General features: G+C 47.8%; 1 protein-coding gene across 1 annotated transcript; it reads left to right on the top strand.

Annotated features, from left to right (window-relative positions):
- Nucleotides 1–11,268: 11,268 nt before the first annotated feature.
- Nucleotides 11,269–60,646, top strand: APCDD1L (APC down-regulated 1 like). The gene is made up of 7 exons (XM_070800665.1): nucleotides 11,269–11,524; nucleotides 40,059–40,252; nucleotides 41,319–41,668; nucleotides 51,177–51,359; nucleotides 51,588–51,737; nucleotides 54,071–54,623; nucleotides 58,194–60,646. The coding sequence occupies exons 1-7, from the start codon at nucleotides 11,269–11,271 to the stop codon at nucleotides 58,956–58,958; spliced, it is 2,451 nt and encodes an 816-aa protein (XP_070656766.1). The 3' UTR covers nucleotides 58,959–60,646.
- The last annotated feature ends 302 nt before the right edge of the window (nucleotides 60,647–60,948 follow it).

Genomic DNA, 60,948 nt, shown 5'->3' on the forward strand with positions numbered 1-60,948 from the left:
TATTCCACCTGCTGTCTATTTCTGTAAATAAAGCGGTATTGAATTTATACAATTCAAACATGTATTGTCTATATGGCTGCTTTCACGTGACAACAGTAGAGTCAAAACACTGACAAAACCACATGGCTTGAAATCCTAAAATATTTACTGACTCTAAAGAAAAAAATTTGCCAACTCCAAAAGATAACTGATTTTCAAAAAAAGGAGTAGCAAAAGCAAAAGTATTGGCAAGCTTCTGTGTGCTCATATCAAAAGTGAAACACTTGACCCCCAATGACACAAAGCATTTGAATGAATTATTAGTATATTGTTGTAAGTTTCCTAGACTAGACATAAAGCAGTATCATTTTAACTGAAGTCAAAAATTTTAATTAAAGATTTACACTGTAAAACATAGGGCAATCGCTAAAAAAAATTAAGATATAAATACTAAGCCACTAGGGAAGATAAAATAGAATCATAAATAGAAGAATGGAAATAATAAAGATAAGAGCAGAAACTACTGAAATTGAGAACAGATGAATAATAGAGAAAATGGATGAAACCCAAAGCTGCTTCTTTGAAAAAATAAAGCAGATAAACCTCTAACTAGATTAACCAATAGGAAAAGAGAATAACATAAGTTATCAATATCAGGAATAAAAGATTGGACCCTCACACTGCAAAGATTAAAAGATAATAAAGGAATATTACAAGCAACTCTATGCCTACAGACAGAGTAATCCCTGAGAGGCACCAACTGCCAAAGCTCATTCAGGAAAAAATGAATAATCTGAATAAACCTTTACCTATTAAATAAATAAAATGTACAGTTAAGACCTTTTTAAAAAAGAAAACCCCAGACCTGGATGGCTTCAAAGGTGAATTCTACTAAATATTTAAGGAGGAGATAACACCAACTTTACATATATTGTCCTGGAACATGAAAGAGGAACGGGTACTTCCCAGCTCATTTTATAAGACCAGCATTACCTTGAGGCCAAACACAAAGACATCACAGTAAAAGAAAATTATAGATTAGTAACCTCTGTGAATATAGATAAAAATCTTTAACAAAATATAAGTACATCAAATCCAATAGTGTATATAAAGGATAATTCATCACAGTCAGGTGGGCTTTATCCCAGGAAGGTATGGCTGGCTCGACATTCAAAAAGCAGTCACTGAAACTCACTGTACTAGCAGGTTAAAGAAGAAAAATCAAATGATCATGACAAAAGATGCAGAAAAAGTATTTTATAAAGACACATCCATGATTTAAGAAAAAGTAAAATCTCTCAGAAAACAAGGACTAGAAAAGCATGTAAACTATTAAAGGACATCTACAGCTAACACCACACATATAAAGACCAAATGCCTTACTGTTGAGATCCAGAACAACAAGGAGATTGGCTCTCGTCGTTTCTCTTCAGTATGGTGCTGCTGCAAACAGTCCAGAGGAAAAAGAGCACATTCATTGGAAAGAAATGAAACTGTGTTCATAGATTACATAATCATCTACACAAAAAAGTTCCAAAGAATCTACGAAAAACTTACTAGAACTAAACTGTTGGGAAAGATCAGGAAAAGCGGGCGACAGGATGAGATGGTTGGATGGCATCACCGACTCAATGGACATGAGTTTGAGCAAACTCCGGGAAACACGGAAGGCCAGGGAAGCCTGGTGTGCTGTAGTTCATGGGGCTGTGAAGTGTCAGACACAACTTAGGGGCTGAACAATAACTGGAACTAAGATGCAAATGTAGTGAGGTCCTAGGGTGCAAGGTCTGTATACAAAAACTGATTGTATTTCTAGACACTTCCAATTGAAAATGAAAATATTTGAAAGTACCATTTAATACAATAGTACCAAAACCATGAATAATTAAGTATGACTCTTACAAAATACATGCAAAACCCATATGCTGAAAACAAAACAATAGTGACGAAGGAAACCAAAGACCTCAATAGATGGAGAAAGATGCCATGTTGACGGACTGGGAGACCATATTAAGGAGTCAGATCTTCTAAAACCAATGCATAGAGTCAGCACAATTCCAAACAGTCCTATGTATTCTAGAATGGAGGTGTTGATTTCTATGTGAAAACCCAAGTCTTGGCTCCCCTCCCACTGCATCCTCAACAAGGGTCTGTTGAATGAATGACTGAAGGACGAGTAGACTCTGGTCTTCCTGGGGGATGTTTCTGCTTATTACAAGTTTCTGTAATAGAAAAGTATTTTATGTTGGAATGAGAAAAATAGAAAGAGAGGAAGAGGAAAGAAGCCTGCACCAGCGGAGACCAGCAGTTTCAGGGTGTCAGCTTCTCAAGATCACTTCTTACCTCCCCCCAGCGCACTTTGGATGTTTTATGGACAAATAGGCAAAGTCCCAAAGGAGACAGGGACTTGCTGAGGTCACTCTTATGGTTTGACTGGGCTGGAGCCAGAACTCCTAACACCCTGCCTCTTTCTGTTCATCATTATTGTCATCGGAAGTCAACACCATTCAACAGTCACCTTAGGCCAAGCACCAGGACTGCAGCTTTATATGCGTCTTCTCATTTACTCAGAACAGCCATTGGAGACCCATCAATGCGGGCCAACAGAACGTGCATCTTAAACACCAGGATCGAGCCATCCTGGGGCACCTGCGTCCCACCGTGTCCACCCTGGGGCAGAGCTCAGCCGTTAACATTTCCGCTAGAGCACAGATGGCTGAAACCCACCACACACTCTGCATGCGTGCTAAGTTGCTTCAGTTGTGTCTGACTCTTTGTGACCCTATGGGCCGTAGTCCACCTCTGGGCTCCTCTGTCCAAGGGATTCTCCAGGCAGGAATACTGGAGCAGGTTGCCACGCCCTCCTCCAGGGAATCTTCCTGATCCAGCGATCGAACCCCCATCTCTTAGGTCTCCTGCCTTGGCAGACAGGTTCTTTACTACTAGCACCGCCTGGGAAGCCCACACACACTTTACTTTCAAATAAACCACACAGCCCAGCGTGGAGACACTTCCAGAACCTATGAATGTAAGTGGCGCAGGAGCGGGCCACCCAGTGTGGTGTCAGGGACCAGCTTCCAATGAAAGGCCCGCTGGCTCTAGGAGTCTGTGTGGAGGTGGGGTGTCTGTCAGTTGCAGACCGCATATACCCTCCCCACCCTGTGCTCCCCCTTCTTCCCATTCCCTGGCTCCTCCTCCATTTTGGGAGCCTCCATCAGAAAGGACAGGACCACTGACGGTGTCTCTTCAAGATCCCAGGCTTTTGGTGGGGTCTTTGGTTTGACTCTGCTTAAACTGTTCCCTAAAACTAATGGCATGCTTCTTAATTTCCTGGAGCTTCGGGGTAATGGGCCAGGGGGAGGGTGAAAAAGGTCTCTGATTCATTTTCTCTCCACCTTCCACAAATGAAAGAGAAACCGGAATGAATGGCGTGGTTGATAAATGAGAGCAGCTTAAATCAAAGACCTGCTTCCCCCGCAGCGAGATAGCACTGCACAGTTCCCGAGGGACCTGGAAGCCGCTCCTCTCAACAGGTTTCAATCTGAGACCCCGCCAGCCTTGAGGCATAGCAATCTCAGCTGCATCAAACCCACCTAGAGAGCTGGCCAAGAGATGCTTGGAGAGGGGAGGGGCAGGAACAGTATCTTGTTAACCCTTTTCCTTAGGGGTATTTTGCACCATCACCCCAGGTTCCATTTACCTTGGCGTCGCAGAATTGGGACATTCTGCAGTACACTCTATAAATTCTTTTTTTAAGCCAGCTTGAGCCAAATATAACAGGGTAAGCCGTCCAGACCTGTTTAAAAAGGATAAACCCCAGCTAAGAGCATAAATTACACCCCACTGCTTTTATCATATAAACACGGCCAGAGAGCCAAGTGCATTAAAGAGGCGAGACACAGGCCCTGGTTGCTATCTCATTAAGCCCATTAAATATTAGGAAAGAAAATACCTTCACATCTTGGGTCTGGTTTAAACTATCAGGGAACAGATTAGAGTTAATTAATGCCGTGAACTCTGAAGCCGCCAGCCAGGAGGCTCCCGGCGGAATCCACACCTGTCACAGACTCGATTTCAGAAAATCTAAGTGGACACCCAGGAGCCCTCCCCTCCTCCCTACCTCCCCTGGATGTGGGAGCCCTAGGTACCTAATCTGTAACTCCTGAATCTGGATCAAGAGATAAACCGCACCCCTGAGACAGAAAGTCGGTGCATTCCAAGCAGAAACTGTGCAAAGGTCTCTCACTGGGCACTCCGGAAATTGCCAGGGGTTCCAGGCCGCAAGGCGAGACCGCTAAGTTGCTTCTGGCAAGTTGGAAAGAGCTTATCAATTATTCATGCAACTGGATAAACAGGGATTTTATCTTGTAGCATGAATCAAGAGATAAAAATTCCATTTCAAGAGGGAGGGTGGAGACTGAACTCTGAATGTTAATTGTAAAACGAAAAAAAATGAAAAAGAAGAAGGAAAGGAAAAAATATGTAAGGTCTTCTGCTTGGGCTGTGCCTTGAGCGCTTGTAAACTTCCCCCCACCCCCAAATTTCTGTCTGTTCACCGACTATAGCTTACTTGCTCCCCAGACAACGCACTGCCTCTTCTATTGATGTACCGAAGCAGCCGCAAAATCCCCACTTGTGAGGGGCCCTCTGGATGGATTTTTAAACCCCTAAACACCACCACCTTCGAGGTATTTCTATTTAAAATCAATTTGCTGCTTCCAGACTGAAATTGGAAGCAGAGGAAAGTTTACAAACAGATGCCTGTCAAAAGGCTCAAACGAAACAAGAGCTAGTCACACTATTGGGACACGCGGGCCAGGAAAGAATATGACTTTCATTGCTGGCCTCTTGTCCCCTCTGCTGTGTGGCCCTGCACCTGACAGTTCCTTAAAGGCTAGAAAATTAAGCCAAAAGATGAAATTTGGGGATTACTGGTTTATTTAGACGTTTACATTATTAAATTTGACCACAGGTTGGAAAATACACACATAAATGGAAAAGAAAGTGGTAATGTCCCAGAGTCAGCTGGACTTGTCCTCCTGTGGCCTCACATTGAGTGACTTTCATTTCTATCCATTCTACTTTGTATTTTCCAAGAAAATTTATTAGGAACATGTTATAATGGGAGAGAAATAACCAACTTTGTGCTTTTTAAATGCTACGTTAGGTGTATATATCAGATCAGATCAGATCAGATCAGATCAGTCGCTCAGTTGTGTCCAACTCTTTGCGACCCCATGAATCACAGCACGCCAGGCCTCCCTGTCCATCACCAACTCCTGGAGTTCACTCAGACTCACATCCATCGAGTCAGTGATGCCATCCAGCCATCTCATCCTCTGTCGTCCCCTTCTCCTCTTGCCCCCAATCCCTCCCAGCATTAGAGTCTTTTCCAATGAGTCAACTCTTCGCATGAGGTGGCCAAAGTACTGGAGTTTCAGCTTTAGCATCATTCCTTCCAAAGAAATCCCAGGGCTGAAATCCCAGGTGTATATATAGATGTTTCTAACTGGGGCAATGTGGGAGACCTGGGTTCAATCCCTGGGTTGGGAAGATCCCCTAGAGAAGGGAATGCAACCCACACCTTTGTATTCTTGCCTGGAGAATCCCATGGACAGAGGAGCCTGGCAGGCTACAGCCCATGGTGTCACAAAGAATCGGACATGACTGAGCACTACCACCACCGTAACATTTATTGTTAAAAAAAAAAAATCAACCATCTACAGTCATGCATGCCCCCCAACATTTTTTTGTAATTTTCATCCTCTGACAAAAGCCCCTCAAAACAGGAATCGTCACAGTAGGTTTGCCTTCTAGCCACTCGGCTGGTGGGTGGGCAGGGGGCTGGGGAAAGGTGAGACTCTGCTCTGGGCAGCCCTCTTGCAAACACCACAGACAGGAGAAGTTGGCACCCACACAGTGCCCCACGGTCTAGGAGGAGAGATGAAGAGCAAAGAACCACCTGGGCGGTGCCTCCTGCCCTTGCTGCGTCTCAATTGCCCCTGTTCAGGAAGGCGAGTCCACGTTCTCCGCTCTCTTTTGTTCATCTTACTTTTCAGACTCAGAGCAGAAAGCTGCCATCACGTAACCGAGTTCATGGTGAGCTAATAACTCAGCTCTGTGTGAGGCCTCTCATGTGTTGTATTTTATCATTTTTTCCTTCTCCCACCCCATGCCCACTTCCCTCCTCTCACGCCTGAAGGCAGCCTCTCAAATCTGTCGGACGTGTTGCCTTAGATGCACACACATGAAAACCTGTGGATGCGGCTTTATGCTTGGAGCTTCCGTGAAGAAGCCCTTCTGCTTCCTACCTCTTTCTCAAGACACTACATTTTCTAGATCTCTCTCTTCGGTTGTGTGTGTCTCATTGGTTTCTCTGACAGCATCAGGAACCCCCGTGCAGTTTAGCTAGACAGACCCCTGGACACTAGCATGAAGCTATTCATATGGGAACACATGGCCCCACCTCTGTGAATGAGGGACTGGGATGTATCTCCACAGTATGGGGACCGGCAGCCCAAGGGTGAGTTGGTACATTAGTGAATTATTACGAATCAATTAATAAATGAGAGGATAAAATCAACAAACCAGCTTAGGGACCACCCCAGAACAACAATCATGACAACTGTAATGTTATTCATTCTATCCATCCATCCACCCATCCATCCAATCACCCGCACAAACATGTATCTATCCATCCATCCACCCACTCATTCATCTACGTATCCATCCAGAATGTGTTCACTCAACACCTCTGTGTCAATGTGCTGAGTTGATCCTTCCAATGTCCCCTACCCCTACTACAGCCTGATGGGGCAAGAAGACTGAGGTGTGAGGGCTGGTGGGGAGGTTTCTGGGCATCCCAGGACATTCTCACAATCTGCCTCCCCAGGAGCTGGTGAACTGGAAGTCATTCAGGACTCAGGCAGTTTAGGGTCAGGTTGAGGAGCAGGACTCTCAAGTCCCAGAGCAACTTCTCATTCAGGCTCCATCTCACACCAGCTGTATGACCTTTGACTTCCCTCCAGGGAGTCTCAGGGCCTGAGAAGACTGGATCCTATACCCAATGTCAACTTCTGTAGACACTGTCATCTTAATCCTTCAGGGTCGCATGGGCATTATCCCCATTTTATAGAGGAGGAAACTGAGGTGGGGAGTTGCAGGCTAGGACCAGATGAGTCCAGAGAGGCACCCAGGCCTCAAAATGTAGGCGGTGCTCAGCTTCAGGCACCCACCCTGTACCTCCATAGCCTGAGAGTGAGCAGCCCCTCAGTATTCGAGCCCCAATCCCTCACCCTGGCTGTGGCCCTGGTGAGCTGCTAAGTGGTAGCATTAAGTTTTGCAACTGAGGGACTTCCCTGGTGATCCAGTGGATAAGACTCTGTGCTCCTAGTACAGAGAGCCTGGGTTCGATCCCTGGTCAGAGAACTAGATCCTGCATGCCACAACTAAGACCTGGAGCAGCCAAATAAATAAATAAAAGTCTCTTTTAAAGATTTGCAACAGAGTCTTCCAACAGGGCCCAGTGCTCATCCTGTGATAGAGTGTTTGATCATTTGCTCATTCATTCAACAAAACGTAGTAAGTCCCCATCACACACAAGGTGAGATGTACCAGTGCCACGGGGGACTGGATGGACAACTGCGGGGGGATCAAGGGCTTTCCCGGGGGACAGGAACACAGGCTCCCTGCCTCAGTTTCTCCATCTGAAACAGAGGGCTGGTTGTGAGGGTCTGGGGGGCTCCAGGACAGGCAGTGTGATGCTCTGCAGGCAGAGATGGTCACCACGTGGGGGGAAGGGTGTTCAACCTGCCCCTCAATTCATCCAGAGCAGCCCCCGCCTGCCTTTCCCACCAGGGAAGCTGGCCTGGATGTTTATTGGGTTATTAGATAACCAGGCCCGGGCACCGTTTCTTTGATCAGACACCCCTGATAACGAGCAGGGGAAACAGACCATTTTACAGCAAGATTTCGTGGGGTGATCTTATCTTCCCGTGGTGCTGTTAATATGCAGGAGGATGAGGAGGTAGGTGTTTGGTGGGGAGGAAAGAAAGAGGCTCATTCTGCAAAGCTCTCCTATTGCGCCAGCCTCGGGCTTTGATTTGGGGGGAGGGTGGGGTGGATGTCTGGCTCAGGGCCCCTCCCTCACACCAGCTGTGGATGGCTCCAGAAAGCCTGCCCTGTGTCCCCCCACTCTTCCCGCAGCTCTGACCACTTGGGAAGACCCCTGCAGTGATCAACCCAGAGAAGTCAGCTCTGGAGGCCGATGGTAAAGCCCACAGACATGACTCATGGCTAGCAGAGTCGAGGCTCAAGAAAGAACCTGCTTCTTCCCCAGACAACCTTATAATTACTAATCATTTCAAATATTCTCGGGTCTGTAGGTACGAAAGGGATCAGGAATAGAACAATTAACACCCTTGCTGCAGCAAAATGCAAGGTCTGGACAATACAAATTTGGGGGGTTAAAAATAAATATCTACGTTTGAAGTCAAGTAAGTTTAGCTTCGGTTCCTTCTCTCTCTTTTGTTAGATCTTATGACCAGACGGTTGTTCAAACACTAATTGTTCATTTTCTTTCTTTTTTTTGGAGTAAAATCTGCATTGAACAGGGAACTTATCTGACCCTGTGCTTCTGTTTTCTCACCTGTAAAGCCAGGAGAGCAGCGCCAGTGGGCCTTGAAGACCCCTCCTAGCTTCTCCCATCCTTCCAAGCATCACCCACTGTTCATGTCGGGCTGGGCGAGTACGATACCACCTATAATTCTCAATCTCAACAGAGGAGTTTGGCTAAGACCTAGGCAGCACTTTGCAATAGGGCTTCCCTGCCATTCCTAAGCTTCTTCGAAGAAAGGGTGTTATCGTATTAATAGAATGGGTTTTCTCATTTAGGAACTTGAAACTCAGAATGGAGCCAAGAGCCCGGTCAGTCAGGGAATCCCATGGAGACACAGAGCATCCCAGACACAAGCAGGGACTAAGGAGTCTGCCACTTTCCAGCTGTGTGGCCTTGAGGCAGTGGCCCAACCTCTCTGAACTCAGTTACCCTGCTCTGTAAAATGGGGTCAACAATACTTCTTATTTCTCATCAGGCTGTCCAGATATAAAGTCTATGCATCTAAAGCACCTGGCCCACACCAAGGTCTCAATGTGGGTATTAGTTGCTCAGTCGTGTCCAACTCTTTGCAATCCCATGGACTGTAGCCCTCCAGGCTCCTCTATCCATGGGATTTCCCAGGCAAGAATACTGGCGTGCGTTGCCATTTCCTTCTCCAGGTTGCAATAATTATCAGCAATTCCTCTTATAAATAAGCCAATATAAATAAATAAGCCAATATAACAATTAGTACATGAGCACCAGGCTTTGCAGGGAAGCTCTGTTTTCTAATAGCAGTACAGTAGGTTCTGAAAGTACCAAATCATAACCCCACGTCGCATCAGCGTAACATCCACCTCCCAAGCCAAACCATTCTTACTCAAAGCCCCATCAGTGAACTGGGACTGCAAAAATGCCCTCAAGCTGGAAGCACAGAAAGTACAGCCTCAAACAGTCAGGGCCAAAAGAGCATGCAGTTTTTTTAAAACTATCCATAATTGTAAATTTTTAAAATTTAAAGGCACAAAGTTGCCACAAACAATCACCGTTATGCAATTATAAATAAGCACACCCCACCCCCCACCCACGTTACCCCTTTCACCGAAACTTAATATGTGGCGCGCGGCCGCTGTCTGCCGGGGAGCTGATGGCATCTCGGCTTCAGCAAGGCCACCTCGAGCCTCATGCTGTTCTCAGCAATCCATAGAGACCAGAAAAAAATGTCATTTTCAGGAAGGGAATTGATCGTTTCTCTCACATTTCCATTTGTGTAAGATCACGCTGTGGCCTCCTTCCACACTTGTCGAGTCTGTTCCTCCAGAGAAAAGAAAAGCTAAGGACATCCCGGGGACGGGGGGTCCCTGGCTGAGGGGTCCCTGGTGGAAGTTGAAGGGTTCCGGAGGCCCAGGGTAAAAAATCAAAAGACGGGGTGCTGTCTACTGACCCCCAGGGCCAAGCAGCCCACAAGTGTGGACAGGTGGGTCTCTTCAGAGGGCAGGTCAGCTGCCTGGACACGCACCCTGGGCACAGACATGTCCCCACGTGCCCAAGTCCTCCCCAAGGGACATCCTCCATCTCTCTCTCTCCCTCTTCCTCCCTCTTTTTCATTCTCTTCTTCTTCCTCCCTTTCCCATCTGCCTTTCCATCTGCCTCTCTTCTCTGCCTTACTTCCTTGTCCCTGTCTTTCTCTCTCCCTCTCTGCCCTTTTCTCTTTCCTTATCTTTCTTCCCCCTCTCTCCTTCTAGCTTCTCTCTTTCACCTCTCGTTTGGTTCTATCTACTCTCTCTTCTTCTTTCACTGTTAAGGACAACACAATGAAAATGGACACCTTGATCTACACATCTCAGCCCCCCACCAACCCCGCCTTCACGACTTTACTTCCATTCTTCTGGTGATCCCCGCAGGTGGGAAGCCCTTCAACTTCCACTTCTCCAATCCAAGTGATTCTGTCGCTTCTTCATTCATAAATCCAATAACTTGGGAGGTTCCTTCCCCAGATGCTACTCCTGTCCTTCAAGTCTTCCCTACCACTGAGGAGCTGCCTGGGGGAGCCCAGGCCCTCAGGTCAGGCCCTGAGGTGGCCTGACCCATCCATCTCCCTCCTCCTTCTCCCAGCTGCCTTGCCTCTGAGCAGCCACCCTCAGCTGACTCACTCAGATGGGGATTAGGGGTGGGGGCAGGAGGAGGAGTTGGGGGTGGGGGGAACCGCCCTGGTCGGCTCCACACTGTTTGCCCAGATGCTCTTTGGAGCAGAGAAGAGCTAATTACAGGGAGCGGCTGTGGGCTGCTGGGCGCCCCAGGTTGGCCACATTCACTGCGCTCCTGCACTCCAAGTTGACGCGACTTTTCCAAAAGTGTCTGGAAGGCCTGAAGAGAAGCCTTGGGGGTCTGAGGGCCCAGTGGGCACAGATGAGCTGCCCCCGACCCCCTTGCCCTTGGAGGGGACAACCTGCATAGGGTTTTGCTTTTGCGGAGGAGCGCACCGCAACGTCTGGCTTGGCCAGGACAAGAGTTTTCGGGAGGCCTCCTGGCTCACTGCAGAGACTTGGTGGGGAGAGGAAAGAACCAGGGCACGGAGGGGGGTCGACTGGGTTCTGAATGGCAGGAGGAGCTGCGCCAGAGGGCTGGGCGCACTGCGAGGCTGTGCGAGCAAGGCCGGGGGCTGTCTCCACCTCTTCTGGAAAGTTGGACCTATGAGTGCGCTGCTCTCCTTACAACTATCAACAGCCCGGGAGGGCGAGCGCGTGCAAGAGCGGAGGGGGGCGCAGGACCCTCGTGACTTCTTCGCAGGACCCCAGCCGGGCCGCCGCTGTCCGAGGCCGCCTGAGAGCCCTGCGCCGGCGCCTCTTCTCCACACAGTGTGGAGGCGCCCCAGGGGCCGTCCTGCCACCCTCGACGGGATGCCGGCTGCCATGCTCCCCTACGCTTGTGTCCTGGTGCTGTTGGGAGGTAGGTGCCACCCTCCCCCCACTGCCTCGCTGCCCGAGGTCAGAAGGGAGGGAGCTGCCATTTGACATTCCTTGGGCTTCCTGGGGACTGCAGTGTGGGCTGGTGAGCCAGGCCGGCAGTTCTGTGTCTCGCGCGCTCTTCTCCAGCCTCACCTGGCCGGGCACCTGCTTCACCTCCAGCCTCCTCCTGGACCCTGTGCTGGGAAGCTGGGCGCGGAACCACGTGCGCGCCCCTCTGTGCTCAGTGCCCGCGAAGCCTGACCTCCAGGGATCCCGAGCCCACTGGGAGCCCCTCAGCAAGGTGCAAGCTCCACGTCACTCAGACCTGGGCTGCGGAATCTGGTCTTGCCCACTGAATCCTAGATGGGCTGGGACTCAGAGCTGCTGTCCTACAGCAGAGCTACAGAAGAAGTGAGGGGAGGGCACAGTGACCCTCACCCCACCCCTCAAATTCTGGTGCCCAGCAGGCTTGGGGTAGGGGGTCAGGGGACCAGACCCCCATAGAGGGGACAGCGTCGTCTCCAGAACTAACTGCTCTCCAGCTGCCTCTTCTTAGAGGGTAGGAAGATCAAAATTCTGTTATGCCCGCTGACCGTGGTGTACCACCATTGGCAAAGATGACAATAGTAATCACAGTGTGCCGGGCTCACCCCCAAGCACCCTCACCTTGTGAAGGATTAAGAATTCTATCCCTGGAGTCAGATCACCTGACTCAGAAGTCCAGATCAGCTTCATATCAGCCTGTGTGAACTTGGACAGGCATGTCCATCAGTTCTCTTAGCCTCAACTTTCTCATCTATCAAATGGGCTCATGAGATCCTCACCGCTGTCTGGGGTTATTGTGAGGGTTACAAGAAGGAGAGCAGGAGAAGCGACTAGCACACTGCCCAGCCCCGAGGTGTCTATCCTGCAGGAAGACACACTGCCCAGTTATCGCTGAGCACGCTTTTCTCCACTTACAGGCAAGGAGCAAAGTCAGGTCTCCCTGCAGCTCTTCAATCAGCCCCGAATTTCTCAGCTAGATATCTGAAGAAGAGATGAGCTGGGTCTGAAGGAAGGTCAAGGGAGGATGTGTAGGCAGTTTGAAGAGCTGCAGATGTATCTGCCAAAAGGGGATGTTTACCTCAGGGCTGGGGCGAGAGGTCACACGGCTGTCCATGGCCAAGGAGTTCTCACTGGGCACAAAAGTAAGTAAGAGTGGAAAGTAAGAGTGGAAGGAAGGGGGCACGGAGGGGAAGGCTGGGCAAAGAGTCTGTGTGCTTGCCCTGTGGGCAGAGAGCTGGGAGGGGGAGAAGGAGGAAGCTGTGTCTTCACCTCTCCTCCTCCCAAGTGGTTCCATCCCATGGGGATGGGACGGGCCAGCCCAGTAGGGTACATTTCCCCAGAAACCTGCAGCCTTGGTCACAGCACAGGGCCGTTGTCCTTGGCAGGCCCCGTGCTTCTGTCACGCCAATAAAATCAGCGCCAGTGTAGCCTCGCTCCTGGCTCTCTGGAGTCCTGCTGCTTCGCTCCCAGGTGACCTCTCGCCACCCCAAGTCAGACAGACTCCACAGGAGAGAAGCCGAGAGTACCCGGAGGCCTGGGTGAACAGAAGGGGCGGCTGTGGAGCCTGCGGTTGAGACCCAGGTCTCAACCTTGGGGTGACAGACCCGTGCGGGCTGCCTTCACAGCTCCTCGCTCTGAGCCGGGCCCCATTTTCCACTGAACCCTTTTCCCAAAGTCCTTCTCACCACTGGCTGCATCACCAGGCAACAAGTTCCTTGTGCTTTAGTGAAAGGAGACAGAACCCTTTTAATCCTTCAGATACTTAGATAATTGAGGTACCTGAGCAGAGGCAAGCCTGGACTTCATGTCTCCAGGTTCAAGAAACTACTGTAGGCACACCAACGGCCCCACCACGGGAATGCACCTTCTCACACACACACACACACACACACACACATATACACCCCACCAGGGTTTCTCAGCCTCAGCACTGTTGATACTGTGGTCCAGACCCTTTTCTGCTGGGGGCCATCCCATGCCCTGGAGGACATGGAACACCATCTTTGGCCTCCACCCACCACACGCCAGTAACAACACCTCCCAGCTATGAAAACCACAAACATCCCCAGAAACTGCTGGATGTCCCCAGGGGCCACGATTGTTCCCCGCTGAGACCCACTGGTGTGGGCAGATCAAATTCAACTTTCAGATGAATCTGTCAAAAATCACCAGGTTAGGTGGATTTTGTTATTCTTGCTCTGAGCAATCAGGAAATCAAAGGCACAGTGGGACCTCAAGAAAAACAACACAGTTGAAGTAGTTTCTAATCTAGACGTTGATTTTTCCCGCTTGTCCACTCTCCCCTGGTCTCTGAAAATGTCCTCCCTGGAGATGACAGGAGCTGGCTGTGGGTGAGGGTGGCTAGTTACCGGCTGCAGCAGACCCTTGTCAAAACCCTCCATCGCCAGATGTGTCTTGTGCCAGTGCAGTGGCTTCCAGCTTTGGTTCACTCCTCAGCAATTTCTGGCTCTTAAAAATCTCCTTACTCAACAATTTATGCTTGAGGGGGAAAATGAAAAACCACAGCTTCTTTTTTTCCCCCTCTCATTTGTATTTCTTTTTTCTAATTTCAGCCCTGCTTTTATCTCTAGCCATATACTTTGCAATGGCAAGTTATCATTTAGAGACAGATTAACTAGGACAAAATCACAGGCTATTCCATAATAAATTACTTGTGGATATGGGGCTCTGTTTCAAAACTAAGAGTGAAAGCTGGGGAGAAAATGAACTTAGTAGATGGGTCCGAAAAATCAAAGGTGAAAGGAGATAGGTAATTGTATTCATTACGTAAAACAAAAAAAAGTTTTTTTGAATGAAAACTTCCTCTCACCGCTTGGATCATTGTGGCCAGCTATTTCACTTGTATTCTGACTGATGCTGGAATCTCCAAAGTCTAAATAATCAGCTCAAGACAAACAGAACAGCTTCGTTGGTCTCCAAACCATCTGGATGGCAAACTAGTAAGAAGCTACGTGTGAAGAACTATTTGGGAAATGTATTGGATACTCACTATGTTCATGGAAGCTGAAAGCCAAAATGAGCCCCTGCTGAGTCCCTTCGCTGTTCACCTGAAATTATCACAACATTGTTAATAGGCTCTACCCCAACGCAAAGTAAAAATTTAAAAAGGCAAAAAATAAAAGACCTGGTGCAGCCAAGTAAATTAATCAATAAAGTAACTAAAAAGAACCCAATGCCAAAAGAGGCCACTGAGTTCAGTTTGAACTTGAGGGCAGTTCAGGCTGAGCTGGGGGTGATCCGGGGAAGGAACTGAATTCTGAAGCTGGTGCCAGAGGTGGCCATGAGTTGTAGCTGGGTGGTAGGCAGTGAGACTGATCCTCAAACCAGAATGGGTTTCAGAAGTTTATTGCCCAAAGCCAGCCCCCGACCCAGAGTGGGGAGTGCAAGGGTCATGGTGAACAGATGTCCCAGAGAACATCAGACCTCCCTGTGCGAAGGGCCACCAGGGGTTCAAGTGGGCTTTGGTTCCCTGGGGAGGCAGGACTAGTCCCCCAGGACCTCCACCTGTGCACTGGGAGGTTGGTCAGTCTTGGCTGAGTTTAACACGTCTTGTGTGCTATGGAGAGCTTGAGAGCAGCATCTTAGGAACTGAAAAGACCCGGGTCCCATCCTGGCTTTGTCACCTTCCAGCCCTGTCACCTATGTCCCCATTAGTGAGTTGGGAATGATGATAGCCCCACCCTCCAGGGATACTCAGTCCCCGCCAGAGCCTCTGTCCTGCTCAGCTGTGTTCACACCCGTGCCTTCTCCTTTGAGCCGCTGTCCGTGGCCCCATTTCCTGTGTGACCCTCCTCCCCGCACACTTCACAGACAGGCTTTCTTCCTCCTCAGAGAAGGTATCACCAGCCACCACCAGGATACAGAAACACTCTGTCAGCCTGTCCTTCAAGCCACGCCCCTTTCCACCGCAGCCTATACACACACACATGCTGTTCCTCTGCTTAGAATACTGTTCCCTGCCCCCAGCCTCCCCTTCATCTGCAGATTTGGATGTAAATCCCTAGTCATGAAATTGCTGCAGCAAAATATGTGTGTAAATTCTCCCCAGAGCCTTCCTTTCTAAGGGCTTGCACAGTCAACAACCTCCATGGAAGGGCTATGAGACCCTTTCCCCACATCCTTGCCAACCTTCATCATTACTTTTCTTTAAAAATCTTGCCAGTGGCAATGCCTGGTTATTTATACTTGCATTCCATCAGTTATGAGTAAAGAAGAATGTCTGTATATAACCCCTTTCATTGACTTTCCTATGACACCTCCAGTAATCTCCTTTGCCCATTTTTATATCGAACTTAAAAAAAATTTTTTTCTCCTTATTGATTTGTTAGTGCTTTTTATATAGAGAGAAGTAGCTGTCTCCCATATACATTGCCATTTTCCCTAGCTTTCTGTTTGCCCACCCAAACTTCCTGAAAGAGAATTTACTCTTTGTTCCTGGTCTCTTTCACATTTATTCCGCTGAAACATGCGAAGGCATGTGGTTTCTAAGCAAAATGTGCATTTTTTCACCCAAGAGGAGAATAGATGGCCAGATAGTCTTACTATGAATGACCACATATGGTGTCTGTGTGTGAAGGAGAAACTGACTTTCCTCGGGGGGGAGAGATACAGCCCAAGCACTATGCTAACAAGCATGTCATAAATGATACCCCATGATTCTTGCAACCTCCTGTGCCATGGGCACCATTCTACAGATGACAGAAGCAAGGCCACACACCCAAGGTCGTCCAGCCGGCAAGCCCAGGGGCTGAGATTTGCGGACCACCAAGCTTCCTGCTTCAGCTGCCCTCTCCTGAGGCAGTTCAGCTCAAAGCTCAGGCAAGAGGCTCCCTGCTCTGCTGCTGCTCGAAAGAACTGGGCTTTTGAGCCAAGTTTGGGCGCCAGGAGATCCACAGGCTCTGTGGCATCTGGGCTGATGGTTTACATAACACGACTTAATGGGGAAGATCGCAGCGCAGAGACCACAGGCATGCTAACAAGAACAGCGTTTTAAATCCCCAATTAAATGTTAATCTGAGAGTTGTTGAAGAGGGAAGGATCCTAATTGTCCATCTGCAAAGGCTGCAGAGCTGCTGGGCTCTGGAATTCGGCTTCCCACATTCAAATTCCAGCTGCTCCATTTGCTGCAGATTACCTCATCCTTCCATGCCTCAGTTTCCTCCTTCATGAAGTTGACTCCAAGGGACCACTGTGAGAAGTCGGTATTACTATCCATGTGGAGTGTTTAATACAGCACCAGGCACACAGCAGGGGCTTGGTGAGGTCACTCACATCACTGTTAAGGTGACAGACACTGCCCTGCAAGGTCCAATCTGGGGAATATGCTATCCTTCTCCTTGTGGGATTGCAGAGGGGGCAACTGCAGGGCAGTCTGGGATGTCAGGAGTGTGGCTGGGGAGGAGGGGTCAAAGAGGGTGATGGACAGAGTCAGAGGAGGACAGGGATGCAAAGTATGAAAAAGGAGTCAGAAGCCTGACTTCCTGCTTTCAAAGGCATGTGGGGGCTTGGGTTGCCTCTGCCTGGTAGTGGACCTGAAGTGCCCATCCAGTGGGTGGGACGGCGCCATGAATTTCAGGAAGGAGGGATGGCGGGGGGGGTCTTTGTGAGGAAAGCTATGACAAACCTAGACAGCGTATTAAAAAGCAAAGACATCACTTTGCCAACAAAGGTCCAAATACTCAAAGCTATGGTTTTACCAGTAGTCATGTATGGATTTGAGAGTTAGACCATAAAGAAGGCTGAATGCTGAAGAATTGATGCTTTTGAATTGTGGTGCTGGAGAAGACTCTTGAGAGTCCCTAGGACTGCAAGGTGATCAAACCAGTCAATCATAAAGGAAATCAACCCTAAATATTCATTGGAAGGAGTGATGCTGAAGCTGAAGCTCCAATGCGTTGGCCACCTGAGCTGACTCATTGGAAAAGGCCCTGATGCTGAGAAAGAGTGAAGGCAGGAGGAGAAGAGGGCAACAGAGGATGAGCCCTGGGTTGGGAAGATCCTTTGGAGAAGGGAATGGTTACCCACTCCAGTATTCTTGCCTGGAGAACTACATGGACAGAGGAGCCTGGTGGGCTATAGTCCCTGGGGTTGCAAAAAGTCGAACAAGACTGAGCAACTAACACACATACCCAGAAAACGGACTTGTGGACACAGTGGGGGAAAGAAAGAGTGGGACGAACAGAAAAAGTAACATCAACATAAATATACTACCGTGTGTAAAATGGATAGCTGGTGAGAAGCTAGTGTATACACAAGAAGCTGAGCCTAGGGGTCTGCAATGAGCTAGAGGGGTGGGATGGGGGAAAGGGAGGAAGGCTCAAGAGGGAGGTGATATGTATATAATTATGGCTGATTTGCATTGTTGTATGGCAGAAACCAACACAACATTGTAAAGCAATTTTCCTCCCATTAAAAATTAAATTTAAAAAAAAGTAAAAAAGTCAACATCCACTGGGCACCTGCTTTTGTTAAGCATTGTAGGAGCATTATATTACTTCTTTACGATTGCCGTATTGTTTGGACACTACAGTCATTGCCATTTCACACCTGAAGAAATGGAGGCCAACGGGCTAGGGTTCCTAAAAAGTTTGCAGACCAGTGAGCTCTTGGTTGCTCAGCAACCATCCACAGCATGTGAGATACCAACCCAGTAAGTCCACACAACTCACTGCTCCCTGGTGGCCCTAAGGTACTAATAGTCTGTCTACATGGTTAGCTCAGGGACCAGGAGACCCATTCCCCATCACAGAGAGGAACCAGGGAAGGTGGGATCCTTCACAAATGCCAGGGAGATCCATGGTGCTACCTGTTGGTCTAATTAACAGTGGAGGGTTTGTCCTGAGTAATCCTCTCCCACCACCCCCTTCTCAAGCCTTCTTCTGTTTGAAGCCAAACTGCAGTGGACAAGTGCTGGGTCTGCCTGCCTAGGTCCCTTGCTCCCTTTTTCTGCTCTAACAGCAAAGTTTCCCTTACTAACTCCAGTTCTGGAGGACTTGTGAGCCAAGGTGCCTCCCCTCCTACCTGGGACACGAATCTCAGGCCTGTGCCCACAGCTATTCCAAGAGCTCAATGTGCATTACAAAATCTGAGCTGCCCTCTCCAAACCTCAATATTAAATTATACAAAAAGGGAGAAGCAAAGCAGTCAATCACACCTAACCCTCTTCTTGCCCCCAAATACGAGTAAAAACAGAGCTCAACACAGAGATGTATTTAGCTTGGAATTACCAGTGACCACAGCAAAACAAAATTACTTGTCCTCTGAAATGTACAATTAAGAGTTGTTTTAACATGTGTTTTTTGGTGGTTGGGTGTGGTTTCTAGATAGTTTGAAAGTGAAGTCTACTGTTTGGTCTGTCAGCTCTAACCGGGTTCAGATGGGCTCCACTTTCCTTAGCAGCAACCCCCAGTTAACTGAAATGAAGACCAACTTGCCAGGGGGTGAGAGTGCCTGGGCTTTTCCAGTTGATGTTTGCCCTTCTTTTTTTTCTTACGATAGTTTTACATTTCGTCTGCCTTTTACAGGGAGGTCAACTTAAAGTAACCAATAAGACCTCAGAAAACTGTTAACCTGGTGATGGAGTGACTAGCTGCATTTTCCTGGTAAACCCCACCCCAAGCCTTCAGGGACTAGAGATGCCTGTTTGGGGCCAATTCAGAGATGTATTCATCTCTGCCACAGTGAAATGCCATCATGCTTAGCAGTGAATTCCTGAAAACTTCCTGATGCTGACTTCTTGAAAACTTGGTGTTCCAGGTAAAGAGCTTAAGCCCAGTCCCATTATATCAGGCTCTACATTATTACTGCTGGCAGGGGCCTCAGGGAATAGAGGTTAGGATACCGAGCTTCCAGAATCCTTTAAGGGCTTCAACAAAACATGGAATTGCTTGGAATTTGCATATTCATCACCACAGAGCTTCTCAGAGTGTTTGAGGCCAGAGCTGCTGGAGTTCATTATTAAGAGGGTGAAACATAGTCCCCTGTTTACACAGATAATTTGCTCAGAAAGTTCTTTTTTTTAAATCCCACTTAACTACAAACTTCTTTGTCTCTCTCCTCCAAATTCTAATTTAGAACGAAATGAATGAATATGCATTTACTATGTTTTTGGATAACTTGGTATAATTTCAACTCCAATGATGGAAACATTTCTTCATTCAAGTATTCTTCAAGGGGTGTTCAGTGGATGCTGACAGTGTGCCAGGCACTGTTCCACGTCTTGGGGACACAGGCATGAACAAAATGGGCCTGGTATAGCCCTTGTGGGGCTTGCCTTCTAATTGAGTGGTGGGGTGGGGTAGGGGAGCGCAGACAATAAATAAGAAACAAGAGAATGACTGATGGAGTGGTACTAAGGAAAGATGGTGACTGGGGAAGTGTGGCTTCCAGAGGAGGTGAATTGAGCTGCGCAGTGGTGTGAGGAAGAGGGGGTGTGATAGAGGACTTGACTAGGTCTGAGGCCCAGGAAAGGAGGTTGAAGATCCCAGAGGTGAGACGAGCTAGAGGGAGGGGCGTCCAGGCCAGGGGACACCATGCTCCTGGGTCACATGTTCTGAGAACACGGGGGCCTGCTGTCTTGGTGGTGGGGTGGGATGTGGAGCAGAACCTCAGGAGACCACGCCGGTGAAGGTCACAGCCAGGGACAGGGTACAGCGGAAGGCTGGGGTTTGGAGAACTCTGCCGGACACAGCAGACACACCAGCCCCACCTGCAGACGAGAAATGAACGTCCACCCAACCTTGGTGACTGCTGCTGAGGGTCTTGACCACAGCACCCAAAAGTGGTCCTGACGCAGGTGAAGGGCGTGAGCAGTCAACGGGGTCTGAAGCCAGGAGGAGGCCAGCCTCCCAGGTGGACACAGGATGGAGATGAGACTCCATAGAGGACAGGGAGATGTGAGAGTGGGGCCCGTGGCCTTGGTGAGGGAAGGACAGCAGCTGGAGGTGACGTCCACCAGGAGGTGATGAAGGTCAGGGCACCCTCCAAGGATGAGAGGTTTTGTCCGAGGGAGGAGGACCTGTGATCTCCAAGCAGTACCGGCTTAGGACCTGTCATCAGGGAGGCTGGCATTCGAGTGGAAACCAAAGTTCTCAGGGATGGGAGGTGTGGGTTTGGCTGGTCTCCACGTCCAAACTGGACTCCACGTCCAAACAGGCAGCCAGTTCAGGCAGACACCTTTGAACTTCCTCCTCCATCCCTCCCAGCCCCTTCAACCCTTTTCCTGGCCAGGTGTGTCCCATCAGCTCCCGCTGGACAAATGGCCTTTCTTTGTGCATGAGGGCCACTTCAGGATAACCAAGGGTGTGAACAGAGTCCTTCTTCCCTTCAAGAAATTATATCCTTGTTAATCAGGAATGCAGTATCTGAAGCCGCACTTAAGCATCGTCTAATAGGTCCCCAATTACTGAAGGGGTGCATTTCGGGGGGGCTGAAATTTCAGCCGCACCACCACCAGTCTGATTATCTTGCTGCTTCCCTCCCCCTACTGAAAACATTTCATTATTGAGCAACACACTTTCGGAGCTAGTTTACATTGTCTTTGCTTGGCTGACCTTATACGCTATTGAGTTGGAAAATGTGGTTTGTATTGTAAGGCCTCTTAATAATTTTTTTTTTTTAATGAGGGACTTTTCCATTGCAAATGAGACAACACCATATTTAGCACAAAGAACGCCTCTGTCTGTTTTGAAACATAATTTTCATTAGCTAGGTTTTTCACCGTAAAGAGGATTTAAATTTTGTTTTAAAAACAGTCTGCCCCCCACCCACCCACCTGCAACACGTATTTCTGTGTATCCCTCCATAACAAAGGTCTAGAAAGACAGGCAGATTGATAGTAATGGTCTGCTGGGAAAGGAAGGAGGTTGAAGGCTGATTAAAGGGAATTCTGCTGCCCTGCCTTATTCCTTAGTAATGCCAATACACTAATAGGGGGTAGACAGAGTCCTGCCTCCACCAGCCCCGCAGGCAGGGGCCCGTGTTATGGGTTGAAGCATGCCCCGCACCTTACCCCCAAAATTTGTATGATGAAGTCCTAACCCCCAGAACTCCATAATGTGCCCTTCTTTTTGGAAAGGGTCTTTACAGAGTGATGGCATTAAAGTGAGGTCATGGGAAGGGGGACTGTAATTCAAAATGGCCGACGTCCTCATAAAGAGGGGAACCAACGTGAGGACGAGGGGAGGGAGTCGTCTACAAGCCCAGGAGAGAAGCCTCAGAGGGAACCCCCCCTGCCACACCTCCACCTGGGACAGCTGGTCTCCAGAGGGAGGGAGAATCCATTTCTGTTGTTTAAGCCCCCGGTGTGGGGGGCTGGGTGATGCTCCCCTGGGACCTAATAGAGTGAGGCATGGGGGTGGGCGGGGGTCCAGCATCCTCCTCCATGAAGTGGGGCATCAAGATTGCCCCGAGTTGGACAACAGGCCCAGCCCCCACCCAAGCAGCTCTCACGCCGGCGCCCCCTCCCCAGTCCCTGTCTGCAGTCTGCACAGGAAGCCAGGCAATTTTGGAGGGATTAGGACCATCGCATCTCACGCACCTGGCCCCACACGGTAACCACGTTTCCCTATTCTGTCCTCGAAAGGCCCACTGAGACCTTAGCACTGCTGGCCAGGAGTCCCACGTCCCCACCAAGATCCTACGATCCCCCTCAGCTGGATCCCCACACGGGCCCCTCCTCTCTTCCGGGGCATCCAGGCCTCAGTGGGGCTTCTCGTAGGCGTGCCCTGCCCTAGGCCCTGCCTCTCCCTCCTCCCCCTCCTCCTCCTGCCTCCCCCTCTCCCCCCTGCCTGCTTCCTGGCCCCCTGCCGGCCCACCCAGCCTCCCTCATTCTGACACCCCTCCCTTCTCTCTGGATATCCCTCTTCGGTCATTTCACAGGCTTCTATCCCTCAAACCAGTGCTGGCGAACGGAAATTAGATGCTGGCCACGTATGTAATTTTTGGCTGCCACGTATTGCACGTGAATCCTAGCTCCTCGACCAGGGATGGAACCCATGTCCCCGAAGTGGAAGTGGAGTCTTAACCACCGGACTGCCAGGGAAGTCCCCATATGTGTAATTTTAAATTTTCTAGTAGCCACACTTTTAAAAGGAAAAAAGAATAAAATGAAGTTGTGTAATTATATAGTTTGATTCAGTGACTCGATGGACATGAGTATGAGCAAGCTCCAGGAGTTGATTATGGACAGAGAAGCCTGGCATGTTGTAGTCCATGGGGTCACAAAGAATTGGACACAACTGAACTGAACTCATAGTTTGATTCATATTTAAAGACATTCTTACTTAACCCAAGATATCCAAAATACTATCGTTGCCACACACAACCAATATTTTAAAATTATTGAGAGTTGGCATTATTTTTAAAATAATGTGCGATAATATTCAAAATTTGGGGCATAAAATTTCCATCAGAAATCATTATATATTTAAGCTTTATAAAATTTACTGTTGAAAAGGAGAGGCACATGCTTACCCAAGTTGATACAAAGCTTAAAAGTGTTCTTTTAAGTAACTGAACTGAATTTTAGTTTTGAAATATAAGCTAGAATCATGTTTCTCAGAAAAGGGGCGTTAGATAAAACTGGAGAAAATCTGAATAAAGTATGTATGGACTTTAGTTAATAATGATGCATCAAGATTGATTATGTAATCATAGTAAGTGTGGGCTTCTTAGGTGGCTCAGTGGTAAAGAATCCGCCTGGCAACGCAGGAGATGCAGGTTCAATCACTGAGTGGGGAAGATCCCCTGGAGAAGAAAATGGCAACCCACTCCAGTGTTCTTGCCTAGGAAATCCCATGGACAGAGGAGCCTGGCGGCTATAGTCCATGGGGTCACAAAGGGTCGGACATGACTTAGTGACTGCAGCACAATGACAACACGCACTGCACTCACATAAAATGCTATTAACAGGGGAATTGGGGCTAGTGTAGATGAGGACTCTCTACTTTCTTCCCAGCTTTTCTGCAATCTGAAACTCTCCCTATACTCTCTCCTGCAGCCTCGATCCCCAGAGGGGTCCCTGTGAGCAGGTCTGAGTTCAGACCTAGCAACGAAAGTGAAAGTTGCTCAGTCGTGTCGGACTCTTTGCGACCCCATGGACTGTACAGTCCATGGAATTCTCCAGGCCAGAATACTGGAGTGGGTATAGCCTTTCCCTTCACCAGGGGATCTTCCCAACCCAGGGATTGAACCCAGGTCTCCTGTGTTTCAGGTGGATTCTTTACCAGCTGAGTCACAAGGGAAGACCTTACACACTTGCAAATTCACACAGTGACTTTTGTTTTTCATATAGTTTGACTTGCCTACCTTTTTTTGTTTCACTCAAAGTAAATCAGAATCTTATTAACATCTCCTCAGTGCCACTCATAAGAAGCCCTTTCCCCTTTCCCTAGCCCCTGATCGCAGACATAGCCTCACCCATCCCTGCCTGGCGCCAGGAAGACCCCTGAGGGGTCCCCTGCTCCCCCACCCCTCTCTCCACTGCAGGCCCATGCTCCCTCAGTTGCTTCTGCCTGAAGCACCTCCAGGGCTCCTTTGCCTCCAATACGGCCCCACCTGCCCAAACCAGCCTGCTCCACCCAGGCAGTCTCCGTGCCCTGTGGGCCCCACTCTCCCTGCAGGCAGAGCTGCAGCTGCAGCAGCTTTCTGTCCTCCCCTTGCCCATTTCCAGCTCAGCCCATCCTCAGGGCCTTTGCACATGCTGTTCCGTTAGCTTGAACTTACTTTCCACATATCATTTCCCCAAACTCCCCTGGACCCCCAGCCAGGGAGCCCTCCTGGCTAGCTTTCCCCTTCACCCCTCAAACCCATCCTCAGCATTTGTTGTGATATTTCATCCCTGAGATTACGTAAACACTATCTGTCCCCACTCACCCAGCACAGCACCCAGCATCCCACCCCCCCCCTCCACTCTGGGGACCCACCTCCTTGCCCCACAGCACACTGTTGATTTATCTGGGATCTGGCTCCCAGGCGGGGCTGTGAACCCCTCCAGGGCACAATGGGTTTTATTCTTCTTCGAGTCTCTCCCACACCTGACCCAGGGTTTGGTGTAGATTATTGCTAAATAAAAGCTGTAATTGCATACACTAAAATTTCTTTTCAGGATTCAGAAAATCAACCTGAACTCATTAACCTCAGGGGTAGCAGGACTGAATAGAAATGCCCCCTTGCCCTCCTCTGCTCATAAAAATATTCATAAAGCGTGAGCGTGGCCACAGCCTGCCTCGTGGCAAGCCCTGTGCTCAGCTCTCCACGGCCCCAGCTCTGCACTCTGTCCCTGTGCCGGAAGTGAGTGATGGGGCTGCATGATCACACAAGCAGTGACCCCAGGGCTGAGGGTCCTGACTCCTGCCAAGGCTGGAGGAGAGCAAGGAGATAGCACGTGTTGTGTGGATGGTCAGGTCAGTGCCGAGGAGACAGGAGACCCTTAGTAAATGCAGCGCATCACAGCCTGGCGTTTGATGTTTGGGGTTACAACAGTAATCACATGCATGGACTGAACGTGGAGTACTTTGCCTGTGTTACCTCTTTCTGCACAGTGAGCCTCTGAACCCATTATACAGATGGAGAAACTGAGCTTCTCCCTCAAAGCCACTAACCTGGATTCCAGCCTGGATCTGCTGGGTCCAGTCTGGGCTCTAGCCACCATGGTCCCTGCCTTCAAGAGGCCTCAGCACAGGGGTGAAGCACAGGTGTGTACTGGGGGCTAGGGAAGCACAGAGGCCCCCTCCTGCTCCCTGGGCAGAGGCATGCCTTCAGTAGGGACGTGATGCACAGTGTGGTTAGATGACACAATGTGATCCCAAGGCCCTGCCGTGCCTTCTTAAGACTACACCCCTTTCACGCACTGATCTGCAAGGGGGCAGCTGTAGACATTCATACACGGGGGGCTATGTGGGTGTCACGCTCTGCTCCCAGTCTTGAAATTCTTAATGCTTTCTGAACAAGGGCCTTGCTTTTTCAGCATGCACTGGGCCCCCAGTTTATGGAGCTGGTCCCAGTGGCCAATGTTCTTGCATGCATCTGTCAGGAGTGGCACGACCCTAGACAGAAGGGTCCCAGCCGCCCCCCAAGCTCAGTCGGCTGAAGATGCCCACGATCCCCAAGTGCTGCACAAACAGCAGTCATCGCTGGGAAGGTGGTAACCAGAACCTCCCTTGTTCCCTCTGGAGACAGTGAAGTGGGGCCACAGGCCAAAGAGGGAATTGGAGGGCAGGCTTGAGACAGGATCATGGGGAAATTGTCACTAAAAAAGTGACATCTGAGCTGAAGGATGAGAAGGAGCTGAAAGGTCCTAAAGAGCATTCCTGGGCCAAGGAGCTGCCAGGGAAAAAGCCCTGGGGTTAGTACAAGCTGGGCATCTTAGTTGTTTCTGGCGGCTGTTACCACATGGCTATTACCATGGACTGGGCAGCTTCAAGCACAGATGTGTTTCTCCCAGTTCTAGAGCCTGGGAGGCCCAAGATCAAGGTGCCAGCAAATTCCATATCTACTAAAGGCCTACTTCCCTATCTGCCTTCTTGGTGTGTCCTCGGGGGGCTCAGGACTTTCTCTTCTTATAAGGGGGCTAATCCCATCCTGGGGGCTCCACCCTCATGACCTCATTTAAAATGAATGTCCCCAAAGGTCCCCACCTCCAAATGCCATTGCACTGGGGCGCAGGGCTTCAGCTTATGTATTTGAGGCAGGCACAAACATTGTCATAGTACTGGGTGTGATTACAAAAAAAAATTGGCAGTAAATCAGTGTGTGATGTGCCAAGTGCTGGGAGAAACTAAGAGAAAGGAATTGCAGGCAGAGACTGGGTTTTGAAGGACTCGGAAATGGGAAGGATTTTAAATAGGTATTCGCTCACAAATATGTTTTTATGACATAATGTTTGATAATTATTAATGCAAAAAATAAAAATAGAGCTTCCCTGGTGGCTCAGATGGTAAACATTCTGCCTGCATGCACAAGATCCAGGTTTGATTCCTGGGTTGGGAAGATCTGCTGGAGAAGGGAATGGCAAGCCACTCCAGCATTCTTGCCTGGGGAATTCCATGGACAGAGGAGCTTTGTGGGCCACCGTCCATGGGATCACAAATAGACACCTGTGAGCCCATCTCTTACACCAAGAACCAGAACTTTACTAGTATCTCTATCCTTGTATATTTCTTTCCTTCCTGAATTTTGTGTTTTCTGTCCCTTGCTTTTTTCAGGGTATGTGTACCCTGAATGTAAGTTTGTTACATATGTTGCTTGTTCTTGAGCTGAATAAGTTATTAGGAGCTGTGCATGGTCTTCTGCACTTTGGTCACTCCCCATTAGGTCTCTAAGTTGTGTGTGCATGCTGTTCTACGTGGCTGCCTGTCATGCTTTTCCACTGCTGTGTTATATTCCAATATGTAAAACAGTCTAGATTATCTTTCTCTTCGTCAGTCTGTTACATCTGTTTTCAGTTTTAGGCTATTACAAGCAAGGCTCTTATACACATTCTTGTACTTGGCACCAGGTACACATGTGCAAGAGTTATAAAATCAGAGTCATGATCTGTTAATGCATTAGGAAACCACACTCGAGGACCCTAATCTGTGCGTTTTCTTAAAGGTTTTGTTTTGTTGCTGCTGTTTTTAGAGAAATACTGATTTTAATTCAACATAATAAAGCAAACTCTAGGCATCATTTTTCAACCTAAAAATTGACAAAACTTTTGAAACAAGAGAAAATTTCCCCCATACTTGATACATGGCTCCAGTTACCAAAAGAAAAATGATGAAAATGCTAAAACATGAAAAGAGAAGCCTAATGTTTTTTAAGTATATGAAAAAACTCCCACAAAACCTGTCAACATTGTTCTACAAAACAGCACCAGTAAGAAAGGCATGGCTGTCTCATGGTAAGAATCAATATTGTTTCCTAAATCCCTTGTTTCTGTAATTTGCATGTGTGAATGCTGCTTGCTGATGTAAAATGGATTTCTGACTGTGAGCACCAGCAAACATTTGTAAAGCCCACTGGTCTCACACTGCAAACTTTTAAGATGCTCATGTATGGGAGTGGTTTTATAAAACACCAGGGTTCCCACTAATCTTTACCTACACTTGCTATTTGGGGAATTCCTGATTTTTGCTCATCTTGTGAGTGTAAAATGTTACCTCATTGGGCCTTAATTTCCATGGCCCTGACAGTTAATGGGCTGGAATGTCTCTACCAAGCTTTATTTAACATTCTGTTTTCTCTTCTGTAAGATCCTGGCTTGTGTCTTGCACCTCTTTGTCCATTGTGTTGTCTTTTCCTTAAGGTCTATGGGACTTCTTCGTGTTCTGCACATCAGCCCTTTGCTGGTTCTCTGTGTGGCAGGTGTCTCCTCCTAGTTGGTGGTCTTCCTTTTCACTCCCTTATTTGAGTAACAGGAGTTCCTAACTTTAATGTATTTATTTGCTTGTCTTTCAGTGTAACACTTTTTGCATCTTGTTTGAGAAATCCTTCCCTACCCTGAAGTCATAAAGATATTCTTTCATATTTTCTTCTGAGAGTTTCAGTACTTTGCAGTTTCCATTTGGCCTTCCCTGGTGGCTCAAGAGCAAAGAATCCACCTGCAATGCAGGAGACATGGGTTCAATCTCTGGTTTGGGAAGATACCCTGGAGATGGAAATGGCAACCCACTCCAGTATTCTTGCCTGGAGAATCCCATGGGCAGAAGAGCCTGGTGGGCTACAATCTACAGGGTGGCAAAAGAGTCAGACGTGACTTAGCGACTATACAGTAACAACAATTTACATTTAAGTTTTTTATCCATTGTAAGTTGATTTGGGGGCTTGGCATGAGGAAAGGGAAGAATTTCTTTTTATTTTCCATGTGGATAACCAAAGGCTATGTATTGAATAGCCTTCATCCTTGCTGATCAGCAGTCCTGTCCCTTATCAATCTTCTGAATTTCATGAGTCAGTATCTGAAGGATCTATTGTATTCTTTTAGTTAATTTGTTTATCTCTTCACAGAATGTTCAATGCTATAATTACTCTAGTTTTCCATAAATCTTGGTCTCTAATACAACACACCCCCATTTCTTGTTTTTCTTCAATTTCTGACACCTTCGCTCTTTCATATAAATTTTATAACCATCTCGTCAATATCCTAAAATAATAAAATAAAATAGAATCACCTATTGGGATTCTGATCTGAATCCATTGTATCTATGGATCAGTTTTCAGAGAACAGGCATCTCAATATTTCCTACCCATGAATATATATCATTTCTATCTTCTTTAACATCTATCAATGTGTTTTTATAATTTTCTCCAAATATGTCTTGCACATCTTTATGAGACGTAGTCCTAGGTACCTTATACTTCTTATTACTATTATAATGGGTATCTGCCCCCTCCATCTCTTTCTTGCTATTATAGAATGTAATCAATTTTTTTACATTGATTTATTTTATCCAGCGATCTTGCTAAACACTCTTGCTGTTTCCCATCATTTTTCTGCAGATTTTGACTTCTATTCTAAGATAATCATATCATCCACAAATAGTGACCATGTTATTTCTTATTTAATCCTTAAATCTTTTATTTCTTTTTTTATCCTACTGCTAGGACCTTCAGTAAATGTTGAGAGTAACTGACATCCACTGTAATGTCATCTCATTTCTGATCCCAGCTGGCCAGTATTTTACTATTCAGTTCAGTTCAGTTCAGTCGCTCAGTTGTGTCCGACTCTTTGCAACCCCATGGATTGCAGCACACCAGGCTTTCCTGTCCATCACCAACTCTCGGAGCTTGCTTACTATTAAGAGATATTAGGGTAATGCCCTTAATCAGCATAAGGATATCTTTTGATAAGGATTTTTTTTTAATTGTGAAGAGGTGTGGAATTATATCAAAAGTTTTCCTGCATCTGTAAAGAAAGCTGAGTCCCGAAGAGTTGATGCTTTTGAACTGTGGTTTTGGAGAAGACTCTTGAGAGTCCCTTGGACAGCAAGGAGATCCAACTAGTCCATCCTAAAGGAAATCAAGTCCTGAATATTCATTGAAAGGACTGATGCTGAAGCTGAAACTCCAATACTTTGGCCACCTGATGCGAAGAACTGACTCATTTGAAAAGACCTGATGGTGGGAAAGATTGAAGGTGGGAGGAGAAGGGGACAACAGAGGATGAGATGGTTGGATGGCATCACTGATTCAATGGACATGAGTTTGAGTAAGCTCCCGGGGTTGGTGATGGACAGGGAGGCCTGGTGTGCTGCAGTCCATGGGGTCTCAAAGAGTTGGACGTGACTGAGTGACTGAACAGAACTGACTTTCCTGCATCTATGAGTCATATCATGTGGTGTTTCTGATCATATGGGAATGTGGTGAATGACATTTATAGATTTTTCTAACATTAAACACATTGCGATAGACCCCAACATGGACATAATGCATGATCTTCTTATATACTATGTATTTCAGTTGCTCATTTTTCAAAAATATTTATTTGTCTATTTTTCCACCTCAGGTCTTTGTTGCGTGGGATCTTTTCTGGTGGCACGTGGGCTTGGTTGCCTCTGCAGCCTATGGGATCTTAATTCCCTGATTGGGGATTAAACCCACATCACCTGCATTGTACGACAGATTCTTAAGCCCTGGGCCACCAGGGAAGTCCCTTGCTAATAGTTAATTTAGGACTTTTGCAACCAGGTCCATCAATGAGGTTGTCCTGTAACTTTCCTTTTTCACATCATTCTTAATTTCCCTTCCTCACACTGTCCTCAAAAGGCTTCAGGGTTTCTCTCTCCTGAGTGTCCTTTCCAAAACCGGGAGGAGAAGCAGGACCCCAGGAGAAGCAAGACCCCACATGTCTTCATGTGGACATCAGTTTTTGCAGACACTGGAACTGTAAGCTATGTGAACATAGGAGACAGTCTCTTCCTTTTCTTTCCTTGGTCGGTCCTTTTACCCCCGACTACCTTTCATCCCTGCCTCTTGCTGTAAAGTGTTGCAGGGACCATGGGCACTCAGGCATCAGCTTAAGGAGAAGTTGAGCTGGAGATTCTTTTACTTAGTGAGATGTGTCCATGTGTTTCAAAGCTACTCCCCTGTGTAGTTATAGCTGGCTGAGCATGTAGGGGGGCTGGCTTCCAAGAAGACGTGCCTCTCACTGGACTCCCTTCCCACTGTGAGGACATGAAGGCATGTGTAAATTTGTCCTCTAGCATCAGAAGTTCAAGGGTGGAGGAGAGACAAGGCGTGAGCCGCCCAGAGCTGGGGCGAGGCTAGGAAATGTTTCTTCACATCTCCTAGCCTGTAGGTGAAAGCAGCTTAACAGAGGTTAGGGTTTTCCAAAGTTTGATGACAACCTGGAAAATATTTGCTATTATAAGGAGCTGTGAAGCTAAAAAGAAACATTTCTAAACTATCAATAGCCAAAAATACACTCAACCAACAAAAGCAAAAGAAAGACTGAAAGGCCTTTCCACTCTTCCCATAAAGAATGAAAATACAAAGTCTTTGTCATATAAAGAGGGAATCCAAGCTTGTACAACCCAGACGATGAAGAAAGAAACTGCTGTAGAAGATTCAAGTCATTGATTAGTGAAAATAGTATGTTCTGGGTTTTATAATGTGTGTTCAGTTCAGTTCAGTCACTCAGTCATGTCTGACTCTTTGCGACCCCATGAATTGCAGCACGCCAGGCCTCCCTGTCCATCACCAACTCCCAGAGTTTACTCAAACTCATGTCCATCGAGTCGCTGATGCCATCCAGCCATCTCATCCTCTGTCATCCCCTTCTCCTCCTGCCCCCAATCCCTCCCAGCATCAGAGTCTTTTCCAATGAGTCAACTCTTCACATGAGGTGGCCAAAGTATTGGAGTTTCAGCTTTAGCATCAGTCCTTCCAATGAACACCCAAGGACTGATCTCCTTTAGAATGGACTGGTTGGATCTCCTTTAGAATGGACTGATTGGATCTCCTTGCAGTCCAAGGGACTCTCAAGAGTCTTCTCCAACACCGCAATTCAAAAGCATCAATTCTTCAGTGCTCAGCCTTCTTCACAGTCCAACTCTCACAACCATACATGACCACAGGAAAAACCATAGCCTTGACTAGACGAACCTTCGTTGGCAAAGTAATGTCTCTGCTTTTGAATATGCTATCTAGGTTGGTCATAACTTTTCTTCCAATAAGTAAGTGTCTTTTAATTTCATGGCTGCAATCACCATCTGCAGTGATTTTGGAGCCCCCCAAAATAAAGTCTGACACTGTTTCCACTGTTTCCCCATCTATTTCCCATGAAGTGATGGGACCAGATGCCATGATCTTAGTTTAACATTTGTCAACTGTATAAAATTTGTAATCTCATATGATTTTTTTCTCATTTTCAATCAATATGTACTTTTATGCCAATTTTGAATTTTTGTATAAATTTGCAGCCCTTTTCTTTGGAGGGTCTTGTAAATTGAATAAACTTCAGGCTCCACAAAACCTGGATCTGCCCTGTGTACACAAAGGACCACAGAGGAGCTCGGGGCTGCCCTTTCCTCCTGCTCTTTGCAGGAGATTATGTAACATCAGAATGATCTGCTGCTTTAGCCTTTAGTGGAACTCTTTTGTACAAACACCCTAGCCTGGGTCTTTGTTTATTTGGGGGATGGTGGTAAATTACTGTTCAATTTCTCTGTTATAGAACTACCCATATATATATATATATACCAGTATGTATAAATGCTAGATCATGGACTTTTTTTAATGAGGTATAGATGATTTATATTGTTGTTGGATCAGAAGCTTCTTTTCAATATTGCTGCAGGATCTGTAGTTATGTCCCCTTTCCACTCCCAGTATTATTAATTTCCCTCTCATCTCTCCCCACCCATCCACTATGCTGCTCTTTCTTTGTTTTTATGATCAGTCTTACCAGAGATGATTCCCATTTATAAAGGATTTTAGAGAATGAACTTGAGCCTTGTTGATTGTCTTTCAAAGCTTTGTTTTCTACTTTATCAATGTCTGCTTTCTTTTTTATTATGATTATCTCTTTCCTTATCTTTCTTTGGGCTTACCCTACTTTTCATGTTCTACCTTTTTCAGTTGGATAAGTATCTTTAACTTGCAGACTTTCTTCTTTTAAGTATAAGCCTATAAGCTTACTTTGAAGACTTGCTTTCTCCACATATGAAATGTGTTTTTATAGGGACTATTTTCTCTTTTTGCTCAGTTTTTGCTCTATTTCTTTATTTTATCTGTATTTCTTAATTGAGGTCTGACTGTTTCAGAAGTATTTTAAATTTACAAACACAGATTTTTTTAAATTGTTTTTATTTCTGATTCTTATTTTATTTCGGTTATAGAAGTGTCACCTGTATGATACCAGTCCTTTGAATTTGTTGAGACATTCTGTGGCCTCATATGGGTCAACTTCTGTAAATGTTCCATGTGTGCTCAAAAAAAAAAAAAAAAAAAAAAGGTGCATTCTCTAATTGTTTGGCCCAGTAATAATGTGTATATACATTTAAACAATACATACAAACGTGCACAGGTACATGTATATGTGTACTGTACACACACCTGTATAAAATGAATCATGTTTGTTGTGTCTTTTTAAGCCTTGTGTATCATTACATTACTACTCTTGTCTTCCAGACCCATACACAATTGAAAGAGCTGTGCTAAAATCTTTCATTAAGATGACGGATTTTTCACTGTCTCCCTATATCTGTAGCAATTTTTGCTTTGTGCATTTTGATGCCGTTTTATAGTCATATCTTCCTGGAAGATTGGATCTTTTATGGAGTGATCACTATCCTTAATAATGCTTTTTCTAGTAATCCTATTTTATCTGATATCAGTTTCCTTTTATTTTGTATCTGGTAAGGACTTTCAATCCTGTTACGTTCAAACTTTCTGTGTCTTTACACATCAAGTATATAAATAACATAAAGCAGAAGTTTTAAACGTCCAATTTAATAGTGTCTGTTAACAGGTTAGTAAATGAGATTTGTTTTATCATATTTAGTTTTCAAAATTGTGCTTTTTATGTTTTTTTTTTCCTATTTTCTTGTATTTTTTTTAAACAAGGGTTGTAGTTTTTTTTTTTTTAATAAGGTTGGGTTCTGTTTATACCATTTTTTCTTTCTTCAAATTTAGAAGTTATATAATACTATTTATTATTTTAGTGGCTACTTCTGAAATTATAGCATCTTAATATCTTAATCTTTTTCCTGATAGTACAAGGAATTTAGAACATTAACCTGATCATTTCTCCTCCAAATTACATGCTACTGTTTTCCAGCAATTTTGTTGATGTCCTTTTTTTAACCCTACAAAATTACAGATCATAAGTTTATTCAGTTTTTTTTTTTAGATTTACAACATTTTCAAGTTCTTTGTTCATTATATCTTCTTAAAAATTAGATCTTCCTTCATCATAAACTCCTTTGCATAGAAGATCATTTCATACAGTCATAAACATTCTTAGTATTGTTTATCTGAAAGTGTCTTTGTTTCATCCTTAATCTTGAAAGGTTGTTTGGCAGGGTCCAAAAAAGATCTTCACAACCAAGATAATTACAATGGTGTGATCACTGACCTAGAGCCAGACATCCTGGAATGTGAAGTCAAGTGGGCCTTAGAAAGCATCACTACAAACAAAGCTAGTGGAGGTGATGGAATTCCAGTTGAGCTATTTCCAATCCTGGAAGATGATGCTGTGAAAGTGCTGCACTCAATATGCCAGCAAATTTGGAAAACTCAGCAGTGGCCACAGGACTGGAAAAGGTCAGTTTTCATTCCAATCCCAAAGAAAGGCAATGCCAAAGAATGTTCAAACTACCGCACAATTGCACTCATCTCACATGCTAGCAAAGTAATACTCAAAATTCTCCAAGCCAGGCTTCAGCAATACGTGAACCGTGAACTTCCTGATGTTCAAGCTGGTTTTAGAAAAGGCAGAGGAACCAGAGATCAAATTGCCAACATCCGCTGGATCATGGAAAAAGCAAGAGAGTTCCAGAAAAACATCTATTTCTGCTTTATTGACTATGCCAAAGCCTTTGACTGTGTGGATCACAATAAACTGTGGAAAATTCTGAAAGATGGGAATACCAGACCACCTGACCTGCCTCTTGAGAAACCTATATGCAGCTCAGGAAGCAACAGTTAGAACTGGACATGGAACAACAGACTGGTTCCAAATAGGAAAAGGAGTACATCAAGGCTGTATATTGTCACCTTGCTTATTTAACTTCTATGCAGAGTACATCATGAGAAACGCTGGGCTGGAAGAAGCACAAGCTGGAATCAAGATTGCCGGGAGAAATATCAATAACCTCAGATATGCAGATGACACCACCCTTATGGCAGAAAGTGAAGAGGAGCTAAAAAGCCTTTTGATGAAAGTGAAAGAGGAGAGTGAAAAGGTTGGCTTAAAGCTCAACATTCAGAAAACTAAGATCATGGCATCTGGTCCCATCACTTCATGGGAAATAGATGGGGAAACAGTGGAAACAGTGTCAAACTTTATTTTTTGGGCTCCAAAATCACTGCAGATGGTGACTGCAGCCATGAAATTAAAAGACGCTTACTTATTGGAAGAAAAGTTATGACCAACCTAGACAGCATATTCAAAAGCAGAGACATTACTTTGCCAACAAAGGTCCGTCTAGTCAAGGCTATGGTTTTTCCTGTGGTCATGTATGGATGTGAGAGTTGGACGGTGAAGAAAGCTGAGCGCCGAAGAATTGATGCTTTTGAAGTGTGGTGTTGGAGAAGACTCTTGAGAGTCCCTTGGACTGCAAGGAGATCCAACCAGTCCATTCTAAAGGAGATCAGTCCTGGGTGTTCATTGGAAGAACTGATGCTAAAGCTGAAACTCCAGTACTTTGGCCACCTCATGTGAAGAGTTGACTCATTGGAAAAGACCCTAATGCTGGGAGGGATTGGGGGCAGAAGAAGGGGACGACAGAGGATGAGATGGCTGGATGGCATCACTGACTCGATGGACAAGAGTTTGGGTGAACTCCGTGAGTTCGTGATAGACAGGGAAGCCTGGCATGCTGCAATTCATGGGGTCGCAAAGAGTCGGACAGGACTGAGCAACTGAACTGAACTGAAAAAAAAAATCTAGATTGATGGCTCTTTTCTTCTTCTCTTCAGAGTTCTGCAGATTCAATTGTTGATTTATTTTTATTAATCCTGCTTAGTATTCACTGTCCTTCTGGGTACCAATGATTTGGTTCTTTTATCACTTCTAGAAAATATTGAGACATTTTTTTCCTTCACCTATTGCTTGTTCTGTAACTTTCTTTTCTCTCCTTCCAGGAGATATTATTTAGGCTTTCTCATTATAGCTGCTATGTCTATTAAAGCCTTTTTAAGTTTTTAGCCCCCTCTCTTTCTTTCCTGAATTTTGGGTAATTTCTTTGCATCTATTTTCCAGTCCACTAATTCCTTCTCCAACAGCATCTAATCTATCCCATGATCTAAGTACTAAGTTTTTATACCAACAAGTACATTATTTTATTTCTTAAAGTTCCATTTGATTCTTTTTTGAATCCGTTCGGTCATTTCTATAGGTTCATGTCTGTTGTTCATTTTTTTAATTCCATATTTTACTTCATTAAATATTTCATACATACTTTTATTATGTGATAGTAACTCCAATATCTGAAGCTCTTGGTATGTTAGCCTTTTCTTTCTGCTAACTCTTACTCCATAGTGGATTGTTTACTATGTATTTGGTGATCTTTAACTGGGACATCATGGACAATTTTGGGACCTAAAATGATCATGCTTTCCGCAGGAGAATATTCATATTTACTTCTCCTAAGTGTCAAGGGGCACCAGCAACCCTGTAAGTCCTGGTTCCCTGCCCCAAATGCTGACTTTGGCTTCTGCCCTCAGTAGAGTCTCCACAGGTCCCACTTCAGCTCATTCAGGGGACCAGAGAATTCAGAGGCTTCCCTGCAATTCAGGTGAGAAATAATGGCTTTACCCAGAGTGGTGGCAATAAAAATAAGCATAAGGGTATGAATCCAAGTTAGTGGAGTAACTGCTTATTAACCTGTGCCCCTTTATTTAGCAGTATTTTATAATCACACACAAAAATATGTGTTTGACCACAAACTTTCATTAGCTTCTAATTTCTCTTCCATTGTTCATATGTTAGATTTGCAAAAAGTGAAAAGTCTGATAATATCCAGTGTGGTCAAATGTGTAAGGACATGGATACTTTCATATACCACTGATGGAAGGTAAATTGAAATGGCATTTTTAAAGGGCAATTTGGTCAAATCCCATCAACATGTTAAATGCACATACAAATTTCTTTGTTAGGAATTTCTCTAAAAGACACCCGTAAAATTTATACCAAGATGTATTAAAAGGATGTCCAACATGTTGTTGTATGTTTAAAAAATTGACCACAATCTAAATAACTATCTGCAGAGGATTGGTTAACTAAATCAAGATTCATCTATATAATGGAATACTGTTTCATTTTTTTCACAAAGAGAGAAGGCTAAGATGGAAAGATAGCCCCAATAATTTAAGTGTAGAAAGCAAAATGCAGAATGATGTGTATAGGAAGATTGCATTCATAAAAAAAATTTAACAGCCAAATAAAAAAAAACATTTACATTTATATGCAGAGATTGGCGTGAATGCATTTTCTGGGAGGATGCACAAGAAACTTAAAATGATTCACTTTGGAGGGAGCAACAAGGGCTTCAGGGTGGAAAGCAACTTTCGCTTTTCATTTTACACCTTTTTTATACATTTTGAAAATTCCGCTGCAAGCCACATATTGTTTTGTTTGAAGAGTTTAGCCTGTTTTTATTGGACTCTTCTTGATTAGGGCACCACTTTCCCTGGTTATTACCTCTTCTGTTTGTGCCATTTCATTATTTCCTCAGATTCTTCCTTCAAAGACTTCCTTCAAAGTCCCTCCAGTCCTAAAAGGCCAGCCTTCCTCAAAGATTTCCAAAATCCATTATTAATTTAAAAATATAGATTCCATATAATATACATAGTATGGTCCTATTTTTTTCATATATACATATATATATATGAAAACATATATATATATGAAAAAATATACATATATATGAAAACATATATATATAAATGTTTCCCTGATAGCTCAGTTGATAAAGAATCCACCTGCAATGCAGGAGACCCTGGTTCAATTTCTGAGTCAAGACAATCCGCTGGAGAAGGAATAGGCTACCCACTCCAGTATTCTTGGGCTTCCCTTGTGGCTCAGATAGTAAAGAATCTGCCTGTAATTCAGGAGACCTGGGTTCGATCCCTGGATTGGGAAAATTCCCTGGAGAAGGGAAAGGATACCCACTCCAGTATTCTGGCCTGGAGAATTCCATGGACTGTATAGTCCATGGGGTCCCAAAGAGTCGGACACGATTGAGTGACTTTCATTTTCACTTCACTTTCATATATATATTTTGAATATGCATACATGTGTGTGAAAAGAAAAGTCTAGGAAGATTTAGGACATGGAAACAACCTAGATGTCCATCAGCAGATGAATGGATAAGAAAGCTATGGTACATATACACAATGGAGTATTACTCAGCCATTAAAAAGAATACATTTGAATCAGTTCTAATGAGGTGGACGAAACTGGAGCCTATTATACCGAGTGAAGTAAGCCAGAAAGGAAAACACCAATACAGTATACTAATGCATATATATGGAATTTAGAAAGATGGTAACAATAACCCTGTGTACGAGACAGCAAAAGAGACACTGATGTATAGAACAGTCTTATGGACTCTGTGGGAGAGGGAGAGGGTGGAAAGATTTGGGAGAATGGCATTGAAACATGTATAATATCATGTATGAAACGAGTCGCCAGTCCAGGTTCGATGCACGATACTGGATGCCTGTGGCTGGTGCACTGGGACGACCCAGAGGGATGGTATGGGGAAGGAGGAGGGAGGAGGGTTCAGGATGGGGAACACATGTATACCTGTGGCGGATTCATTTCGATATTTGGCAAAACGAATACAATATTGTAAAGTTTAAAAATAAAATAAAATTTAAAAAAAAAGAAAGAAAAACGTATTGTGCGCCTGCCGTGGGCCAGATATTGTGGTAGAGGATCAAAGGGGACCAGGGTCCCTGTGCTCAGCTCTTTTGACAACCCAGACTCTAGAATTCAGGGAGTCACCTGTGTACCAGCAGGGTAATGGCAGTGTGCTCTGTGTGAGGTGATGTGGGTGAGCTTGTACATCACCTTCATGCTTTTCTGTATCTTCTGTTTATTTATCTATTTATTTTTTGCCCTGTGTATGGCATGGAAGAACTTATATAAAAATAATAATTAAGCCATAAAACGCAATCTATCTATCCCTTTGGTCTTGTCTCTCTTCTCCAAACCCCTACACTCGTCAGTGCAATCACTGAGACATTGATACTAAAGCTTGTTTTGTATCTGGATATCAAATGTAAGTGGGTGTCCCGTGTTGTATCTGCGTACACAACCTGCTCTCAGCGCTTCTGCATCTCCGGCAGGGATGGGTGGGGGTGGGGGCTCCTTGGCCCTTGCCTGCCCCTTCCAGCAGGGCGGCTTGCCCTGGGACTCTGCCTCTGTCTAACTTGACCTCTGTCCTCCGCCCATGTATGTGCTGTGGACAGGTGTGTGGCCAAGCCAGCTCCTCATGACTGGCTCTTCCTGGATGTCCTGTTGGCTCCTTAAATGACACACGCCCAAAATGGAACTCTCCCCAGGCCCCCTTCTCAGGAATGGACTCCCAGACCCCAGTTTCCCGGCTGAGAACCCACACAGACACACTCCCTCCTCCCTGTCTTCACCCCACATCTCAGCCGCCCTGGCACCTCCTCCTGAGAACCCCTCTTCCCCAGCCTCACCTTCGTGCTGGGATTTGAGGTGGTCTCCCACGGGTCACTGTGAGCCGCCCCACCACCACTGCATACACTCGACCATCCTGACCACAAGCCCGCAGAGCCTTAGCGCTTCGGTCCCTAGCCGCTGTCACTGTGAGTCACCAACAGCAGTTGGCCATATCTGATTCTCCTGTCCTATAATAGGGTCAACCTTTCTCTCCAAATCAACTAACTCATTTTCACTTATTTTAAAAATTAATCTATCCTTGTATGCTTTAGCCTCGTGCTAACAAAATTCCAGGCTGGATGTGTCAGTTATCGAGCTGAATCGAAATAAGACAGGTAAACTTCAAAGGTAAACTGTCCATCACCTACCCCTGTGCCACCCAGGTGGGCACAGTGCCCTTGGGAAAGCATGCCTTTCAGAATGCCCACTGGCTCTCCTCCCGCCCCCACGAGGCTTCCTCACACCCCCAGAGTGAGGGCGGGCAATCCTCCATGCAGCTCCTGCTGCTCCCTGCCTCTCCCTCTCCTGCCCGCTGGCTCTGGCTCGGCTCCGTGTGCTCTCTGCTGCTCTCTGCTTGGGGACTAATGACTTCCTGCTCAGCCGGCTTGCTTTTCACACCTCCCCACCCCTCCAGCCTCTGCCCAGGGCCCATTATGGCCCTCTCCACCCATCAAGCCGCTCCTGCTCCAAGACTCTCAAGGAGCAGAGGCGGCAAGGCTCCTCTTGGCAGACCGGACCAGAACTCCCACCTCTGTCTCCCGAGTGCAGAACATCAGGCCGTGTGCCCCCTTGTCAAAGCACCTTTGCTATCCCGTGGCCAGGCACTTGGTAGGTGCAATGTGGCGCAGAGACCTGGGCCTGTGTGTGAACTTGGAAGGACCGTGGGGTTTGCAGGGAACACAGTTGGTTTGGATTTGGGGCCTTTCCACCCACTGACTCGTGTGACAGAAGTTAGACACTCTCAGACACTCCTTTTTGGAACCTCTGTTTCCTCGTATGTGGAATGTGGGCAACCCCAAGACCTACCCCAAAGGCTTGCTGTGAGGACCCCACAGATAAATAAACGTGGGTTCTGCAGACTCTAGAGCTACAGGAAACCTGTGTCTTGTTGTCAGTATGGTAACTAGACGCCCAAAATTTAATCCACTGTGGTCACACAGTTAGCCTGACTGTGTCCCCTGGGTGAGCTGCGAGCTCCCTCCCCGGGATGCCTCCCTGGGATGTGAACCCTTGATCCAGGGTGGCAAGGAAAGGTGAGAATTACAAGCCTGTTTACTTAACATTTAAGAAGCCAGCCCATTTCCTGCACCTTGCCTGCAACACTTAAGCCAATATTTACATCTTTGGGATTCTATTTGTATGGTAATTTAAAAATAGGGTTTGGACTTACAGCTCACCTTTCTCCTGAAACTCCAAAAGCACTTTAATTTTCTAGACAGTAAAATAATGCAGTAATTAAATATTACCATTTCTTTTAAAAAAAAATAAAATCTAGTAATGCCTAACAAAATGGGTTTTTCAAAACATGATGTAGGTTTTCCCACAAAACTACACTCTCGGGAAATTCCTGATTTTGAATGTATGGAAGAGACCATGAACTCCATCTCAACACAACGTAAGAAAAATTGACTTGTTAAATTGCAATAATTTTCTTGCATTTAAAATCTCCATGCTTCCCAGCGTAGCTGACCCAAAGGCCCTCCCATGCGCGTCTTTGGGGAAAGGCCGAGAGGAGCTGGGATGGTTTGTTTGATTGTTTATGAAGCTTCCCGGACCCCTTTCTCACGGTTCCAAATTGGAGCGTTTGCTCTGCCTTGCAAACTTCTTCCAAAGGAGGCCAAGCTTGGTGACCCCGTTACCCTCGCCCTTGGGTCTCCAAATGCGTTCTTGGTAGGACTGGAGCCCAAGATTCCCCCACGTGGAAGAAGGCATGGGCCCCCGGAGCCGGCCTTCCAAGGGCTCCTCCACCAGCGCCAAGGTGGGCGGAGAGAGGCCCTGGCCCTCGGCTGAACGCCGAGGCTGGAGGAGACGGTGCTGGGTTTCAACCGAGGCCGCCCAACCGCCCCAACCAAAGTTCAAGAGGGCCCCCTTGTGGACACTTCCAAGAACAGCCCCGTACGTGGTATACTTCCCCAACGCCGGGGGCTGCGACCCGGGACCCCCCCACACCTCCGGACGGCTCTCAGACCCAAAGGCACTCAAGAGGCGACCAACAGTCTCCAATCCTCTCTCCTCGAAACCTAAGTATTTCTGTGAGACAAGAGGATTCTTGGCCCCTCCAGGCAAGACCTGGTGGACAACCAAGCTTCCCAAGGTGCCTCCCCAAGGTGCCTCCCCAAGGTCCCTTCTGAGCCTCTTTGCGGGAGTCTTCACGGCGAGGACACAACATCTTCTTTCTTACTGAACGTGTCAAAGCCTTGTGATTGCCTTGCCAAATTCCTGTCCTATAGAACAATGGAACCTTCAGTCTTCTGCCAGGAGAGCGAACAAGGATGCAATGCAACTGGAGACTTCTAGACACACGTTCTGTTTCGCAAACACGGACTTGTAACTACAGCCCTCAGGGCAGCACTAGAATGCTCGGTGGGACCCAGGCAGGTTCAGAAGCCAGCAGAGATCTCACACTCCAGCACAGCACCCCACCCCCACGCCACTTGTTACTCCCCTCAAAGCATAGGGCTGGTATCTGTGGAGAGTATTGACCAAATTTGGTATCTGCTGCATGCATGCCCAGTCATGTCCGACTCTTTGTGACCCCATAGACTGTAGCCTGCCAGGCTCCTCTGTCCCTGGGATTCTCCAGGCAAGATCACCGAATTGCCATTTCTTCCTCCAGGGGATCTTCCCAACCCAGGGATGGGATTCACATCTCTTATGTCTCCTGCATTGGCAGGTGGGTTCTTTACCATTATCAGCACCTGGGAAGACCCTTCGCTCCCCACTGCAGTCACCCAGCGGTGGCTGGGACAACCCCACCCCAGAGGCTCTGGGCCAAATGTCAGGCGTTCTCCTCCTGGGGTCATCAGCCACTCTTCCCTGAGAGAAGGCAGGTGCTGATGAGGCTGAAGCAGGAAATTTGGTATAAATTATGAATATCTACAGGGCCAACGTGCAGATCTGGGAACACAGGCACTCAAGTTGAGCTCAGGAGGACATGTGTCCAAGACACCAGAACATCTGGGTGAAAAGGGAAAAGCTCCCATGAATCACCCGGACGCCTCGGCTGCTTGGAAGCAGCTGGACCTTGGCTGGGAATTCCTAGTTTTCATCCGGGTGGAAGACCCGGCCAGAGAGAGGAGTGATTAGCATTATCATGGGGCTCAGGGAGTTTTGATGGGAACGGTTTTAGTACTGGAACATTCCTAAGCAAACAAACAAATTAAAAAAAAAAAAAAAAAAAACCTGGCTGATGAGCCAGGCCTGGTGGGCCAGACTCTGTCTCCCAAATCCCCCCTTCCCTTCCCTCCCATAAGCCCTGCATTTTCTCTCCGCTTAGCAGGAAACGCTCAACACAGGCCTTGGGGAGAGATCTACGTGGTCAGCCAGTCCCCTCGACAACATGTTTTCAATTTTGGAAACACAAGCATAATAAAACAGTTGCCTTCTCCAAGCAGCACCTATAATGTCCACCTTTTCCACCCATCCCTTGGTCCAGCCCAAACTGGAACTTTTCATGCAAAACAGGGGAGACAGTGACAAACCAAGCTACGTTCCTTCCACAGCCTTTCAACACACTGACATCTGAGTCTGAGGCCCTCCTGCATCTCAGAAGCTCAGAATCTGTTTTCCTAGGCATGCGGTCCCTCCAGAATTTCTGCTCCCTCAGGAGGGACCATGTCCTGAGGGAGCAGAAAGTTGCTCGCTCAACTCACCAACTCTCCAAACTCACCATGCAAAGGCAGGCACACTTCTCAGTCCCGGGAAGCTGCAGGGCTGGGGAAGCAGAGTGTCCTTTTTCTAGAGCATGCCATTTCTGAGTTTCCCAAAAATACAAAGTCTGTCCTGTCCAATCCCTCCCCCGCAACGCCCCTTCCCCCTGGCCTTGAAGGCAAAGACCCTCGGATCAGATGGATAATGAGATTCAATTACGGCCAAATGAGGGCCATATGAGGGGTGTGAGGGCTGGCCGTCCACACCAGAGGGGGAAGTTTAGGCTCCTTAGAATTCAAAGTTTATGTTCATATTTCTGTGACTTGCTGGTACCGGCACCGCATGTCAATCTGTGACCTTCTCAGGGGAGTTTAAACGGAAACCCTGCGTGGCTTTTGTGCCGTGGCCGCCTTGCAAAGCACGTCTTCTGCTGTAGCGACGCGGTAACGGCTGCCATCTCAACAGCCGGATTCCGAAGCTTGTTGGCCAAACGTCCCCTGTGTGCCGTTGCACGCCAGCATTTCTCAGAGTGTAAAGGGCGGCCGCCTCTAATCAAGAGAGGTTATTTTGGGGTGGGGATTTTTATTGAAAATGTGCGTAAGCTTCCAAGTACAGACATTCTAGGTGAATTACCTCAAGCTCAGGATTTTGAAATAAACCAGAGGGTTTCAGATTTTTTTTTTTTTTAAGCAAGAGAACACTTTTTTCAAAGCAGATCTTAATTAGCCTCCCAGGACATAAACCAGAGCAAAGGGTGGGGGGCCTTCGTGGGCTGAAAAAGGCCGGGGTCCCACTCACTGGGTCTCCCCTTCTCTCCTGAAAAAAACATCTCTGGTTTTTGGAAACCAGCTTGAAAACCTCTGATACAGTGAAATCTGATGCAGACATCTCTGTACTATCCAGTACAGAAGGGGCCCCTGAGCCCCTGAAATGGGACCCGTCTAAACTGAGCTGTGCTGGAGTGTATATGCACACCCGACTTCGAAGACTTGTGTTTGAAAGAGCGTATAAAATATCTCACCGCTAGTTTTTGTATTTATACATGTTGAATTTATTACAGACACTTTCGGGTCTGGATAAAATATTGTTAAAATTAATTGCACCTGCTACTGTTTGGCTTTTTATAATGTGTGACTCACAGTATGTGTCTATTGAGCAGTGCTGTGGAGCCAGGCTGGAGCCTGCCCTGGGATGAAGAACCATATCAGGGTCCTAGTTTTGCGGGGCAGGCCCCAAGGATCAAAAAGGCTTTAAAGCCAAGGAGCTAGCATCAGGTGCTTATGCCAAATTTGACCCATCCTCAAAACTCTCGGCAGGACTTGAGGCTCAGACTTAAATCTCCCTTTGACTACTTGTCTTTCCTTTCTCCCTACTTGGATAAACCAGGGTTCCCTTCCTGCTGGGAACTCCCTTACTTATTATCCTTCTACCCTCAGCCAGATTCTTAGTGATCCCAACAGCTGCAAGCCTTCTTTTTCCTCACTTCCATTTCAAGCCTGACCCTATTAGCCACACACATAATGGAAATCACCAGCCAATTTTTAGGAGGGGAGGCCCCAAGGGATGGGCGAAGTATCAACAAGGAATTTATGGGCATTGATCTCATGGAGCATGAGTCATTCATTCATCCATTCAACTAAAAGCAGCGACCACGACTAGCATTTACTGAGTGCTAACTATGTGAAGGCATTGTCCTAAGTGGTGTCCATGTCTTGACACAACAGATCGTTAGCATCCACTGGACACTGTCCTAAGGGGCTGGGGAGTCGGCAGGGAACAAGAGAGATAAGGGCCTGTCCTCATGGAAAGGAGGGAGAAAGAAAAGAGGAAATAAAGGACGAAAAGAAAGAAAGAGGAGAGGGAGGGAGGGCAGGAGGAGAAAGAGAGAAAGAAAAGAGGGAGGGAGGGAAGGAAGGAAGGAAAAAGAAGAGAGAGACTTGGGGTGTCTGGAGTGACACCTCACTAGCAGTGAGCACCCAGCACCCAGATCTTGGTTTCTAAATACCATTCTCCAATAAAAGGAACCAGGACACCTTGGAGAAATACGTACATAATGAGCCTAGAAGATCTAGTGCCAGAAAGTGAGGACATGCTAAAACAAATAAATAACAAATGCATTTAGAAAGGACCCAGGAAGTAAGTCGATAGTGCTCCTGAGGGCCACAGGGATAATTTGAGCTACAGACTAAATAATGATAGCAATGGATTGTAACCTGTAAAACAAATATCGCTGAGTTCACACTAATACAAATAATAATCGAATAAAGAGATAAGCAAGGAGAAGAGAGCGTGCTTCTTTATAGCACAATCCCAGTTAATAGATTCAGAAAGAAGGGTGGAACTAGCAAATGACCATTTGGAAAACACCACAGTTATAACTTGTAAGTAAGAATCATCACTGGTCATCAATAGATGCTAAAGTTAGCAGGGGGAGTATAATGGCAAACAAGATATTTGCATGATCTCTAAGTATATCCCCATAAGATAATGATTAATTACAAAGAGGAAAATAGTCATTTAGCAGATGCCTCCTTAAGTGAGTGGTCAAAGTTAATATCACCAGTGCTTCCTCAAGCAATGCACTGAGAAGGGCACAAAATCACTTCTTTGGGGTTTGGGCCCAAACCATGTAAACTGAATGTAATCATGAAGAAATATCCAAAAATCCTAAATTGAAGAACACACTTCAAAATAACTGGCCAGTACTCTTCAAAAGTGTCAAGTTTATGAAAAACAAAGACTCAAGAAGCATTTCTGATTGAAGGACTAAAGAGACCTTACTGTGGACTGCGACTGCAGCCATGAATTTAAAAGACACTTGCTCCTTAGAAGAAAAGCTATGACAAACCTAGACATCATATTAGAAAGCAGAGACATCACTTTGCTGACAAAGGTCCAAGTAGTCAAAGCTATGGTTTTTCCCTGAGTCATGTACAGAAGTGAGAGTTGAACCATAAAGAAAGTTGAGGGCTGAAGAATTGATGCTTTCAAACTGTGGTGCTGGAGAAGACTCTTGAGAGTCCCCTGCACAGCAAGGAGATCAAACCAGTCAATCTTAAAGGAAATCAACTTTGCATATTCATTGGAGGGACTGAGGCTGAAGCCAAAGCTCCAATACTTTGGTCACCTGATGCGAAAAGATGACTCGTTAGAAAAGACCCTTATCCTGGGCAAGATTGAAGGCAAAAGGAGAAGGGGGTGATAGAGGATCAGATGGTTAGATAGCATCACTGACTCAATGGACATGAATCTGAGTAAATTCCAGGAGATAGTGAAGGATAGGGAAGCCTGGTGTGCTGCAGTCCGTGGGGTCGCAAAAAGTTGGACGTGACTGAGCGACTGAACAACAACAAAAAGACGTAACAACTAAATGTGATGTCTGATCCTGCATTGGATTCTGGACCAGAAAGGAAACATTACTGGGACAACTGGTAATATCTGCATAGAATTTGTAGGTTAGGTCATAACATGGGATCAATGTTAATTTCTTGGTTTTGACCATTGTACTGTGTCTATGCAAGATGGTAACCTTTGGGGAAATCAGGGCTAGTAGAGCTCTTTCTACTGCTTCAGCAATATTTTTGTAAGGTATGAAATGATCTCAACTTGCAAAGTCAAAAAATAAAAGTAAATTAACAACAGTAAGCAGGTAAGTAATTGAGAGAGGTGATGAGTGCTGTACAGGTGAGAAGAGAGGTAGAAAAGAGCAAAAGGGAAGGTTTGATGTCAGCCTGCCAGGAATTCCAATTATGCTGAGGCCGCAGCAAGCGGAGAGCACCCAGCTCAAAACAGAGGGAGGATGCTCTGGCCAAGAAATAGCTCTGCAATGGCCCCGAGGCGGGAGAGTCTTTGCTGCTCATCCCCAGGAACACACAGTGGAGAAGTATGGTGGGAGCTTATGGATGGCCTTGGAAGACAGCCAATTTTAAAGGGCCCTGGAGATCCTAAGGAAAAGCATGGAATGCTACTTCAAGTGTATTAGGAAGTTTTTGGCCATTGTGTAAATTTCCTTTGAGACAATTATGATTCTTTGAAATTACAATCCATAGTGGGTCTCCTTGATTAATGCCAGCCTCCCCGAGAGAACAGGAACTCTGGCCATCACGTGCTCCCTTACAAAGCATGTAACGGCCATGCAAAGTTCATGGTAGGGGAGGGGAGAGAGAAGAGAATGGACAAAGGGTATGGTCCTGGGAGGCCTGGGTGGCTTGGTATGGGTTGTGAATTGAATTGTGTCCCTAAAAAGATGGTACCAGTAAATGTGACCTTATTTGGAAAAAGGTCTCTGCTGATATAGATGCAGTCGTACTGGATAAAGGTGGACCCGAACCTAGTGACTGATGTCTTTATAAAAGAGGAGAGGGAGGTTTGGCTACAAAGACATAGACACATAGAGAAAAGACAGTCATGTGAAGACAGGGAAAGAGTAAAATGATACACTTAAAAGCCATGGATGCCCTGGGCCCCCAGAAGCTGGAAGAGGCAGGAAGGACCCTCCCTTGGAACGTCCAGAGAGAGGCAGCCCTGCCCACACCTTGATTTCAGACTTCTGGTCTCCAGACTGTGAAAGAATAAAGTCCTGCCATTTTCAGTCTCGTAGTTTGCTGTCCTTGGTCATGAAGGCTCCAGAATGCACAGCCATGTTGGGAAGAGAGGCGATAACCTTGGCCTCTGCCATTCTGTGCACCCCTTCGGGCTACTGACCACATCTACATATTAAATAGTTGCTTATTAAATATCATTTACATAAAGTGTTACTTAATTTTTAAAAAAATCCAATGCAGACCAAACCCCTTTTAAAACTCAGTCTTATCTTTGTGGGCTGTGAAAGCCTGATTTTGCTACAGTAACAGCCGCTGCTTTTTAACACCCTCTAAAATCGATGTATAACCACTGGAATAAGAAATGCTCACCACTGCACCTAAAATCACCTGGCACACCTCCCAGAACCTCGGAACAAGCCAATTAGGATAGAAAAAAAAAGCGAGTGTTTTTCTTTTGCTTTTTGCCCCCAACAGAAAGATATCTGAAGACCTGATATTTCTCCATCTGCTCTGGCTACGAACCGCACACCTTCCCTCCCCCGCCCCCTCCCCTATTGATCCAGACCCACGCGTCTCATGATCTTTGAAGAAAACAGGACGGTGCACCTGGGTATAAACCGGCTCCCAAGACTCCATTTTTCATCTGGAAAATGAAGATAATCACGTCCACCTAACAGAAGTGTTGTGAACAGCAGATAAGAAAAGGGCACATATTTTTTATTTTACGAAATACCCCCGAATAGGCCAATCCACCGAGACAGAAAGCAGATTAGTGGCTGCAAGGGTTTGAGAGGAGAGAGGCGTGGAGAGTGACTGCTAATGTGTGCAGGGCTTCCTTTTGGGGTGATGAAAAGATTCTGGAACTCGACAGAGCTGATGTTTGCATGACCTGGTGAACATCTTAAATGCCACTGAATTTTAATCGTATGCTTTAAAGTGGTTAAAATGGTAATGTTTATGTTAGGTGTATTTTACCCTATTTTATTTGTTAATTGAATATGAAGCACCTGCCTGGGGTAGCCAACTCTCCATCCTCTGAACCTCAGTTTCCTTGTCTGCAAAATGGGGGCACAGACGGAACCTGGGCCATGGGAGGTCTTGCAGATGATCCGTAGGAATGGCCGGCACATGTAAGCACTCCATCAGGGTGCTGACCGGCTGCCTCCTGGGTGGTTATGGGGTGAGACCACCTCTTGAGACCACAAAGCACCAGTGCTCAAGACAGGCTCCGAAGTCGTCTTCTCCACTAAGGCCCCAGGCAGGCTCCACGTGATGTCTGCGGTGCAGCCCACTGCTGGCATTCTGACTCACAATCACACAACAGGCTGGAGCACATCAGATCTGAAACCCCAGTAGTCTGGTCTGAGCAATTGGACGCTCCGGATTTCATTCTGCAGGTAATTTCAACGACACGATCTAATTTCAAATGTCCTGCTCTATGAGTGCAAAAGCAGCATAATTTTTAATTAGTGGGTAAACAGTAAATAATGGATGGCGGCAAGTGGACACCACTGTTAATTAAAAATCCATGGTTGATAAAAATCAATTTGGCCCACGCATTTAACTCCGTCTATCAGGTCCCTGAGAAAAGTCGTGCAAGCCAGCCCATGGCACCATCTGCTTTCCGCTGTGGTTTCCTGAGCCCAGACTTTTCTAGGGGAGAAGAGAGGGAGAGAGAGAAAAGAAAATCTATAAGCAGCCTCCAAAGCTGGGACTGGAAGCATTTCACAAGTTCATTTCTCATCGGTTGGTTTCATTTTTTGTAACCTTGAAGTTGAAGCTCCAGCCAGGAGGCAGTATCACGCTCCACTCTGAGCTTTTTACCAAGAAGGGCTCCATTTTGTGTTTCGTGTGTACATGTTCTGAATACGGTGAGATCCCACCATATCTCATCATCTCCTGAATTAATTAAATCCCAAATTTTCGCAGAAAAACAAGACAAACTAAAAGACACTTAGTGGGAAGATGGTATCTGAGGATTCATGTCAAAATACAAAACGTTTTTGGTATCCAAAAAAAAAAAACTAAAATTTTTTTTTTTTAAGTTGAAAAAAAAAAAAATAGCATGTTGTGAACCCAACGTCTTCTTGGGAGCTCAAGAAGAAGGTGTGAAGCGTGGATACCCTGGCATGTGTATTTCAGCTCCAGACTCCCAATCAGCTTTGCTGGGCGTTTGGCCCAACTCAGGCACCCCAGCGTCCTGGCTCTGGTCCCCAAAAGACTAGATGTGCCCGAGTGAGCACAGAACTACTCTTTCAAGCCTCTCCTTGCATGGAGTTACTCTGAGGAGTGGCCCTGACAGCCCTTGGGGTAATCCAAGTGCCCCCTGTCCCTGGGGACACCGCAGCGCTGGTGCACCAGCTGTCTGTCTCCATCTGTCTTATTTGGCTGATTGAAGTCCACAAATCAGGTGTAGGGCACAGCAGGAACATACAAGGACCCAGTGCTGCAGCAGCATTTTCACTCATTCATTCCTTCAACCCCTTCCCCTGCCTGTGATTCAAAAGGAGCCACGGTTAAGCTGACAGGCCAGAGCCCACGGCCTGGCTCCAAGCCCGGCTCCATCCCCTGGGGCAGGCCAGGCCTGGGGCCAGCTGAGCCCAGTTCACTGAGCCCTTGGCTCTGCCCATCATGGGAAGTCGAGACTAACACCATTCCCTAGGGTCATCGCGATGGTGAGCTAATGTGTAAAAATATTTATAAAATAACATAATAAAGATGTCCAGAGTCGGTACCCAGCTAAGAGGGGCTGCTGCCGCCTCGTGTCGTCGTCACCATCAGCGTCATTCCAGCTTTCTCAGCCAGTCCCATGGGAACCCAAGAGTCTCCCAGGGAGACCCCAGACCTCTGGCAGGCCAAGGGGGAGCAGAGAGCTTGGGGGCCCCAGAAGACTGCTGTGAAGGGGCAAGGAGGGGACCCCAAGCCTCCCGGCCCGAGCATCTTTCCTGAACCTGGTGTGGTGTAGGGGGAAACACCCTAGGAAGGCTGGCGATGGAGTGGGGCCAGCGGGTTGCAGCAGCTATAACATTTGGACGCTGCTACCACCAAGCTTACAGCCTCCCGCATCTGGGCCACGTCAAGCCCGCCTCTCTGAGTGGGGATGACAGTTTCCAGGGGAGTTGCTGCTCTTTAGCAGATGAAGGCCCTGGTGCTCTCACCTCCGGGCCGCTCCTAGAAGTGAAGATCTGGCCAGGCCTGTCTGGTCTCCACCAGATGATCATATCTGGCAGGGGAGGGAGGGGTCCCTGAAGAGGGTGGGGGGCCCTCTTCCATGAGGCCTCTGAGTCCCCCACCCCCAACCCCACCCCCACCGCCCCTCTGTTGGCCTTGTGCTTCAGCCCGGGTCCTACCACACACATCCTGAGCATCACTGTGTACCCCAGTGCCTTCCTGGTCCACCCATGTGGGGATGGACAATGCCTGGGCCTGGCACCACCGAGAGACCACGAAGGGAGTGGCCGCGAGGGGCAGGTGCAGGTCTGGCTGCTCCAGGGGGCAGAGGTCAAGCTGAACCTGGGCTCGTAAGGGAGAGGATGGCAGTCCCACTGTCCGGCTTCTCTGTCTGGGTCCTGGCGGCCTCCTGCCCCTGGTGCAGGGCCTTTTCACAGCCGCCCAGTGGCACTTGGCCACAGGAGGAGGTGCAGGTGGGCACAGACTCTTGCCTAGCTCTCTGCTGCACCCTGAGCCAGGAGGGAGGTGCCAGTCAGCTAGAGAACTAGGGTGTGCCCAGATCGCTGACCTGGGTCTGTCTGCTTTGCAGCCCGCACTTCAGAGGCAGCTGGGATGGCAGGGGCGGGCCATCTGCACTGGGAACCAAGCTGCCAGCAGCCCCTGCCCAACAGAGCCCTGGTCACCGCGCTGCTGCCCCCACGCCTGGACGGGCCCTGGATCTCCACTGGGTAAGACTTGAGGGTCATACTGAGCACAGGCCCGTGGGCCGGGAGACCTCACCCTGAACCTCCGTGTTCACATCTGTGAAACGGGCACAATTCATCTGGTTGTCCAGAGGCTGCCCAGGCATGGGCTTGCTTGTCACCCTCCCCAGAGTGAGCCTAGGAGGCCAGAAGGAGCCATCCACCCAATTCTCCCTTTCACCTGATAGTCTCACCTGACATTTCTGAGGCCCACTGCTGCTCTGAGGGGTGGGCTTAGCGCTCTGCCCTCACTGGTGGGGCAGCCAGGAGAGTCCTCCCCGCTAGGGTCAGAGAGAAGGCAGGCAGCGTCCTCACCCACCATCCCCTTGGGCCAGTCCCACTCTGGGGTCAAGGACTGGACTTTGCACGTCCTCCATGCACCTCCTGAGGTCAGGGGGAAATTCCACTGCCAAACATCTGCTAGCAGCTCCCTGGGGTGGGTGGGGACTTGAGATCTGCAAAGTTGCTCTGGATGCATTCCCAGGCTCTGCCCCCACCTTCCACAGGCCAGGTGGGATTCAGGCATCACTGGCCAGGGTCAGTGTGAGACAGAACATGGGGAGGAAGGGGGCTGGCTGCAGGCTGTTCTTGCCCTGGGACAATAGCATTCCAGATAGTTCTAGAAGCTTCTAGTATTTTCTTCCTAGAAAGTCCTCCATTGTACCTTCAGATAGGGTCTGTTGCTTTCTGGGAGCAGCATAGGGAAGGACCCAGAGTCTGAGAACCACGAGGACATCTAGTGCGACCTGCTACCTTCCCTTGGGCAAATCTCCCCACGCTGGAGTGTGAGTCACTTCTCTCTGTGTTTAACTACCACCTGTACTGATTCTTACAGGTGGTAGTTCTTCTTACGATTCTTCTTAAGAAGAATCTTTATGATTTCCTCACGATTCTTCTTTAAACCAACTTGCTTTTGTTGGTGTAAATATATTCATGTATTTTTACAGCTTTATTGGGGGATAATTGGTACACTGTACACATTTACAGTACTGTGATTATGTTTCAAAGGAAGTGTCATATCACTATGGATATGGAGAGCTGAGCCACTTGCCATAAATAGGAGGTAACCCTAAAAAGAAAGTCTGAAAACGAAACAACATCATTAGGTTCTCACCCGAGTCTCTCACTGCCTGCCTGAGGCCCCGACTCTGTTTGCTTTGGGAGAAAGGGGAGGTTGGTATTAAAGACATAGGATAGAAAGAAAAGGCTGGTGAGAACTTTTCTCCTGCTCCAGCAGCCCCAGTATGAAAGATACTGAGAAAATAACAGTCCAGGTACTGCCTATTTGTGGGGGGACTTGTCCACCGTCCACCCCAGCTGAGCCCCCACGGGAAAGTCCCAGATGCTCCCTGGCCCCAGCCCAGGATATGACAGGGTCCAGGAGTCCTGTTTTCATCACCGGCAGAATAAGGCCTGAGGACCAGGGGTGGCTTTGTAAATAAAGCTTTACTGGCACACAACCACACCCATTACATACAGTACTGTCTCTGGCCACTTTGGCTCCAAGACCACAATCTTGAGTAACTGCAACAAAGACCACCTGGCCACAAAGACAAAATAGTTATAGTCTGACCCTCTCCATGAAAAGTGTGCTGACCCCCCCGGTTTAGACCAACAAGTCTGTCACAGACTTGGATGAAACCTGGTTTGGGGTGGGGGGGCAGTGGTGGTCAGCTTGGCAAATGGGGAGACAATGTAAGTGCTCATCATTCATAAGTCACTCAATGAGGACCAGGGTTGGGGGATCCAGTGTGTGCCTGGTCCTGGAGCAGGTGCCAGGAATCCACTGGGGAAAGAAAAGGCAGGACCCTGCCTCCTGGAGCTCAGAGCACAGGGTTCCCCACACAAAGCAAAGGAGCCCCCATTTCTTAAACCTCTCCCAGGTGCCGTCACTGTGCTGGTTGCTTCCTGGGAGCCCGGCCTGTGGATCTGATGCCTGAGTCCAGAGGAAGAAGCTGGGCATCATCCCGGGTCACACTCCTCATGAGGGACTGAAATGGAATTTGAACCAGGGGCCTCTGGCTGCAAAGCGTGTGTGTTTCCTGGACCAATGGGGATCCCTGGGGGACCCAGGCCAGAAAGGGGGAGATGTCGGCTGAAAAAGGTGCTTAGGACCGAATGGAAGGAAAGCTTCTGTTGAGACCATAAGGCAAAAGGGGAAGGCCCCCAGCATGCAGGGTGGGGCTGAGGGCAGCTGGGGGAACTGAGCCTGCAGGCCTGAGAGGAAGGCTGAGGGAGGTGGAGCCCGGAGCCGCCCTGGGCTTCACCATGCACGAGCCCAGCTCACTGCCCTGCACTCTTCTCCCTCTGCCCCGCAGCTGCGAGGTGCGCCCGGGACCCGAGTTCCTCATCCGCTCCTATACTTTCTACCCCAACCGCCTGTTCCGCGCCTACCAGTTCTTCTACCGGGACCCCTCGTGCAGCGAGCCCACCCACTCGCTGCTCATCAAGGGCAGGGTGCGCCTGCGCCGGGCCTCCTGGGTCACCCGCGGCGCCACGGAGGCCGACTACCATCTGCACAAGGTGGGCGTCGTCTTCCACAGCCGCCGCGCCCTGCTTGACCTGGCCAGGCGCCTGGACCACAGTAAAGCGGGCGGGGACTGCGCGCACCGCCTGCCCCCCGCGCGGGCCTGGCTGCCCGGGGCCCTGTACGAGCTGCTGGGCGCTGGGGCTGAGCGTGACTGCGCGGCCGCCCTGGGCTTCACCATGCACGAGCTCAGCCTGGTGCGCGTGCAGCGCCGCTTGCAGCCCGAGCCCCGGGCCGCGCCTCGCCTGGTGGAGGAGCTCTACCTGGGGGACATCCACACCGAGCGGGCCGAGCGGCGGCACTACCGGCCCACCGGCTACCAGCGTCCGCTGCAGAGCGCCCTGGTGAGTCTGGGGTCCAGGGAGGGTGAGTTCTGAGAGCCTGTGGGGACTCTCCCTGCCTGGAGCCCTCTTTCCCCGCGACTCCAACCCCACACTGGTCTGCCGGCCTCAGGACTTTTGCACATGCTCTTCCCTCTGCTTGAGGCCTTTCCTCAGGTCTGGAGAGGACTGGCTTTTTCCAGCAGGAACTCCTGGGTTGCCTTCTTGAGTGTGGCCCTCCTGGACTCTAGAGGGTTCTTTCCTGCCCCTGCTGGGACGGTGCAGGTCCCTGTCTCTCAGGTCTCTGCTCAGTTGTCCCCTCCCATCCCCACTCTGCACACACTCAGGGCTGCACTGAAGTTGCAGTTGACTGCCTTGCCCCAGCAGCACTGGATCCTCTGCAAGGGGGAAGCCCTCTGCCCCTCTGTGTCCCCACCCAGAGCCCAGGGGCTGGCACACTTGCTGGGCCCATAAACGTTGCTATATGAACTGGGGGGTTGGGGGGCACTGAAGCCACAGGGCTACAGGGCTTTGCTGCCCGCTCTCACAATTGGAAGAATTTTTAATTCTTTTGAGTTTACGTTGAGGTTAGTAAAAATGAAGTCAAGGTTAGGATGCTGGGTTAAGAATGTCTGTAAGAGATACCCAAGGGATATTTTTCAAAAGTGAAAATCGTTCAGGTATCCTTATCAGGTGTTCTTTGAACCCACAGGCAACCCTCACACATTCAGCGTGTATTGAGTGCCTGCTGTATACTAGACACTTAAGGAATTAAATCAAATGAGGCGAAGCATCCACTGTGTATTGGGGGTGGGGGTGGCGGGAGGCAGGGGCACCCTCTGCTCTCTCTCCTTCTCCCTCTTCCCTCCTCCCAACTCAGGATCTGGGAGGAAGCACAATAAGAAGTTCTCGCAATCAGAAAATTAGCCCGAGTTCTTTTCATGACCTCGAAACAATTCTCTGTTTGCCAGCCAATGTTCCAGGCCGCTCTGATGTCCATCCTTCTCAGAGCAGAGCAAGTGCTGGTGGTGGGGTGGTTACTGGCACCCATCACCTCATTAGGAGGGCAGTCTGCTCCAGACACAGAGAGGAAGGACCCCAAGGTGTGGAGGATGACACCGTCCCTGGGGCCACACACTCTTGCCCTTCTGTTGCCTGACCACCCAGGGTACCCATGCAATCTGCAGCATGATTGCGAAGCAGGACACACGTGCATGGGAGCCTGGGCCGGCAGGCCAGATGTGCAGACATTAAATTAAACGTCTTCTCACCAACTGCCCCCCTCCCCATAGAAAAAGAAAAAGGAAGATAATTTCAAAGATGGATACACTGCAGATAGACTCCCAAGTAACGAATTAGTCATTACCTTAAGCTCTCTGGGTCCCAAGCCTTGCCCACAACCCAAACCAGATGGTAAATATGAACATTTTTAGAAGTTAATTTAAAGCCAATTTGATCCCCAAATTCATTGCCTGGATATAGAGTCCTAATCGACCAAAATCATCTAAGCCTGGTGTCACCTCTAGGGGTTAATTAGAAACTGTTCTGTGTTGTTGGTATAACTTTATGTTACAAGCTTAAATCAGAAGGCGTTTGGCTTGCACACAAGTGTGAATTCTGCTGGCCAGAGTCTTGTGTATTAACACATGTAACTCCGGACCTGTGCACAGTGATGCCCGGGAAGGCTTTTTGAGGGAGATGGGTATTTCCTTCCACCCTCTTCCAGAGCACCGGAGAAGGAAATGCTCTCTCTCCCCCTCTCTCAGCTTCCAGTCGTGCTTGTTCTCCATTTGTCTCTGCCATTGCAGAAGACTGGTTGCCCCAGATCATCAGCCAGCATCCCCAGATAGCCTGTATGCAGAAGATATCCTTTGAGGGAGAAAGGCAGCCCAGAGATTATTTTGATATAATACATTATGTCCTGTCCATACACATTAGTGTAACAACAATTGGAATGTGGGTTAAAATGCCTAAATTAGAGGAGACTCTTATCAGCCAGCACTCCAATTACCAGCACTCCAGCTAACTACCCAGCTTTCTTGCTTCTTTGTTATAAACACTTCTGTAGCCATTTATTTAGCAGTGCCAAGTGCCTTCAGGTCCTCTGGGTCAAAATCCCCCAAAACAAAAAGAATATCATTTTCTGTATGATAGAAGTAGAATTCCGGGCAAGTGTAGGTTCATCATAGAAATAAATAAGAAAAAAAAAAAGTTCTCACTCATCCAATATTTCCTTTCTAAATCAGAACTCGCAAATGCCCCTTGTTTGGCATGAGACTCACCCAGCAGCAATCTGTGGAAATATGTTTTTTTGTTTTTTGTTTTTTTTGGGCAAGAAAAAAAAATTGGATCTGTTTTCCCAGCTGGACCCTCAAGAAGCATTTCCCTTCCTGGCCCTGTTGTACGCCCTTGGCCCTGAGTCCCCTTCTGGAGCAGCTAAAGCTAGAGATGCTTGCTTTGACAAGAGGCTGTTCCAGGACATTTACCTTTCAGAATGATGCTCTCAACTAAATTCTGGGCAGCAGCTCCCTTTAAAAAAAAAAAGAAGTCAGTATCTTGTTTCTTCTTGGCCTGGACTGAGCTTTTTCACTCCAAAAGCAGACTGACTCCTCCCACGCAATTTGGTTCAGCATCTGCTTCCTGTTGACGTGTTTTACTGTAAACCCAACTCATGAGAATTTATAAGGCAGAGGCAACTGTAAATAAGGCCAAAGCGAGAGGAAAACAAACCCACAGCCTCAGACAACTGAGGACCGTGCCCTCACGTGACAGTGCAGTGGGGACTGGGTTTCCAGTTCTAAACAACACAGGAATGAACATCTTTGTGTCTCATCACTTTGCCAACTTTTCAGCCACACCTCAGCACAGACCCTCAGCAAGCAGGTCTGGGGGCATGAGAATTTTAGCGGCTCTAAAGTAACAGCGCGTGGAATGCGCTCAGCACAGCTCTTGGCCCTTAAGAAGCACCTAACAAAGAATGAGTTGGGAGTGAAAGGAATAACTACAGGCAAGAAGGATAGTAAATGTTAATGGTCAGATTTTAGGACCAAGCAGGCCAGGTATGGGAAAGGACACCTCCTTTCAAATCCCAGGATACAAGTTCCATCTCTCCTTCCTTCCTTCACCCAATACACCTGCTGTGAACAGGAACCTTGCGCGGCTGGGGGTATAACAGCCAGGGAGAGACGGTCTGGCTCTCTGGAGCTTACTGTCCAATGAAGGGGTAGGGGCGGAGAGAAGAGGAAAGAGGGGATGGTGCATCTCTGAGGGCCACCATCCAAGGCGAGGTCAGAAGAGGTCTCTCTGAGGCCGGTCTCTGAGCTGAGACTTAGAGGTTGGGAAGAGGGCAGTCAGGCCACGTGTTGGGGCGGAGGGGAAGGTGGGGTCCAGGTGGAAGCAGCAGCAGGTGCAAAGGCCTAGAGGATGGAGGAGCTGACAGAGGTTCAAGAAGAGTAAAGTGACCACGGGGCTGGAGGCAGGAATGAAGGAAGTGATGGGTGCGGGGGCGGTGGGTGGGATTACGAGCCAGCCCACTCCAGGCACACCCTGGCACCCCACCTCTGACGTCACCCCCTTCCCCTTTGTCTCTGCCAGCACCATGCCCACCCCTGTCCAGCCTGCAGCCTCATCGCCCGCTCTGACGAGCACCACCCACCCGTGCTGCCCCCTCAGGCGGCCCTGCCTCTGCGCCTGGGCGGCCACTGGGTCAGCCCCGGGTGCGAGGTACGCCCCGCCGTGCTCTTCCTCACCAGGCTCTTCACCTTCCACGGTCACAACCGATCCTGGGAAGGATATTACCACCACTTCTCAGACCCCACCTGCCGGCAGCCCACCTTCACTGTCTATGCGGCCGGCCACTATACCAAGGGCACACCATCCGTCAAGGTTCGAGGTGGCACTGAGCTGGTGTTCCAGGTCACAAGGGCCCGCGTCACCCCCATGGACCGGGTCACCACGGCCATGCTCAACTTCTCTGAACCGAGCAGCTGCGGGGGCCCGGGGGCTTGGGCCCTGGGAGCTGAGCGTGACATCACTGCCACCAATGGGTGCCTGCCACTGGGCATCAGGCTGCCCCACGTGGAGTATGAGCTGTTCAGGATGGAGCGGGACCCCCTTGGGCAAAGCCTGCTCTTCATTGGACAAAGGCCCACCGACGGCTCGAGTCCCGACACTCCAGAGAAGCGGCCCACCTCCTATCAAGCACCCCTGGTGCTCTGTGACAGCGTGACCTGGGGCTTCTCCCCGCAGCACGGGGCTCGGCTGCAGACGCCTGTCCGCGGTGGGACACCATGTCCCCACGTGGCCCCTCTCCCTGTCCTACTCCTGGTCCTCAGGCCGGCCTTCTTCCAGTGGTTGTGAAATAGGTGTATACTTCCAGCTGGTGCCTCAGGACACTCGTCTGGCCCGTGGACTCCCTCCTGGCCATAGACTCCTACACCCATGGCTGTCCTGGACAGTGATACAGCCTGGCTGCGTCAGCTCAGCACCTGCAGGGTCTGCACCACGGCCAGCAACTTAAGTCACGACCACAAACTCAGGCCTGGCAGCAAAGTCACCTGCTCCGAGTTTCTACATGCTCAGTCTGATTTTCCTGGGTAGTCCGAGGAGTGGACTACGCCCATCTCCCTGCCCGATGGTGCCTCAGTTCTCTCCTGGAGCCCCAGGATTCAGTGAACTGGGAACACGGTTCTCCGCGTGCATGCTGCCACAGTTCTCCTGAGTCTGTGGGTTGCTGTTTAAAGATTATTAATTTGCATTTAGCAATACCAACTCAAAACCAAGCCATGAATTAAAGATGCTGCTTCGGGCTTTCAGCACAACTCAGCTCGCCGGCAGGGGCTCGTCTCTCTTTGGGGGCAACTCGGCTTTCTTGAGTTGTGACTGCTGGCGTTTGTCTGCGCCCGCCTGTGCTTCTGCGAGTCAGGCCTCAAGCTGTCAACAGCATGTGCAGAGAAATTGAGCCCTCCTGGGCCAGGGAGCAAATCAAGGCGGCCCCATCTGAGCCTAGAAGCTTGGCCTCCCTTGCCCACCCCGTACACCAGTGCGTGGAGCTAGCGGCCGGGGCCAGGTCTTTGGAGGAAAGCAGTGTTTCCAGCCTTTGGAAAGTAATTAATACTAATGACAGCGGTAACACTAACGTGCTCTGTAATTAGGCCTGCACTGGCATCCTCTGTTTTCAAGATTCCCTGTGCTTGGCTGACAAGGAGGGAGAGAAACCTCCGGTGCATCTCTGGGACCATCCAAGGGTCACTGGGCTGCCCAGCAGTGTCTGGAGGATGAGCTGGAGAGCCACACCGTGCCCAGCCTGCCTGCTGCAGTGCTGCTGTGCCCATGCTCTCAGTTCAGAGGGAGCTGTCATCATGGTGGGGACAGGCTGTGCCTCTCCAGGGACCCTGCCTGTGTTCCCAGGGCCTCGTCTGTACACCGCGAAATTAACTGGCCTCCTGGTGGGCTCAAGGGTTTCCGGGACGCTGTGCTGATGAGTCACACCCTCCTTCCTCTGCCTGAATCCTAGAATCCTATCTATCTATGGCTCTTATCGCAGATCTTGAACAATTGTCTGTGAGGCTAATGATGCTTTCAGAGGGAGGCCCTTGTCCTCTGTTCAGCAGTGTGAGGTTCAATCAGTCTGCTGAAATTGCTAACTTATCTACCCATTCTTCTTTATAAAAAAAAAAAAAAAACACCAAGTTAATATTCTCTATAGGTCTCAGAGAGCTATGAGTGTTCCTGGCATATTTACCAAAGTACAAGAAATAATTAGATTATTTACAGTCTCAGACTGCATCACGGTGGGGGTTGCGTGTGTCTATGTTCCTGGTGGGGATGAGGGTGGGTGGTGGGAACATGTCCATGGCTGAGCAAGTCTTGTATCCGAGGCTTGAGGCAGCCATACTGCCATTTATCATCAAATTTGAATCTTTTAATAAAATTAAACAGCCTGAAAAATGTTCCTGCTGGTTATTAAAGTCAACCAAGGGGATTATGGTTCTAAAGAAAGGAAGTGAAGTATCTTGTGGAGAACATGTGAAAGAGAATAAAACCAGTGGAGGTGAACCCTGGCTTTCTCTGTGTTGCTCCTTCAGTTCACACCACTGCCCTGTGCTAATTAAAGCTCTCCAGGGGCTTCCAGCACACACAGAATAAAATCCCAGGTCTGGACATACCACCGGCTACCCTGGCTGCCCTGGGTGTGCTTCTGTCTCCTGACCACGCCAAGCTGTTTCGTGCCCCAGGACCTTTGCACGTGTCATTGTTGCCACCCGGTGCCTCCTCCCCCAGATCACAGAGATGCGACTCCTTTCATTCACATCTCAGACTGCGTGCCACCTCCTTGGGGAAGCCACAT

This window comes from Bos indicus, chromosome 13, assembly GCF_029378745.1.
Source record: "Bos indicus isolate NIAB-ARS_2022 breed Sahiwal x Tharparkar chromosome 13, NIAB-ARS_B.indTharparkar_mat_pri_1.0, whole genome shotgun sequence".
NCBI classification, from domain to species: domain Eukaryota; kingdom Metazoa; phylum Chordata; class Mammalia; order Artiodactyla; family Bovidae; genus Bos; species Bos indicus.

Coding starts and splice junctions, on each gene's coding strand:
- APCDD1L (XM_070800665.1), top strand. CDS start 11,269: ATGAGTGCGCTGCTCTCCTTACAACTATCAACAGCCCGGGAGGGCGAG. Junction 51,360..51,587: donor GTCAAGCTGAACCTGGGCTC/GTAAGGGAGAGG, acceptor ACCTGGGTCTGT/CTGCTTTGCAGCCCGCACTT. Junction 51,738..54,070: donor GGGCCCTGGATCTCCACTGG/GTAAGACTTGAG, acceptor TCTGCCCCGCAG/CTGCGAGGTGCGCCCGGGAC.